At 37.2% G+C, this 53,891-nt stretch overlaps 3 protein-coding genes across 3 annotated transcripts; 1 reads left to right on the top strand and 2 right to left on the bottom strand.

Moving 5' to 3' along the window:
- Window positions 1-7,449: 7,449 nt before the first annotated feature.
- Window positions 7,450-8,394, bottom strand: LOC122893257 (olfactory receptor 11H6-like). Its single transcript, XM_044230148.1, has one exon. The coding sequence runs from the start codon at window positions 8,392-8,394 to the stop codon at window positions 7,450-7,452; it is 945 nt and encodes a 314-aa protein (XP_044086083.1).
- An 18,207-nt stretch (window positions 8,395-26,601) lies between these two features.
- LOC122893267 (olfactory receptor 11H6-like) lies at window positions 26,602-27,543 on the bottom strand. The gene has a single exon (XM_044230167.1). The coding sequence runs from the start codon at window positions 27,541-27,543 to the stop codon at window positions 26,602-26,604; it is 942 nt and encodes a 313-aa protein (XP_044086102.1).
- Window positions 27,544-52,707: 25,164 nt separating this feature from the next.
- LOC122893388 (olfactory receptor 11G2-like) lies at window positions 52,708-53,646 on the top strand. Its single transcript, XM_044230360.1, has one exon. The coding sequence runs from the start codon at window positions 52,708-52,710 to the stop codon at window positions 53,644-53,646; it is 939 nt and encodes a 312-aa protein (XP_044086295.1).
- The last annotated feature ends 245 nt before the right edge of the window (window positions 53,647-53,891 follow it).

Raw genomic sequence — 53,891 nt, 5'->3', positions numbered from 1 at the left:
GCTTTTGTTCCCCTACCCTCCATTTTCTAAGCAGCAGCACATTACTCCTTAAAGACATAAAAACCAATCATGTTAGACTTTTGAGTAAAACTCTGAGTAAAAGCTCTGTGTCAGGAAGTCTCACAGAACTGCTCTAGAAAACAGGAATGGCCATCACCATTTTACGCTCAATCTAATATGTTTAACAGGACTGTACTGCTACTCACCTTTTATCACTTAGCTCTTCTGTACGGAAGAAACTATGATGTTTACCTGCCCCAAGTCTGAGCAGGACCTGTCAAAACAAAACAAAACAAAACAAAAGTGAAAGAAAACTGGTTGTTCCCGCTGTGTCAACTGCAGAGGGCGCTGTGAACGTCAGTGTGTTTATGACCCCAGGCTGAGTTAGTGGACTGAGTTAATGCACAACAGTTGCTGACTTGTTAAATTAGTGTACCTGGGAAAGGTTAAGATGGACTGAGTGAGTGAGTGAGGCAGGTCATGTGATACACAGTTCAAGGAAGACATTTCCTGACCATGGTGTGTCTGTGTGTTGGCCCTCTCTTCACAGCCAGTCTGGAGATGACTCACGACAGCTCAGTTCCCTCTAGCTAGTTTGTGTAGTTTCACTGAGGGTGCTGTCACATCTGTAATACTGGGTAATCTATAAAATACTGAAGAGTAAGGATAATTTTGCTGATTGGGATGGGTGATAAGCAGCTGTGCATAATGGGAAAAAGCACTATATTTAGGGTCAAGAGCTTTTTAAATGAGCCATAGGAAATTAATACTCAGTTTCTTTAGTGATAAATTGGGCCTTATAAATGCCCTAAAAAAAAGATTTTATTTATTTATTTGACAGAGAGAGAGAGAGAGAGAGTACAAGTAAGCAGAGGGTGGGAGAAACAGGCTCTCTGCTGAGGGGGGAGCCTGATGGGGGACTCGATCCTGGGACCCTGGGATCATGACCTGAGCCAAAGGCAGCCACTTAACTGACTGAGCCGCCCAGGTGTGCAATAATGCCCTTTCTAAAGGGCTGTAGTAAAGATTACTGGATGAGATAAATGTCTGTAGCAGTACCTTGACCCGTGCCTGACCCGTAAAAGCTTAAGAACTAACTGGCTGTGGCTAGAAGTTTGTAGATTATGACTTTGGCTCTTCTAAATACTTTGTAACCTCTTTACCTGGATCAGCAAGGGGAATTCCAAACGGAAGCTTCTCAAAAGCTGCTTTTTTCATTTCCTTAGAGAGATGGCGGTGACCAGGGAGGAGAAAAGAAGTGGAAGTGGTTTGTGGAAGGATGAAGGGGTTATAAACAGAGTCTGTCAGGAAGTAACCCAGGTTTTTTTTTTTTTGATCCTTGAGGATCCATTTACTGCTTCTGAAAGGAAAACAGTGTCAAGAGACATCTCTCTGCTCATTATGCCCTTCCCTTGGGGGTCTACCTTAATTTCTGTGTGTGTGTGTGTGTGTGTTTGTGTGTCCTATACAAGTTGAAGTATTGTCTTTGTTTTAAATCTCACATAGGTAGAATGATATATTAACAAATCAATTAATTGTCTCATTAATTAGCCAACCCACAAATCTATCTCTAACTTCCCTAAGTGTTCCCCTTTGCAATTCCTACCTTCTGTCCTTTCCTGACATCACTCCCCAAGTAACCACTGATCTATCTCTTACTGCAGATGTTTGTACTTTTCATATGTATATATGTATATGTGTCATGCCTTACTTTTTTTTAAAATTTAGTTTCTTTCACTCAGCACAAGTATTTTGAGATACATCCATGTTGTCGTATCTATTGAGGCATTATTCGTTTTTCTGGCTGAGTCATATTCTGTTTTATAAACAGACAGGAATTTGCTCATGTGTTTGGGCTTTTGATGGATGTTGGGGTCACTTCTAATTTTGTGTCATTATAATAAAACTGCTAGGAACATTTATGTGTAAGAGTTTGTATGTCACATGCTTTTTTCTCCTAGGTAAGTAGCTAGGTGTGTAACAGCTTTATGAAATGGTAGATACATACTTAACATTCTAAGAAACTGGCAAACTGTTTTCCAAAGTGCTTGTACCATTTTACATTCACACTAGCAGTGTATGAAAGCTCTGGTTCCTTTATATCGCCACCAACATTGGTAGAGTTGTTCTTTTTAATTGTAGTGATTCTGGTATATATATGGTGGCAGCACATCGTGTTTTTAATTTGTAATTCCGTAATGAGAAGTGATGTTGAATAGATTTTCATTTGTTTATTTTTTATTTGTATATGTTCTGTTCTGTGTGTGCTCAAATATTTTTGCATATTTTTATTGGGCTATTTGCTTTATTATTATGATATATTTTTTTAATTTTTAAAATTTTTAAAATTTTTTAAAAATTTCTTTTCAGCATAACAGTATTCATTGTTTTTGCACCACACCCAGTGCTCCATGCAACCCGTGCCCTCTATAATACCCACCACCTGGCTCCCCCAACCTCCCAACCCCGCCCCTTCAAAACCCTCAGATTTTTTTTCAAAGTCCATAATCTCTCATGTGAGAGACTTCCAATTTCCCTCAACTCCTTTCTCCTCTCCATCTCCCCATGTCCTCCATGTTATTTGTTAGGCTGCACAAATAAATGAAACCATATGATAATTGATTCTCTCTGTCTTATTTCACTCAGCATAATCTCTTCCAGTCCCGTCCATGTTGCTACAAAAGTTGGATATTCATCCTTTCTGATGGAGGCATAATACTCCATAGTGTATATGGACCACATCTTCTTTATCCATTCATCCGTTGAAGGGCATCTTGGTTCTTTCCACAGTTTGGCACCATGGCCATTGCTGCTATAAACATTGGGGTACAGATGGCCCTTCTTTTCACTACATCTGTATCTTTAGAGTAAATACCCAGTAGTGCAATTGTAGGGTCGTAGGGAAGTTCTATTTTTAATTTCTTTTTTTTTCTATTTATTTATTTTCAGAAAAACATTATTCATTATTTTTTCACCACACCCAGTGCTCCATGCAAGCTGTGCCCTCTATTATACCCACCACCTGGTACCCCAACCTCCCACCCCCCCGCCACTTCAAACCCCTCAGATTGTTTTTCAGAGTCCATAGTCTCTCATGGTTCACCTCCCCTTCCAATTTACCCAAATTCCCTACTCCTCTCTAACGCCCCTTGTCCTCCATGCTATTTGTTATGCTCCACAAATAAGTGAAACCATATGATAATTGACTCTCTCTGCTTGACTTATTTCACTCAGCATAATCTCTTCCAGTCCCGTCCATGTTGCTACAAAAGTTGGGTATTCATCCTTTCTGATGGAGGCATAATACTCCATAGTGTATATGGACCACATCTTCCTTATCCATTCATCCGTTGAAGGGCATCTTGGTTCTTTCCATAGTTTGGCGACCGTGGCCATTGCTGCTATAAACATTGGGGTACAGATGGCCCTTCTTTTCACGACATCTGTGTCTTTGGGGTAAATACCCAGGAGTGCAATTGCAGGGTCATAGGGAAGCTCTATTTTTAATTTCTTGAGGAATCTCCACACAGTTCTCCAAAGAGGCTGCACCAACTTGCATTCCCATCAACAGTGTAAGAGGGTTCCCCTTTCTCCACATCCCCAACAACACATTTTGTTTCCTGTCTTGCTAATTTTGGCCATTCTAACTGGTGTAAGGTGATATCTCAATGTAGTTTTAATTTGAATCTCCCTGATGGCTAGTGATGATGAACATTTTTAAGGGAATTATTACATAAACATCAGCAGTAACTAAGTCTCAGGAAGGCCCTGATAAAATAAAAAGTCATTCTGTGCATCTGGTGTTTTCCTGGCAGCATACACTACTCATGCCAATGACGTATGAATGTTTTCTTAGGAAGAGGCAGAGGGTGCATGTATAAGCTATCAGCAGTGCAGCTGTTAGCAGCCTATGGCATGTGATCTCAGGTTGGTTCAGCTTGTCAGGGTGATTCTCAATTTCACAGATTACTATTCTGCTCTGGAGGGTGATTTGTTCCCATCAGACTGTGTGCAAGAAAACCACAAGCAGGAAGTAGTTGGTCTCTGTGGATGATGAATATCCTTTTACTGTGTTTTAATTTTCCTCTTTTTCTGCTTCCAGCTTCCTGAGGGCACTGTTGTCTCACTGCCACTCACCTCAGGATCTGCCCTCTAGTGTCCTACAAATTCCACTCACTATCCTCTTAGGGTTAAGTTAGAGAAATGAAATATACCCTCTCTTTATTAGCCGAGTAAGCATTTTATATTCAACATTTAAGAGGAAAGTTTCTAAGGAAGTAAAAGAACAAAACCAATGAAAAAGCTTTTATTCAGAATACAGGTAATTAAATTATTTTCCTGAAAGTTTGAATAATAAGGTTTACTGGATTTATGTACTCCTTCTCACCAGTAACCCCATCCCCTACATCTCAATTAAATCAGGAGTAACTTTGCCCAAAACTTTCCAGCTATATTTTTGTTCCCACTCTTTCCTTCAACCTCTCACTTTTCTTTGGTAACAGTTGTGACAGCCCTGTATGAGTATATTAATTCCAGTTCAGAAAGAATCTAATAAACTTCTTTTTTTATTGTGTTATGTTACACATACAGTACTGTCACCATACAGTATATCATTAGGTTTTGACTTAGTGTTCCAAGATTCATTGTTTACATATCTTAAGACAATTATTGCGATATCAACACTTCCTTCCATTCTTGTGAATCATCATTGAAACTCAACTTCTATATCACAGATGAGAACTTTGTTGTCCAAATAAGGGGTCATTAATCTTTGATTTGTGTGAACATGCTATTAGCTCTAAATTTTGTTCTGAGGGTATTCTGAGTTAACTTTTGGATTAAGGCAGAACTTCAGAAAGCTAATATGTGGATCAAAATGATTAGCTCTGGGAAGAACTACTACTCATGAATTACACTTCTATATAATGCTTTTGCTTCTTATTGAGAATGTTATAAGAAGCATCTATATTGATCATATTATATCTATGTATCTATCTATGTTTGTATGTATCTTTTTGTCATTATCATCATCATCTCTCTGTACCAGATACTTTTGGGGACCAATGATCGCTGTATTTCTCAGTTATCCTAATGCAAATCCCTGTGAGAGAAATTATTATAGGATTAAGAGCCAGTAATTTACCTTTCCCTGTGAACCCACTTGTTTTCTTTTTATACTGAATGAAAACCATGTAACAAATAATTTTCCCAATTTCTTACTTTGTTTCCCCATTCCTCATAACACATTTTGAGGCTTGACTTTAATATCAGCATAAGATCTTATCCAAAAAGTATCATTTTATTTTTTCTTTCTAAGTTCATATTTCTCTTATTCTTTCTTTTAGTCCTCCTTTGGTATGTCAGATCCTTAATGAAACAAGGTGGAATATAGTATAATAAAGGCACATATAAATAAAAGTGTAAGTAAATAAGTATTCTAAGATAAGAAGAACTTAGGAAGTGGTAAAGATTTTTATTAAGATGACGTTTTTAAGCCTTCCTTTATATTACTAGGCTGGCTTTCCCAGCAGTTCAGATAAAGCACTATGTATTGTGGTCTAGAAGGTTCTAGATGATCTGATCTCTCCTACCTCTCCAGCCTCATACACCATCTAGCTTCTGGATAGCCAAATAAACTCACATTCTTTGAAAATCCCAAACTTTTACCTGTACTTACATGGGAACTGGTTCCCCTAGAACTTTGCATAACATATTTTCTGACTTTGAATGATCACCTCCTAATAATGGCATTCTCTAACCATTTCATGTACATTACCCCCATCTACCCAAACATTTTCTATATTCATATATTCATGTTTTATTGAGAGATAGTTGACATATGACATTATGTTAGTTTCAGCTATACAATGTGAAGATTTGATATATGTGTATATTATAAAATCATCACCCCAATAAATCTAGTTAACATCTATCTCTACACATAGTTACAAATTTTCTTTCTCCCTTATTCTTTGTTATACAACTATGACTAACTGGAATTACAGACTTAATGTGTTTATCGGATTATTAATTTGTCTCCCACACTAGAATGTAAATTTCACAAAGACAGGGACTTTATCTTCTACATTGATGTAATTCAGGGCAAATCACAGAGATAATTAAATGTTTATGGAATGATGAAAAGTGTCAATCACAGACATTAACTGAGCAATTTATTTTTGACTATAGTTGAGTCAAAGAACAAGGAGTGGTCATTAAATATCTCTGCATCTGTCTTTATCTCAGTCTCTTAGACTCACTGGCTTTGATCTTTGTTTGCCTTTACTTCTTTTGGGTTGTGCACTCTACTTAAACTTCCTTCACATAAAACTAATCCAAACTGTAATGCCACTACATGATTGCCTTCTTTTAAAATGTGGACTCTGAGAAACAAAGAGGGCTCTGGAGGAGTGGGGGTTGGGGGTTGGGAGAGCCTGGTGGTGGGTATTATGGAGGACATGTATTGCATGGAGCATTGGTTGTGGTGCATAAACAATGAACCTTGGAACACTGAAAAAATAAGGTTAAATTACAAATAAGATTGAAAAAAATAAAAAAAATGTAAACCTATTTCCAGGTACCTTAATTATCTTGCATAGGTAAGACAAGTTAAGAAGAATATAGTCTAGTCCTTATTTTTTAAATGGAGGTATCAAAATTGATGTAGGAAAAGAAACTAATGCTACTGTCACAGATGTTTGATTCACCTAACATACTCACTGCAGCTTTTTCACTTTTCCCAGCTAATGCAGTATTTTATTTTTCTGTGTAATATTAAAATAAGAATTTTAATATTAATAAATTAATTATTTAATTTATTAATATTAAAATATTAATGAGTAATATTAAAATAAGGATTTCTAGGAGTCCACTTCAAAGATTCTGATTTAGAGTTGGAGAACGGACTGGGAACCTTTCCCTAAGTAATTATGAAACAGGTTTGGGAAACAGTGCTTCAGATCATTGTCAATCTTTTGGATGTAAATTAAATAAAATTTTTGGCCAAATTGTGGTTGGATTCTCACTAGTTTCTTTTTATTTGAGCTACAAAGATATGAATATTCTTCTATGGAGTAGAGTAGAGTAGAGATGTTTAAGCAAGAAAAACCAAGTGTAAGAATGAATGCACTTAATAGAGGTCAGGAAGGCATGAAGCTAGGGACTGTGATAATAATCATAGATAAATGGACAAGCAGTTACAGGAAGTCAGGATAGAAAAAAATTCTGAAGTCCAAATATCCAGGTCATTTATTCAAATTATGATCTATGAAATCCTGATTTGAGGAAAAGGTATGATTTAATTTGACATACTGTTGTCCATTATGTAACCTAGCAGGAATAGATGAATTTGAGTCTGTTTCAAGGGACAAATGAATAAACACCTACTTTTTAGGTAGGAATAGAAATAGGGAAAAGAATTGACTGTGGTTTTGACCATTTCATGAACTCTCATTTGCTTTGACTAATTCCTGTGCACATATGAATTTTTCTCAAGGCAGCTTTCATGTCTTTGTTTCGGAGACTATAGATCGGTGGGTTTATAAGTGGGGTCACTGATGAGTAGAACAAGGTTACAATCTTCTGTATCCCACCTGGGTTTCCAGAGGTTGGGCTGATGTACATTATCATGAGGGTTCCATAGAAGAGAGACACCACAGCCAGGTGGGAACCACAGGTGGAGAAGGCCTTACGTCGGCCAGCTGCTGAAGGGACACGCAACACTGCTCTGAGAACCAGGGTGTAGGACCCAAGGATGAAGAAGAAGGTGATGAAGATAATAAGAGAGCTCAATATAGAACAGGAAAGCTCAATTCCAGGGGCAGGGATGCAGGACAGGGCCAGAAGAGGCCCAGGGTCACATACAAAGTGGTCAATGGTGTTGGGGCCACAAAAAGGGAGTTGTGTGATAAAATAGATAGGGATCGGATAGCAGAGGAAAGCTGTGACCCAGCACAGGGCCACCAGGTTCATGCAGAGATGGTTGTTCATAATGACAGGATAATGGAGAGGCTGGCAGATGGCCAGGTAACGATCAAAAGCCATAAGGGGAAGTAAGAAGGTCTCAGTGGTGCCCATGGAGAAGAAGAAGTAGAATTGAAAGAAACAAGCCATGAAAGAGATGGTTTTGGTCTCAGATAGAAAGTTCTTCAACATACTGGGAATAGTTGTATTGACGTAGCAGATCTCCAGGAATGAAAAGTTGGCCAGCAAAACGTACATGGGGGTGTGAAGCCTGCGATCCAGCTTCACTGCACAGACAATGGCCCCATTCCCCATCAGTGTCAGGATGTAGGACACCAAGAACAGCATGAAGAGGATGACCTGAACCTCTTTGGAGCACGGAAAACTCAGGAGTATGAATTCAGTCACTGTGCTGACTCCTGACCTATTCATGGCTTCCTAAGGGGAGGAGAAGAAAAGTGACAATGACAAAGGTGGTCTTATTCTTTCATCGTCAAGATTATTTCCTTTGTGGAGATCCCTAGCTCCCTTAGATTCATTCTATTATTCCATTAGATAAATAAGATAACTATGCTGCTGAAGTCTGTGAATTTCAGAGAGTGCTTGGTATAATCAGACTTTGAAACTTTGTATTCTCTCATTTTTCTTTCAGAGTTTTCTCACGGTAAAAGGATGTTCTGTGATAAGCAGCTTGGAGAAGGTTGATGACAGCACTCACAAATGTAAGTAGGTATGAACATCATGTATTTTTATCTATAGATTAAGAGCTATAGACCCTTGTTATTGGACACAGAATTTCAATTACTTAAATCTTTGGAATTAGAGACACAAATGTTAGGCATCAGAAAAGGGAGAAAGGTAATAACACACAAATCTTTATGCATTTCACTGTTATCCTGGATCAGTGTTGGTATCTTAAGGTCATCTGAACAGCTGGACAAAAAACATTAAACGTACCATCTATTCTTCAGTGTTCGTTGTGGTTTGTTAACTCAATGAAAATTTGAACTTCCAGATACCTACATAATGGCTTTCATATCAGCTCCGTCTTCTACCTACTGAATTAAAATACTTCTGTAAAACATTGGTCTAGGTTAAATCTCTATTTATAGGCAGAAAACCTGAGCAATGTATCTGATCTATTATTTAAGGATTTTTGAGGGTTTTGCCTGAAGTGTCACTTAAGTGTCCTAGAAGGCCTCTGTCCTTCTGGCTATGGATAGATGCAGAGGCTCACAAACATCAGATACTCCTAAGCAGAGGTCTCTGGGAACCAAGAACAGTGCTGAGAGCCATAAACTGTCCCTCTGGACAAAGATTCCCCTTCCACTTCTTCACCCCCTTTGTCACACCCCTCCTACTCTAGCTGTGGAAGATTAGCATTGTTGTGGGAAGCTGAAGGAGGATTTTTGTGAAAACTTGCTTGTCTGAGACTTAGATGTTGTGTGAGTTCCATGGTGAGAAAAGCAAAACAAAGCCTATGAAATTGCCTACAATTCTGTTGTTAGTAGTTTGGTCTTATTAATTTATTTTAGGATCCCTTCCATTAATGAGGGGCAGTCATCATTTGGGCCTAAATGACCCAAGTGATGTGACTGAGTGATGATATTGGTTCATAAAATATAAAGCAGAATAGAGATCCAGATGCCTTTAATAAAAGTATTATAGCTAGGAATATTTATCTATGTATTAGTTATAAAATGCATTTCTTTCCAGTGTAATGCCCATAGCTGTTATGGGCATGTTATATTATGTTGTATGTGTAATGTGCATAGCTTTGCGAATGATCTCGATGATTGCTATTAGTGACACAAGGCATTGGAGTTATTCAGAATTTTTCACATCACACTTCACTGTAAGGCTCCTCTTTGTGACTAATCATGATTGGCAAAACCAAACTGTGAGTTAATTCTTCTGTAGCAGGAATTCAGAGAAATGCAGAAGCCAAAGAAACCATGGGGAAAGAAATGTAAAAGGAGGACGTATTCATTGGTCATTGTGTATGAGACTTACAAGGCTTTGTGAGCCATGTGGGAGTGAACTCACCACCCTGGAGTGTTCAGTCATGTTCTCCCTCCTTGAGATACCTGATCATCTGCTCTGTGGTAGAGCCAAACATGCTAAAGTCAGGGAGAGCTGAAGTTTTTTCTGCCCTGCTCTGCACAGCCACTTTGTCAGTCCTTTCCAGATGTCACTTCACTCACATGCTATTTCCCGCACAAACCTGGTTCTAACTGGATGCACTTTTGGTTAATAAGGACAGACTTTCGTACTTCCTCATCTTCATCTCTCTCACTTCCCTGATTGCCAGCCCTCTCAGTTGTAATGATGAACCTTCTTATATTCTTTACGTAATGGGAGGTGCTACTTTTTCCACAACCACATAAAAGAAGGCAGAGCTACAAGGCACACCTAAGAACTGTCCTGTATTTGTATGTCTTCTGAACCTACCTCCTTACCGATCTGGCAGGTGGGACTTGAATCTTCTGTTTTCACTGCAGCAGAAGGCAAGCACGATGGAGGGCATGACATCCTGGGTAGAGAGCAGCCTAGAGAAAGTGCTTACATTGCTGTACATATGATACTGTTTTGGAGAGAAATTGGCATATTTGTTGCACAACAGGACACTTATCTGTGTTTCTCTGAAATCTGTCTGATTTCCCCCTAGGGGACATAGTCTCCTGTGAATTCCAAAAGTGGCAATTTATGAGAAGATTGTCAGTTATTTCCCTAGTGTTCCCTTCCCTCAGGAGCTCCTTGATTGGCCTTTGGGGCTCAGTTTGTCTAGTGGTGATCAGATAGATATTCTCACGGTTTTCCTAGAACAGATGTTTATTTTTTTGTTTGGACAGGTTACTCTTTCGATGGTGCACTCACTATAGTGACATCAGTTGAGCTGGGACATGAGCTTTTTATTTATTTTTTGTTGTTTCACTTTCAATTTTATTCATATTTTTGAACCTGCCAAAAGTTTTAGATTCTCATGTATGTCAGTATCAGAGTCATGTCATCAGATTTCTCATTCTCATTCCTATTGATTCAATCCGTGGGTAGAAAGGAGTCATTCCTTCTTATAATGACAAGTTTTCTCCCATGTTCACCCTGTGCTTCTAATATGACGCTGATAAGTAAATTCCACTTCGTGGTGAACAAGTCCCAGGAGGAGAGAACATGGAGTGTGGGATGGAATGCCAAAAATTCTAGAAGACACTCCCGCATGTAGCCCTTTAGGTTATTTCAGACTGTTTTAACAGATGGCCCTAAAGGTTGGCATGATTAAGAAATAAAAAGGTTGGCATGTGTGTTGAAATTTTCTTTCTTCTTTCAAGTGAGTTATTGCTGAGAGAGATGAAGCAAACTTTCAGACCCTTTCATTTTTATTACTTTTATGTCTATGTGTGCATGTGTACATGGTGGGTATGAGTGTACCTACATGACATATTTCATGATGTTTTCCTTCTGTTATTGGTTTGGAGCCATCTGTAATGAGATTGTACTCTTGTTAATAATAATTTATTGTTGGCTACACAGCATCAATGAGCAAAAGTTTCATGAGGGTTTATGACTTGAGGTTTGCTTATTCTCTCAGCATCATTTCTGTAAGGTGGAAATTTTTTTTTTCTTTTAAGTAGTTACAACACTTTTTGAGTCATGAGAATTGATATCCTCCTATGAATAAGAGCCAGTTTTTTGAGTGATTTATCCATTGAAAGTCTTTGATGTTTGAATGCACAAAGAATTTTCTTGACACTAAAGTCTGCCTAAGGACACTAAGGTCTGCCAAAATTATGATTTGGAAGCCAAGATTTATCTCACTTTTGTTGGGTGGATGGTGCCACACCAGATACTTGAAGTGAAGTATTAAACTGTAGAATTTATTTGGAGGGAGGTGAAGGACACTTTTGGTCTTTTTAAAAAAATGTATCTATAATTACACACAGACACACAAATATGTGCATACTATATGTATTCCCATATATATATATATTTTACATACTTGTATTGATTTGTGTATGTTGAACCATCCTAGCATACCAGGGATAAATCCCTTGATCATGGTGTATGATTCTTTTAATGTGCTTTGAATTACATCTGTTAGTATTTTGCTGAGAAAATTTGCACTTATATTCATCAAAGATATTGGCCTATAGTTTAATAGCACTTTACATATTATACATCTGGGTTTACACATGTGGGTATTTATTATACAGTTTATTCTTTGAGATTCTTGGATTTGTAATTTGGTGATTGCTATTGATTTCTGAAAAATTTTGATCATTGTTTCTTCAAATATTTCTTCTTCCTTGAGCATACAGAATGAGATGTTATTCTGGTAATGTACTAGTTCATATTTCTTTTCAGTTTTGAATAGTGACTATACCACTTTCCTATCTGGAACAGGAAGAACAACAAAATAATTTTGAGTCCAAGTCTACTTTCACTATCTTCTGTATCATATTATTCTAAGAAAGAAAATGTTTATCCAGATAGGAACAGGGGAGTGGTTATAAGTACAGCAATATGAAGATGTAGGGTAGCTCACTCTATTATTGCTAGCTGAAAGAGTCGTTACAAGCAGAATGTGAATTCTATCAATTCTGGGTTTTTTTTTTTTTTTTTCCTTCTTGGGGAGTTCTTTTGGAGTTGAGAAGTAGGTAGCTCTAGAGTAGTTGTTTCTTCCATTTGGCACCTGCCCTTGAGGGGACTTTTTCTTAAGAATGACTACTGTGAACTGTCCCCAGGAAGGCTGTAATTTTGAGTAAATTCCCTTTGTTATCAGTGTCTCGGTTTCTTCATCTTTAAAGTGGTGATAATAATGTTATTTACTTCATATGGTTAGATGAAGATTAATTATGTTTATTTGTCAAACAGATACATTTACATATAAAGCCTGACACATTTTGAATGCAAATTAGGCTTTTCCTATTGTTATTGAGAAAGAGAAAAATACAGCCCAAAGACACAATGCCTGAGTGCTATGCTGTAGTGTTCCCCGCCAAACCCAATATCTGTATCATGTACCAGATAAGGTTACTTGATGAGTATGGCGGATGAAGACAAAGCAACATCATTTTGGAATCCGATATGAAGAGAGACAAAGACAAGGACACTCTAACAACCACAAAAATAACTGAACATCACCTTCTCCCATCTAGTGTGAGTAACTCCTGCTTCTTTAGAGTTGAGAACCCCAGTCTTGCTTAATTCCTCCCACATTCTAGGTAAAAATAACTAAGATGCCAATCACTGAATTGCTCACTTTCTGACAGCAGCTTATCTCAAACAGATTCCCATTTTGGTGAACTTTCTCTCAAATCACATAAAGTTCAAATAATATAATATATAATAGAATATAATAGAATCTCTCCAAGTTTTTACTGAGATGTCCTGTGGCTCATTTGACATATTCTCCCTTGCTGCAGCAAACTACAAAAATGATTACTATTGCTGTTATTATTATCATTAATAGATTCTTAAGATATGCTCACCATCTTTACTATAGCCTACAAGATCTATGTATTCTAGGCTCTGACTACTTTAATGATCTTATTCTCATTCACTCCAAGCCAGTCACACAGGAAATGTATTGTGAACATGCTTGTTTTGCTCCATCCTGAGGGTCTATATGCTAGATTTTTTTTTCTGCCTGGAATATTCTCCTCCCAGGTTTTTACATATTGCTTTCTTTCATCAATTCTAATCTCTCTTTCAAAACACTTTCTTGACCACCTTGTTTGAAATACAACCCACCGCTTGCCTTTCCTTATTCTATTTTGTTTGTATCACTTAACGTAAATGGAATTATGTACCTCTTTATTGTCACTCTCTTGTCCTCTCCAGAGTGTAAGCTCTATGAGAACAAAGTTTTTGTCTTTTGCCTTTATTCACTTTTGTATTTCCAGCATCTAGAATAATTCCTCGCAAAAAAGGAAAAATGTATTGGAAAATTGCTGAAATGGTAAAATAATTCATTCTTCATGTCTTATGATGCAAAAAGAAAAAGAAAGCATGGAATTGATTCTCAGCAACAACATGATATAAACTAGGTGAGATGAGTGTAGGGTGGGAGCAAATTAAAGTTCACCCAAATTAAGGGGATCAAGAGAATGTGTATCTTTATAATTCTCTGGTTACTGTTCCTTAGTTGACACTCTTTTATATTATAGAACTCTAAGTGCTTTGAATTTACTTTCTGCCTATATTACTATGGGACTGATTCTCTTTTTTTAATGTCTTCTGTTGGATTGTTTTCCCAGAATCTATGTCCATATATCTACTTCTTTTTCAAGATCTAACTCAAATGCCATGACCTTTGTATTATATTTTATGTTCACCCTTATAGGCAGAATTGGCTATGACTTTGCTTCTATGATATTATTAATACAATTCCACTATATAACATTCAAGTCATTATATAACTCATATTGTATTTTAAGAGGTTAGAAATTTAGAAATGGACTTCTAGAATGGAAGAGTAAGCATCTTCAAAAACCCACTTCTTCAAAAAAGCATCAAGCAGGAATTATCACGATAAGTTTTGTCACAACTCTGGAAGTTAATCAAAGCCTTGCAACAATTGAAGAATTTTTTTTTTCCAGTCAAACAGCTGAATTTTGGTAAGAAGAGTGAAATTTGTGACATTTTAATTGGCCTTATTCTCATCCCCCCTTCCATTAACCTTAAAAGCCAGCAGCGTTGAACCATGGTATCTGTGAAAACCAGCAGATGAGCAGTCACTGGAGAGGGAAGACTGGGTTTGTCACTCCTCAAAAAGCCTCATCACCAGAGAACTCTCACTATTCCGCTCATCATCTAGCTGCCTAGAAAAGCCACATTTGTAGGACTTGTTATTTCGCCTGAATCAGAGTTTGATCAGTGGGAAAAGCCCTATCCCAGGATATTTTTGAAAATAGTGAAGGCAGTTGTTTAACATTGCAGCTATTTGGGACAGTGTTATTAGCTGGGACAAATGGGAAGCTGGAAAGAAAACAACAACAACAACATAAAAAGTAGGTCTGGGGACTGAGATGTCTATAGTGATCTTTGAAATATCCTAGTGTATTCTTGGAGATCTAGAAGACCACACACATGTGAAGGGCTGTATGACTTAAGAAGGCCATAATGTTTTACCTGAGGCTGTATCTGAGGCTCTACACAAGTAGAAAATGAGAGTTAATGCAGAGTTATAAACTGCTGGAGCCCTGAAGCTTTGTCCTAACACAGAGCCCCTCTGCAAAGGGTGAGTAACTTTTTGGTTAAAGATGTTTAAAGAAATCTCTGTGTAATTATGATCTGACCACTACATCAACCAGACAGAGACTTCAGGAGCTACATATACCAGGTGATATAGACTTTATAGAGTTAGCACACACACAAAAAAGTCATTGAAGAAACAAATAGCATCCTCAGTTTCCAGAACAACCACATGAAACAACAAGAGCAATACTTGCAGAAGTTGGGAAAATTTGAATTTTGAGTTGCCACATCATATTATTTAAAATATCCAATTTTAGATGAAAAAAAAAAAAGGCATGCAAAGAAACAGAAAAGTATGGCCCATAGATGTGATGAGCACTGGGTGTTATATGCAACTAATGAATCATTGGACATTATACAAAAAGCTAATGATGTACTATATGTTTGCTAATTGAATTTAAATTTAAAAAAACCCCCCAAAACAGCAGTCATTAGAAACTATCCTCAGGGGAGTCCAGATGGGGACTTACTAGGCAAAGAGTTTAATCTTTTATAAGCAACTTCAAAGGTTTGAGGAAAATTATATCTAAAGAATTAAAGGAAATTATGAGACTGATATCTCACCATGTAGAGAATATTAATAAAGAGATACAAATTATAAAAAAGAACCAGATGGAAACTCTTCATTGAAAAGTACGGTGACTAATGAAATATTTAATAGAGAGGTTCAATAGAATATTTGAGTAGGCAGAAGAAAGAATCAGCAAATTGAAAATAGATTGAGATTATTCAACATGAGAAATAAAAGCAAAAAAAAAAAGAAAAATGAACAGTTTCAGAGAACTGTAAGATACTATTGGGCATATCAACATATAATGAGAGTCCAAGAATGAGAAAAGAGATAAAAAGGTAAAAAGGAGGAGGAAAATACTCAAATAATGGCTGAATATACCCCAAATTTGATGAAAAATGTGAGTCAACACATCCAAGAAGCTTAATAAATTTCAACTGGATAAATTCAAAGAGATCCAAGTCTAAACACATCAGGGTCAAACTCTTTTTTTTTTTTTCAATTTATTTTCAGAAAAACATTATTCATTATTTTTTCACCACACCCAGTGCTCCATGCAAGCCGTGCCCTCTATAATACTCACCACCTGGTACCCCAACCTCCCACCCCCCCGCCACTTCAAACCCCTCAGATTGTTTTTCAGAGTTCATAGTCTCTCATGGTTCACCTCCCCTTCCAATTTACCCAAATTCCCTTCTCGTCTCTAACGCCCCTTGTCCTCCATGCTATTTGTTATGCTCCACAAATAAGTGAAACCATATGATAATTGACTCTCTCTGCTTGACTTATTTCACTCAGCATAATCTCTTCCAGTCCCGTCCATGTTGCTACAAAAGTTGGGTATTCATCCTTTCTGATGGAGGCATAATACTCCATAGTGTATATCGACCACATCTTCCTTATCCATTTGTCCGTTGAAGGGCATCTTGGTTCTTTCCATAGTTTGGCGACCGTGGCCATTGCTGCTATAAACATTGGGGTACAGATGGCCCTTCTTTTCACGATATCTGTGTCTTTGGGGTAAATACCCAGGAGTGCAATTGCAGGGTCATAGGGAAGCTCTATTTTTAATTTCTTGAGGAATCTCCACACTGTTCTCCAAAGAGGCTGAACCAACTTGCATTCCCACCAATGGTGTAAGAGGGTTCCCCTTTCTCCACATCCTCTCCAACACATGTTGTTTCCTGTCTTGCTAATTTTGGCCATTCTAACTGGTGTAAGGTGAAATCTCAATGAGGGTCAAACTCTTGAAAGAAGACTGAAAAAATTGTGAAAACAGCAAGAGAAAAACAACTCATCACATAGTAGTGATCTTATAAGATTAACAGCTGACCTCTTATTCAAAACTATAGAAACTAAAACAGAGTGAATTGGCATTTTCAAATGGACTGAAAGAAAAAGATTGTCAACCAGTAATCTTATATCTAATAAACCTTTCTTTTACAGAAGAAAGAAAAATTAAGACATCCTCAAACAAAAATGGAGAGAATTTGTTGCTAGCAAACTTGCATTACGAGCAGTGTTAAAAGAAGTCCTTCAGGTAAAAAGGTAAGGACTAGACTTGAATCTATGTAAAAAAGTAAAGATAAAGAAGATGTGGTTCATATATACAATGGAATATAACTCAGCCATCACAAACGATGAATACCCATCATGGATGGAACTGGAGGGGATTATGCTGAGTGAAATAAATCAAGCAGAGAAAGATAATTATCATATGGTGTCACTCATATGTGGAACATAAGGAATAGGATGGAGGACCACAGGGGAAGGGAATGAAAGCTGAATGGGAGGAAATCAGAGAGGGAGATGAACCACAAGAGACTATGAACTCTGGGAAACAAACTGAGGGTGACAGAAGGGAGGAGGGTGGGGGGTTGGGGTAGCTGGGTGATGGGTATTAAGGAGGACACATGTTGGGATGAGCGTTGGGTATTATATGCAACAATGAATCATTGAACAGTACATCAAAAACTTAAGATGCACTTAGGTGCCTGGGTGGAGTAGTTGGTTAAACATCTGCCTTGGGCTCAGGTCATGATCCCAGGGTCCTGGGATTGAGCCCTACATCAGGCTCCCTGCTCTGTGGGGAGCCTGCTTCTCCTTCTTCCCAACTTGTGCTCTATAGTTTTCTCTCTGTATCTCTCCAATAAATAAATAAAATCTTAAAAAAGAAAAACTTACAATGTACTATATGCTGGCTAACTGTACATAATAATAAAAAAAACCCTAAAGAACACCAATAAAGATAACAATGAAGGTAATATAAATGTACATTTACTTGTAACTCTTTTCCTCTCCTAATTCAAAAGACAACTGCATAAAACAATAATTTTAAAACTGTGTCAATGAGTTTAAAATGTATAAAGATGTCATTTGTAGGACAATAAAAATATAAAGAAGGGAGAGAAAAGAGGTACATTGAAGCCAAGTTTTTTTATACTATTTTTTATGAGATTAGTGATTTTTATTTTATTTTTTAATTTAATTTTATTTTTTCAGTGATCCAAGATTGTTTATGCACCACACCCAGTACTCCATACAATAAGTGCTCTCCACACTTGAGTAAGATGAAACCACTAAGAAAAATAACTCTAAAAATATACCAAAAGAAACAAAAGGTGAATTAAAATGTATAAGAAATATATATTTTGTACAAAATAAGGTAATAATGGAGGAAGAGAATTTCAAAAATAAAGAAGAGGAAATAATCTTTCCTACTCATTTTATGAGGCCAGTATTACTCTGAGACTTAAACCAGTCAAAGATGTCACAAGTAAATAAAACTGTCAATGTTCTTTATGAACATAGACAAAAAAAATCTAAAAAAATACTAGCAAAACGAATCCAGTAATACATAAAAATACACGACCATGTGGATCTATTACAGGAATGCAAGGTTAATTTCACTTTGAAAATAATTTAGTCTTATTTACCATATGAACAGAATAAAGACAAAAATATATGATCATTTCAATAAATATCAAAAAAAGCATTTTACAAATTCCAACGTTCTTTCATGATAAAAATCTTAGAAAAAGAGAAAGGAAGGAAGACAGACAGACCTAGGAATAAGAGGGAACTTCTTCAACCTGATAAAAGGCATCTATAAAATACCCACTTCTAACCTTACATCTAGTGGTGAAATAGTCAGGGCTTACCTATCATGAGGAATAAGACAAGGATGAATATTCTTTCTACTTATATTTAATATTGTACTGAAAGTTCTACTCCTCAGTAAGAAAAAGAAATAAAAAGCATCCTGATTCCATTTACAATAGCATCAAAAAGAATAAAAATCTGACGATTTAATTTAGCAAAACAAACAAACAAAAAAAAACCAACAGCAAGACTTGAGCACTGTTGCAAGAAGTTACTATAAATCTAAATAAATAGTGATCCCATGTTATTGAAGGAAGATTTAATACTATTAAGGTGGCAATACTCCCTGAGTTATTGTCAACAGAAATTAATGACTTGACCTCCATGTTTTTTCATGTCCTGAGGGCTTATTTCTTTTTGTTACTGAAAGATATTCCAGTGTATAGGTGTATCAGAGTTTGATGTCCATTCACCTACTGAAGGACATCTTCATTGCTTCCAGGTTTTGGTAATTATGAATAAAGCTACTGTAAACATTTGTGTGCAGGTTTTCTTTGTGGGTGTACGTTTTTTGAGTCAGTTTGGTGAATGCCTGGGGGTGCAGTTGCTTCATGGTTTGGTATAATTAAGTGTAGTTTGAAGGAACCTGCCAGATTGTCTTTCAGGGTGATTATATCATTTTGCATTCCCAGTGAATGGCTAGTGAATGGCAGTTCTTGTTACTCTGAAACTGTCAGCAGCTGTTATTGTCAGTTTTTGGATTTTGGCCATTCCTGTTAATGGCTTATAATGGCATCTCATTATGTTGATTTGTAATTCCTTAATGATGGGTGATGTGGAGTATCTTTTCATGTGCTTATTTTCCACCTACACTTCCCTTTGTTGTAATGCTTTTATCTGGATTTGGTAATAGGATAATGGTGAGCCCATAGAATGAGGAAATATTCCCTTTGTTTCTGTTTTCTGGAATACATGTGGAAAGTTGGTATCATTTATTTGTTAATTCATGAGTAAAATCATCTGAACTTGTTGATTGTGTTTTTAAAAGGTTATTAACTTACTTTATATAGTTATAGATAGTAGATACACACTTAAGGATACTAAAGGTATAGATATATTTAGATTATCTATTTCTCCTTGTATGAATTATAGTTTGTGTCTTTTATGGAATTTGTTCAATTCATTTAAATTATTAAATTTGTGGACATAAACTTACAGAGTTTCTTCACTGTTCTTTTAATGTCCATCTATGTCTTCTCTCTGTTTTTTTTTTTTTTTTTTAAACTTGGTTAGCCTGGCTAGAAGTTTAATAATTCTTTTTATATATTTTTTCTTTTTATATTTTTGAAGGACTTTTGTTTTATTGATTTTATTTTTTTCTGTTTGCAATTTCATTGATTTCTGCTCTGAATTTTATTATTTTTTTCTGCTTATTTTAGCCTATTTATTTACATATGTCACTTATTTCTTTTTAATTTCTTAACTTTTTTTTTGTTATGTTCAGTTAGCCAGCATGTATGATGTAGCATTCAGTGATTCATTAGTTGTGTGTAATAACAGTGCTCATGGGGCGCTTGGGTGGCTCAGTGGGTTAAAGCCTCTGCCTTCCACTCAGGTCATGATGGCAGGGTCCTGTGATCAAGCCTGGCATGGGCTCTCTGTTCAGCAGGGAGCCTGCTTCCCCTTGTCTCCCTGCCTGCCTCTCTGCCTACTTGTGGTCTTTCTGTCAAATAAATAAATAAAAACTTAAAAAAAAAGATATCTAGTGCCCATCATAACACATGCCCCCCTTAATACCCCAAACCTTGTTACCCCCTCCTCCCTCCCCTCTGAAACCCCCAGTTTGTTTCCCAGTGTCCTTAATGTCTCATGGTTTGTCTCCCTCTCTGATTTCTCCTCCTTCAGATTTCCTTCCCTTCTCCTATGGTCCTCTGTGGTATTATGTTCCACATGTGAGTGGAACCATATGATAACTGTTTTTCTCTGCTTGATTTACCTCACTTAGCATAAATCCCCTCCAGTGATATTGTTCTTTCTCCCAAGGTAGAATATTATACAATGAATTTTATATGTTCTTTTCTAATAGATGTATTTAATGCTATAAACCTTCTTTTTTATTTAATTATTTTTATTAACATAAAATGTATTATTTGCCTCGGGGGTACATGTCTGTGAATCATCAGGCTTATGCACTTCTCAGCACTCACTATAGCACATACCCTTCCCAATGTCCATAACCCAACCACCCTCTCCCTACCCCCCACCCCCCAGCAACCCTCAGTTTGTTTTGTGAGATTAAGAGTCTCTTATGGTTTGTCTCCTCCAGATCTCATTTTGTTTCATTTTTTCCTTCTCTACCCCCCAACAACCCCCTGCCCTGGCTCTCAAATTCCTCATATCTGAGAGCTCATACAATCATATGATAATTGTCTTTCTCTGATTGACTTATTTCACTCAACGTGATACCCTCCAGTTCTATCCACATCATTGTGCTATAAACTTTCTAAATACTGATTTTGCTGCATCTCTCAAATTTTGATGAGGTGTATTTTTATTTTCAGTTTAAAATGAACTGAAATAAATACTGACTTTAGTTTCAGTTTTTTTAAATCTCCTGAGATTGCTTTGTTGCTACATGTGTAGAATAGAAGTATGTTAAGTTCCATAGGCAGTAAACTCTTTGATATCAGCCACAGCAACTTCTTTCAAGAGATGTCTCCAAAGGCAAAGGAAACAAAAGTGAAAATGAACTTTTGGGACTTCATCAAGATCAAAAGCTTCTGCACAGCAAAGGAAACAGTCAAGAAAACAAAGAAGCAACCCATGGAATGGGAGAAGATATTTGCAAATGACAGTACAGACAAAAGATTGATATCCAGGATCTATAAAGAACTCCTCAAACTCAACACACACAAAACAGATAATCATATCAAAAAATGGGCAGAAAAAAAATGGGCAGAAGATATGAACAGACACTTCTCCAATGAAGACATACAAATGGCTATCAGACACATGAAAAAATGTTCATCATCACTAGCCCTCAAGAAGATTCAAATTAAAACCACATTGAGATACCACCTTACACCAGTTAGAATGGCCAAAATTAGCAAGACAGGAAACAACATGTGTTGGAGGGGATGTGGAGAAAGGGGAACCCTCTTCCACTGTTGGTGGGAATGCAAGTTGGTGCAGGCACGTTGGAGAACAGTGTGGAGATTCCTCAAGAAATTAAAAATAGAGCTTCCCTATGACCCTGCCATTGCACTCCTGGGGATTTGCCCCAAAGATACAGATGTCGTGAAAAGAAGGGCCATCTGTACCCCAATGTTTATAGCAGCAATGACCACGGTCGCCAAACTATGGAAAGAACCAAGATGCCCTTCAACGGACAAATGGATAAGGAAGATGTGGTCCATATACACTATGGAGTGTTATGCCTCCATCAGAAAGGATGAATACCCAACTTTTGTATCAACATGGACTGGAAGAGATTATGTTGAGTGAAATAAGTCAGGCAGAGAGAGTCAATTATCATATGGTTTCACTTATTTGTGGAGCATAACAAATAGCATGGAGGACAAGGGGAGTTAGAGAGGAGAAGGGAGTTGAGGGAAATTGGAAGAGGAGGTGAACCATGAGAGACTATGGACTCTGAAAAACAATCTGAGGGGTTTAAAGGGTTGGGGGGTGGGAGGTTGGAGGAACCAGGTGGTGGGTATTAGAGAGGGCACGGCTTGCATGGAGCACTGGGTGTGGTGCAAAAACAATGAACACTGTTACACTGAAAATAAAAAAAAAAAATATATATATATAAAGGAGAAAAAAAAAGAGGTGTGTTAAGTTCCACATCTTTGGGAATTTTCCAGTTGTCTTTCTGTTACTGATTTCTTCTTGAATTTCAGTGTGGTCTGATAATACGCTTTGCATTATTTTTATTCTTTGAAACTGTTGAAGCTCTTATGGCCCAGAATGCAGTCTATTTTGGTGAATAATGTTGTATGCATGTTTGGGAATAATGTGTATTCTGTTGTTGGATGGAATGTTTTATAAATCCTTATATTTATGGTTTAGTGTTCAACAGGAGTGCAGAGACAAGTTACTGCAGGGGAGGGGAAGATAGTCTCAACAAATGGGGCTAGGACAATGGGGTATCCACATGCTAAAGAATGAAGTTGGGCCCTTATCTCCCACCATATACAAAAATTATTTCAATATGGTTCATAGGCTTAAATGTAAGAGATAAAGTTGTAAAACCCTCTGAAGAAAACAGGCATAAGTATTTGTGATGTTGGGTTAGGCAGTGGCTTCTTAGATACCAAACCAAAAGAAAAAGAGACACACAGAAATAAATTGGACTTCATCAAAATATAAAAACTTCTACATTGCAAATGATACTATCAAGAAAAGTAAGAAGCAACCCACAGAATAGAAGAAACTTTTCCAAATCATTTATCTGATAAAACACTTGTATCTAGAGCGTTTAAAAAACTCTTAAAACTCAACAAGAATAAAAAATAACTAAGCCAATTAAAAACAGGGCAAAGGATTTTAATTGACATTTCTTCAAAGAAGATTCATGAATGGTCAATAGTTACATGAAAAGATGCCTAATAGTGATTAGGAAAATGCAAATCAAAACCATAGTGAGATACTACTTCATAATGTCTAGGTTGGAAAAAAAAAGTAAAAAAGAGAGGGAGTGGAGGAAGAGAGGGAATAACAAGTGTGGCTGGGATATGGAGAATTTGTAACTCTTTTTTTTAATTTTTAATTTTTTCAGCATTCAGTATTCATTATTTTTGCACCACACCCAGTGCTCCATGCAATCCATGCCCTCTCCAATACCCACCACCCGGTTCCCCCAACCTCCCACTCCCCGCCCCTTCAAAACCCTCAGATTGTTTTTCAGAGTCCATAGTCTCTCATGGTTCACATTATGCTGAGTGAAATAAGTCAAGCAGAGAGAGTCAATTATCATATGGTTTCACTTATTTGTGGAGCATAACAAATAGCATGGAGGACAAGGGGAGATAGAGAGGAGAAGGGAGTTGAGGGAAATTGGAAGGGGAGGTGAACCATGAACCATGAAAGAATTTGAAACTCTTAATAATTTCTGGTAGCATTATACAATAGTACAACTTTGGAAAACAGTCCAGAAATTCTTTAAAAAAGTTATCACATGATCTAGCAATTTTACTTAGGTATTGTTAGGAACTGAATTGTGTCCTTCCAAAATTTATATTTGAAGCCCTGATCTCCAATGCAACTGCATTTGTATCTTGGGTCTTTGAGGAGGTAATTAAAGTTGAGTGATGTCATAAGGGTAGGATCTTAATCTGATAGGACTACAGTACTTATAAGAAAAGGAAGAAACACAGCAATACTACCCCTGCATATGCACATGTACAAAGGAAAGGCCAGTTGAAGATACAGTGAGAAGGTAGTTGTCTACAAGCCAAGAAAAGAGGAATTACCAGATACCAACTCTGCTGGCACCTTGATCTTAGACTTGCAGTCTCTAGAACTATGATAAAATAAATTTCTATTGTTTAAGCCACCCAACCTGTGGTATTTTGTCATGGCAGCCCATGCGGACTAGTATATATCCCGGAGAAATGAATATATACATTCACCCAAAAATGTGCACATGGGTGGTCATAACATATTTCATATTAGCAAAAAAGTAGGAACAGCTTAAATGTCCATCAGTTGATGAATGTGTAAGCAAAATGTGGTATATCCATACAATAGAATATTATTTTGCAATAAAAAGAATAAAGTACTCACACATGCTATAAGTGGTTGAGTTTGTGCATGAACATTATGCAAGTAAGTGAACCAGCCACAGAAAGCTACACAGTGCATGATCCCACTTTTTTGAAATGTCCAGAATAGGCAAAATCCATAGGAACAGAAAGTAGATTAGTGGTTTTCAGGGGCTGAAGGGAGAGGGGAGTAGGGAATGCCTGCTAATGGATATGGGGGTTCTTTTTGAGGTTATGAAAATATTGTAAAATTTGTTAGTGGTAATAATTGCACAATTATGTGAATAAACTAAAAACACTGAATTGTGCACTTCTAAAAAGGTGAATTTTATGGTATCTAAACTGTTTTTCAATCAAGCTGTTATAAAACAAAAAAGTTTAGGAAAGTTTATTTCCATACTGGGTTGTGGTTTCTCTGAGGACAGGAAAGAAATATTGCTAATTTGGGTTATTCCAAAGGCTAGTACAGTGCCAGAATAGTATTTCATAGTCCCTATTCTTTTTCATATACCTATCTCCCAAATGTAAATGTACAAAAATATTAAAAAAAGTTTCAAAAACAAAAATATTTTTAGCAAAGTAGTGATTATGATACTGTGTTACAACACGTCTTATTCCTTTCTAACATTCAAGATGGTTGATTTGTAGGGGGTTTTGAAAAGAAAAAGAATGTGGATGGATGTGGTCTCATTCTGTTATTGTAGAATTTAGAAGACCCTAATTTTTTTTTTTTTTTTTTGAGAGGGAAGAGGGGTGTAGGGCAGAGGGAGAGAGAGAATCTTTAAGCAGGCTCCATGCCATGTGTGGAGACTACATGGGGCTTGATCTCACAACCTTGAGATCATGACCTGAGCTGAAATCAAGAGTTGGATGCTTAAATGACCGAACCACCCAGGCACCCCATAGAAGTCCCTAAATTTGAATGCAGTGATTCCCGGCCCTCTCTCTGTTTTACCATTTCCTAGGGAGATTTTCAGAATACCTGTGTCTATACTCCACCCCAAATCTGAGTCAAACAGTTGCGAACAACTGTTTGAGTGAAGGTAGCTATCTTTAGAAGTACATGTGGTTGTGATTACTGTGAGCCAACAGAGAATCAGCTGTAAATCAGTGGTTTTCCAACTTTAGTGTGTGTAATAACTCATGAGGATAAAATGCAGATTCTACTTCAATAGGCCTGAGATGGGTCCTGAGATTCTACCTTCTAAGAAGATCCCCAGTGATGCCCAGCTAATGATCCCCAAACCACATTTTCAGTTGTAAGAGTTGTATAATGTATTTTCAAATGTGCAGGAGTGACAGCATGGTTAGTAAGAAGAAAATAAAACAAAGCAGTTGCATTATTGAATAAAGGGCTTGACGAAGGGAAGGAAGCAGGTAATTTCTTAAGAGATTAACTTTCATCTTGGTGAGGCTCTTCCATTGATTTGATAATCATTTAATGATTGGTCCAACTACTTTAGACTAACTTCACATATTTCTAGAAGTTTTCTCATTTCATCTGTAGGATATGTAAAATACAGATTGTTATGGAGTTCTCATAATTTCTTTAGATATTATTCTGGCTGTTGATAGGATGACAATGATGACAGAATCTAGTGAGGAAATATGAACAAATTTATTTTCTTTATTGAAATTGACATTATTGAAATTTTTGTGCTAGGTGTGATGTTGGGTTCTGGAGTTATAGAAATTAGTAAGACATAGGCCCTGCTCTTAAAAAATTGATAGTCTATTAAGAATAGGGAGGCACGTAGGACTGATTTATGAATAGCTAACAAACACAGGAAGAAAATCATGTTCAATAGAAGTACACACAATGTGCTATGGAAAAGACAGTTAATTTCACCTGGGGAAAGGCTTCACTGATGACTGGATATTTAGAATTTTGAAACACCTTCTTCAAAATGTTCACATCTGTTTGCCAGTTTCTTAACTGCTTACTGACAGGAAGCTCACAGTCTGAACTCATCTGGGAATAAGACATTAACATTACAGACAGTTTTATGAAACTCCTAGAACTTTCTTCAAGGCATCCTTCATTTCTTTATTCCGGAGGCTGTAGATCATGGGGTTGAAAAAGGGGGTCAAAACTGAGTAGAACAGAGTAGTGAACTTCTGCATTCCCTCTGCTTGTCCTGACCCTGGGCTCACATATGTCATCATGACAGAACCATAGAAGAGAAATACAACAGCCAGATGAGAGGAGCAGGTAGAAAAGGCCTTCTTCCGGCCAGCAACTGAGGGCACCTGCACTACGGCCCTCAGCACTAGGGTGTAGGAACCTATAATGTAGAAAAAGGTAGCGAAGATGAGGAGGGAACTCATGGTGCCACATATGAGAACTGTCCCTGGGATTGGGACACAGGCTGAAGCCAAGGCCAGCAGAGGACCCAGGTCACACAGAAAGTCATCAATTACGTTTGGGCCACAAAATGGTAGCTGGGTAACAAGTATCACTGGGATCAGAAACCAGAGAAAACCATAGACCCAGCAAAAAATGACCAGGCTGCTGCAAAACTTAATAGTCATGACCGTGGGATAGTGCAGGGGGTGGCAGATTGCCAGGAACCGGTCATAGGCCATGATGGACAGAAATAAACATTCGGTTGTGCCCAGTGAGAAGAAGAAGTACAACTGGAGGAAGCACTGAGCGAAGGAGATGGTTTTGGTCTGGGAGAGGAAGTTGGCCAGCATGTTGGGCACATCAGAGTTGACATAGCAGATTTCTAGAAAGGAGAAGTTGGCCAGCAGAATGTACATCGGGGTGTGCAGCCGGAGGTCCCAGCGCACTGCACACATGATGGCCATGTTTCCAAGGAGTGTCAGGATATAAGTCACAAAGAATATGGAAAAGAGGAGGAACTGTATTTCCCAGCGGCAAGGGAAGCCCAAGAGGATGAATTCACTCACAGTGTGAGAAATATTTCTGGCCTCTGAAGTCATTTCCTTCTGTCCTGTGAGGATTACAGCAGAAGTTACATGTACGGAGGGAATTATGCCTCCTGACTCCTCCCCAGGAGACAGCGCATTTTCTTGATAGGAGAGGGAGCCTGGACCAAGGGTTCCTATTTTTTTTTTTTTTTTGGGTGCTCCAAAAATACATTTGTTGAGTATACTCTTCTATAATTGACTCTTCACTTTTAAACTGCATACAGACCACCATCAATCTATATACTAAATATTGGTAGATATTTTGAAAAAAGTTTTCTTTATGTTAAAATAGAAATTCAGGTACTTCCTTTCTGTATCTCTCATTGAGATGTCCACTGTGCCCAGCTTTGGAGAACATTCTCCATTGTCTAGCCTGTACAAATAGGTGGCTGACTGAAGATATAAACATTGACATTGGCAATTCAACTACAAAACAGATTAGAATTGACAGCTTTACTGAACAAAGCAGTACTATCAGGGTGCCTTGGTGACTCAGTGGGTTAAAGCCCCTGCCTTCGGCTCAGGTCATGATCCCAGGGTCCTGGGATCGAGTCCCTCATCCGGCTCTCTGTTCAGTGGGGGCCTGCTTCCTCCTCCTCTCTCTGCCTACTTGTGATCTCTGTCTGTCAAATAAATAAAAAAAAATCTTAAAAACAGAACAAAACAGTGCTATAGGATAAGTGATAGAAATGAGAGAACATGAGGCTTTGAAGCCAGCTATGAAAATAACAACAGAGTGACTTTAAGCATGTTCTAATTTAGTTACATTAAGTGACCATTTATAGGCCATCAGTATCTATTCTCTGTGTGTAGGATGCTGCCACATGGGCTCCAGGATTTGATATTATTAGAACCATCTGAGGGAGCCTTTGAAATGTGTGGGCTCCACCTGGGTTTGGGACCCACTGGTATGGCAGAGCACACATTTGGAGACATTACAGTTCTAGGCTTTGTACTGCCTAAGGAGTATTTTTTCAGGAAATAGCTTAAGTTTTGAGACTACATTTCTTTCTCTTTAAAATATGAATAATCATACTTCCATAGCCAGGATGAACTGAAAATTGAATAAAATTATATATGCAAAAGCAGTTTAAAAATTATAAAATGTTACCAAAATATAAGCTATTCTAAACTGTTCAGGGTTTATTCTGCTTGATGTTATACTCCTTTGTAAATCTTATAAATTAGGCTTATTTTAAAGTGCTAAAGAATGTTTTTCCTTGTGGAATTTTAGCCAGTGACAGGCTCAGGACATGTCTTATGTGTGTTGTGGTCCTGTGTGAGTACATGTTTATGTGTATGAGTAAGAGACATTTCTCAGTCCTCTTAGACCACACAAATGCAACTCCCTTAGAAGCTTCTTTTGAAGGCCATTTTTTTTGCCCATCAGACACACTAGAGGCTTCTTCTCAGTAGACTGTTTCTTGGCAAGGCCACCATTGCAGTCTTAGATGATAGGATCATTTTTCTGATGGCTACATCATAGTGGGTATTAAGGCTACATACTTCTGACCTGCAGAACTTCCTGGGGGATCCTTTCCCCCCTACCCCCCCATACCTACCTACCAGGCCCATGCCTGGCCCTTCTGTGGGATGTCCTGGAAAATGAGGATCAGACGTATGCAAGGGATCATAACAGAGGAGCACCAACAAATACTATTTCAAAATAGGCAGATTTTTGGAAATCAGCGTCCTTTTCTCCCTCTTGTATTTCTGGATTTTGTGGCTTATTCAGCTCTGGAAAAATTCTGGCTCTTCTTTTGAATACAAGGGAATAGAGAGAAGATTATCTAAATTTTAAGTCTTGACTGAGATTAAGTTAAACCCAGAAAAAGTTTGGAATATGGTGTGTTATCTCTGTTTCACCTTTTTCTTCCTTTGCCATTTTAGAAGCTCAGAAGTCAAATGTTCTATTCTCTTTTTCTTAAAACACCCATTTCTCTGGGTGGGAAAATCCAGTAAACTCATGCATAACCTGAACCCCTAGCATCTGTGAAGACTTTGGCAGTTTTCATTTTCCACGTTATGCACACAAGGGCACATGACAAGATGGCACCCACACCAAATATAATGGAGCAACATTTATGGGGGAAACTTGTAGACCTAGGATATATTACAGGCATGCAGGCCCCTTTTATTTTGCTCACTATAACCATGGTGGCATACCAAAATCTAGGATATTACATTTTAAGAAGGCACCTCAAGCCTTAAGCTCTGAGTTGTTATTTTTAAATTTTATTTATTTATTTATTTATTTATTTCTAGCAATAGGATTCGGGAAGTGATAACTCCTCCACTAATGTGTCAGGATATAATATCAACATGAAGGAAACCTGGTTTAGTCCTGTCTCTAGTCTCAGAGTTTGGGGATGGAGGAGAGGTGCGCCAGCTCTTCTCCTAGTGTGATGGGGGTTGCAGTTCAAGCTTTGTGGTTGCAGCTCTAGGACATGCCAAGCTAATAGCAGGACTCCTTGCCTCAGTCATGTGAAGGAGGCAGTCATTAAACAACAGGAAATGGATATTCATTCCATTGAACTTGGTAGGAGGCAACTCGCACTTTGGGAGGGTGGCTTGAAAGGGATTCCTTCGAGCAAGTTAACCCTTATGTCTAGTGTGTATCTTTTGGGGGGGCTTCTTAATTACTCTATAGGGGAGCCACAGCAAGGACTTTTGCCCCCATTTCATATATGAGGAAATAAAGACTCAAAGAGATTAAATGCCTGAGATTTCCAAACCAGTCCGCGACAGGGTCAGGACACAAGTCCATGCTTTCTGGTTTTCATTTTACTGTCACTATTTTAAGGGAACTTCAGAGTAGATGTGTCCAGAATGTCTCCCATTCCAGAGAAAAAGTGCACCAAATTAAAAAAAAGAATAGTTGTTGGTGCTGTAGACATCACTGCATCATCTGAGAGGAGAGGTGTGACGTATCCCAGACTCCCCTCAAATTATACCACTTTGTGGGATTGTGGATTTTTTTCCCTTTTATTTTTCATTTTTACATGGCGTGCTCTCTCTCTCTCCCTTTGTAATAAGAAGTTAAAAGGCACACAAATATCATTCTGAGTATGGTAGTTATTTTTCTTACCTGACTTTTCTTCTATGCAATGTTCAGCTTCTCTGTTGTGAGGAGGCTGGTTACCTTTTACCCATTTCTGCAAAATTAAGATAAATAACTAAAGAAGTAATGAAAATAATTTTTTTTTAAAGAGAAGGTATTAAGAAGGTGTGATAGACAGTGAGGACATGTAAGGGGGCTGCAGGCATGCTTCTTTGCAGTTTGGGGTGCTATATTTCTATTTGTTGCAGTCTTTGATTTATTAAAGACTTTTTGTTATTGAAACTTTCTTTACCACTTAGATAATGTTATTCTATTTCTACACTGCCTGCCTGAATCTCTGTTTTCCAGTTGTTCTTGTAGCATGAAGGACAACTGATTCAATGGGCTATGTCCTAGGGATTCACTTCAGTAAAAAGTGGGATTCTGTTCTTTGTACTCTGGAGGAAATAAACTGTCAAATCTGACCTTGTATTTCTTGGAATAATGTATTGCTTATAATCACTGGCCTCAGAGATATCATGGGTTAAAGTGGGATCTACAAAGTTATTGATCTGACTTTACTGAATCTTGGAGCAGGAAGTAACTTTAGGGATTCTGTGGTCTCTCTTCCTGCCAGCAGTAAGAGCCTCTGTCTTCAGCCTGCTTGTGGATTGTTCATCTAGCTTCTGCTGGAACAATGCATGACAAAGAGCTCAATGAATGGCAGAACAGCTTTCATTTTGAGAAGTTGTAATAAACTTCCTAGTTCTCGCTTGCATTCTTGAGTCATATTCCCATCTTGATTTGTCCCCTTGGTCTTGCTTACTTCTACTGCAGGGAAGGAAGGTTAACACTTACTGTGTGCTCACTATATGCACACAGTCCATCAGGATTTTGACTGTGCATGATCCTTCTTGATCTTCCAACAACTACAGAAGTAATAATTGAGCCACAGGAAGGCAGTAAGTGCCGGTCCTGGCAGATCTGTGTTCTTTCATTACATTATACTGATGCTCAGAATAAGTCTACACAGAGGTGCCTGGGTGGCTCAGTGGGATAAAGCCTCTGCCTTTGGCTCAGGTCATGATCCCAGGGTCCTGGGATCTAGCCCCACATCAGGCTCTCTGCTCTGCAGGGAGCCTGCTTCCTTCCCTCTCTCTCTCTGCCTGCCTCTCTGCCTACTTGTGATTTCTCTCTCTCTGTCAAATAAATAAAATCTTAAAAAAAAAAAAGAATAAGTCTACACAGCATCAGTTAAAAATATTTGAGGAAGGGACTCATGTCTTCTTTGAATCTTCTCAATTTATACTAAGCACTCTTGGTTTCTTTAACTGAATTTGACATAATTTACAGAATGCTCACTATCCTAGTTGTCTTTTTTTTTTTAATTTTTTATTTATTTTCAGTGTAACAGTATTCATTGCTTTTGCACCACACCCAGTGCTCCATGCAATCCATGCCCTCTCTAATACTCACCACCTGGTTCTCCCAACCTCCTACCCTCCGCCCCTTCAAAACCCTCAGATTGTTTTTCAGAGTCCATAGTCTCTCATGGTTCACCTCCCCTTCCAATTTCCCCCAACTCCCTTCTCCTCTCCATCTCCCCTTGTCCTCCATGCTATTTGTTATGCTCCACAAATAAGTGAAACCATATGATAATTGACTCTCTCTGCCTGACTTATTTCACTCAGCACCCTTTGGAAGATGTGACCTTACTAAAAGCGAACACAGTACCCCTCATACTGTGTGACTGACACAGAGCATACGTGTCATAAGTTTTTTTGCTCTAGAAATTCAGGCGGACTTAAGTTGACATTAGATTTTTTAAGACAGTAACTTTATACTCTTGCCTGTTATTAAATTTTTATTTTGCCCAAGTCTTCAGAGTTTATTCACAAGAACTTCTTTAAAACAAGTTTGGTCCTATCTGATGCTTGTGTCGTTGAGTTTTCAAAGTGAGAGAGGTTAATAATTACTGAATTTTCTGTCTCTGTCAAATAAATAAATAAATAAATAATCCTAAAAAATAATTACTGAATTTTACCAAGTGTTTCAATCAATTAAGATCTTAAGACTATAAAATACTAGCTTTCTTTTCTATTTTTGTTGCCTATAAATTTGATAAAATTTCTCATATTTCATCTATGACTAAAATATGTAGAACATGAGAAAATTCTTTTTCATATCACTTAAAATTTTTCTATGTCAGCATCTATTATTATCAACAATTGTTGATAGATGGCTAAGCTCAAAATATATAAGTAGTACAAAGGTGGTGAAAATGACAGTGTTACTCTGGAAGACATTCTGGCATATATTATTAAATGGATGGTTTATGAAAAATTTTTAGAAGCAAATTTTGGGCTTAAAAACTGGTACCTTTACTCAATTTCAGTTTAAAAAAAAATTTTTTTTTTCTTTCTCCAGAACCCTTTATAGAGATTCTAGTCATGGTCTCTCTGCATCTGGGTATATAATTTGTCTGGGTCTGAGAACTTTTGTTTATTTATAATTTTTGAGTGCTATTTTGCTAAATTGTGATAACAATTCTCTCTTAAACATGTGTTCTTCATGCTTTGAAAAGAAGATGATTTTTTGGAGCTGGCCATATTTTAATTTAGATTGATGGGTTTCATGTCTTTCTCTCTCCAGAGGGCAGGAAATGGCCCAGTCTTTTTTTTTTTTTTAAATCTTATAAACATTGCAAGTGAGGAGACCATCTCACTACAATGCTATCAGCTAGTGTTGTCAAGACCTTCTCATTTAGGTCTTAGTCTAGTGAAAAGCTCACTAAATTCCTTAGAGAAACTCATGCTTTCTTTATAATCACTTTATTTTACTGGTCTCTCTCTGTTTCTGTCTCTCTCTCTCTTTCTCATCATTTATTACTTTTTCCCCATAGAATTACTTCTAAGATGACAATATGATTTGGTATTTCTGACCCTGGAAAATTTAAGAGCTGACTGTAATACTGCCCATCTTCCATAGTTTCAGTACGTGTATCATTTAAATAACAGCATTAACTTCTTGACTGCTGTCTTTGATGCACTTTAGTTCATTTTCTTTTAATTGTCAGTTGCCAGCATTTATTGAACATTTATGTGCTGGTACAGTCCTTTCAAGTTTATTTTCTAAACTTCATTTGGTTTTATAGCTAATCACTGATCTAAATGATTTCAAAGATACAATACAATTTCACTAACTACCTACTGAATTCTTGTATAATTTTCAATGCAAAGGATGTTTTGGGACATATATTTATATTCCTGCATGGTGAAATATCTTAAAAACCAGAAATACTCCTTTCAGTAAAATTAAGGGGCATTTAAAGAGGTGAATATGTAATGTCAGTGTAAAAATTGTGGAAGTTAACATCCCACATTGGGATGTTAAGGTTGGTAACTTAAAGTTGAAAAAGATAATTTTTCTTCTGCTTTTCAAATTAGCATAGGTCATCATTATACCAGTGTTGGTGAAGGTGCAATGAAATGACACTCAGAAGAACTGTTGGGGGGAATATAAACTTGTAATTTTTTTTTCTGGCAGGAAATCTGGAAATATCTAGACCTTTTAAAACCTCTGTACACATTAAATAAAAATTAGAGATGTAGAAAAAATTAATAATCAAGTTAATCATAGCAATACAGAAGAATTTCTGGGGATCAGGTTAAAATACAGATTCTGACTCAAAAGGAATAGATGGGGATTGGGATTCTAAATTTTTAAAAACATATAGAGAGTTTGAATCACTTTGTTATGTACCTGACACTAATGTAACATTGTATAACTAATGTAACATAAAGTAACTAATGTTGACTATACCCAAATGAAAAAAATCTAGAAAAAAGCAATAAGATAATGCTGATTCCTTGAATAATAAAGGTTTATAAAGTTCTTTATAGAGCTCTCTGTGTATTAAGGGATTACGTAGTTCTTTATCTACATTTCTGTAAAGAAAGTAAATAATACAAAGGAACAGAAAAATTCCTGTAAAAATAAAAATAGTGGCAATTTTTCAAGGTTAAATGATAGGTTATGTAATTCTTTTCTTTATACATGTCTATATTTCTTGAAATTTCTATGAGTACATGTATCACTTATAATCTCAAAAATAATTATCATAAAATATTGTTTTTGAAGATACTTACTCTTCCGGATCTTCTACCTTCTTTGAGAACTTTTTAATGAACTTTACTATTCCTGGGATATTCCAAGGTTCTGAGGAGCCCATGATCTGTGTCATGTTTGACCTGCCATGTAAGGTCTCATCCTCCTTCAATTACTACTTGGATTTAAACTCAATGAAGTCAGCCTCTGTGCCAAGGTTGAGGAGAAAGGGAAGATTCCCAACAGGGCATCCTGAAGCTGCATTTTAATTTTGGGTGACCAATACCAATTCATAAATCTAGGGCAGGGATTAGAAGTTACATTAAAAAGAAATTAAGTGCAACATGAGAAATGGTAACTGTCAGCTCCTGGAGAGGATTGTGTTGTTACTCCTCTCTCATTAGAAAGAGTCGTAGTTTATCCTCAGTCTATTTTCTTCCCTAAAAGAAACAAAAAGGAAATTGAAATTAGTTTTCATTTTGGGTTTTACTTTTCTCCAGTAAATTTTATGGAGAATGTTGTAGTTTAGAATAAAGATCATAAAAACCATGACAATAGTAGAACCAGAGCAAATGAAGGCAATAAAATTACCTTTTTACTTTTTGCCTTTCGAGTTGACCACCTTTGAAAGTAATGATTTCTTCTTCAACTAGAAAGGTTAGAAAGGCACTTTCTTAGACTCAGATTTCCACACTCAAAATACGACATATTTTTCTCTGTCCCACATTCATGCAATATGGGCACCTGACCTTTGTTGAAGGAGTTGATTCAAGAACTGATGGAGAATAGGAGTCAGGGACTGCTGATAAACATTTCCCTTGGATCGGAGTTCCATCCCTTGTGCTTTCACTTTCAGTGCATTTGGGGAAATGAATTTTTGGAAGTTGGAGAAGATGTGTTCCCCCCCTCCCGCCTTCTAACAGTGATGAGAATGAAAACTTAGATTCTCTACTTGTCCCTGTGAAACTCTTGCTGGGCCAAAGCCATCTTACCTAAAGGGATTCTTTGTTGAGGTTTCCTCAGCTATATGGACATTACCCCAAGGACCCATGTTTTGATGATTTTTTTCCCAAACATCTAACACTCCTTTTCTCATATTGGATTAGCAAGTCAACTCTCATCTGTTGACACTGTCCATTTGACATGCAATTCTGAGTCTCTTTCTACAATTAAAGGGATGCCTATTTTGATTACTCATTTTTAAATTCTGAATCCAAAATCAGTCCACGCCCATAGCTGTTCTTTTACTTTGCCATTCAAATACTAGCAGTTAATTACAAGATTGCTTTGTTATAGGCAGTAAAATGAGTACATTTTTGGAATAAGTTCATTTAACTCCCATAATAATCCAACATGTTAAATATTACTTATTTTTATTTTATAGGTGAAGTCATTGAAGATTAGATAATTTATTCAAGGTTTCACATCTAATAAGTGAGAATGCCAATAACTGAATTTAGTTCTGAGAGCAGAACCTGAGTTCTCAAATACTAAACTATTTACCCTGCATCTGTACTTGCCAGAGAAGGAAAACAGTGCTTACTGATAACTCATCTCATGCCAGGCACTGTGACAAAATTCTTACATATAAGTTATTTTATTTTTCCTTGAAACATTCTGTGTGTTCGGTATCACTGTTGTAATTTTTAAAAATTCTGATTATCAAAGTAATTTATACTAACACAAAAATTTGGAAGATTCAGAAAAGCTGAGTGCTAAAAAATTACTGATAATTTTATCAAGTAGACATAAATTCAGATAAGAGCTTAGCATATTTACTTTGCTCTATTTTGTTCTAACAATTTTTATTTGTACCTGTGTGGTCATAAAGGATGGATAATTTAGTATCTTGCTTATGTAAGCATTTTTTCCATGTAATTAAAACTCTTCAATGCTACATAATAGTGAGTGTTATATTTATAATATTTCCCTAGTGTATTTAGGCAATTTTGAGTTTTCCAGTCTTAAAATAATGCAATAAAAATCTTTGGGTTTACATGTTAAATTTTAGAATATTTCCCTGGAATAGATTGTTTGAAAGAAAATGATAATGTCAAAATATTGTCATATACATTTTAAAGATGTATACAATTTAATGCTCGCAATACATATTGCCAAATTGCTTTCCAAAATATATTCTCAAAAGATGTGTTGATGAGGATGTCATCTTATGGTATCCTTATAGGCATATGGATGATATTTAAAAATATTTCTTTTTATATTTATAGAAGAAAAACATTCATGTCTCATTTTTATAGTTGTATTATGTTGGTTACTAATAATGTATTTTTCTCCAGTTTTATTGAGATATCATTGACATACAATACTGTATAAGTTTATGATATACAGCATAATGATAATAAGTTTAGTTAACATCCATCATTTCATATAGATATTGACATACAATACTGTATAAGTTTATGATATACAGCATAATAATAATAAGTTTAGTTAACATCCATCATTTCATATAGATACAAAAAAAAGAAAGAAATTTCGTTGTTATGTGAACTCTTAGGATTTACTCTACTTTTATATGTATTGTAGAACAGTGCTAACTATAGTTATCATGTTGTACTTTATATCCATAGTATTTGTCCTATAACTGATAGTTTATACCTTATGACCATCTTTACACAGTTTCCACTTCCCTTATCCCATGCCTATGGTAATCACAAATCTGATCACTTTTTTTAAGTTTATTATATTTTTTAAGATTCTACCTAAAAGTGAGGTCATGCACTATTTGTCTTATTCTGACTTATTTCACTTAGCATAATGCCCTCCAGGTCCATCTATGCTGCTGCAAATGGCAGGATTCCCTTCTTTTAAATAGCTGAATAATATCCAATTGTACATATATGCCACAACTACTTTATCCATTTATCCAATGATGGACACTTGGGTTGTTGCCATGTTTTGGCTATTGTAAATAAAGCCGCTATGAACAGGGGTGTTCAGATATCTCTTTGATACAGGGTTTTTGTTCTTTCAGCTATATTCCCAGAAGTGGAATTGCTGGGTCATATGATAGTTCTACTTTTAATTTTTTGAGCCCTCCACACTGTTTTCCACACTGGCTATACCATATTACAGTTTCAACAATAGTACACAAAAGATTTTTTTTTTTTTTGCCTTTTTTTTTTTTTTTTGCTTCCCCCCGCCCCCGGCTTTGCTTGCATTTGTTATCTCTTGTCTTTTTGCTGCCGGCATCAGACACTGATAGGTGCCCCATTGTATATCCCATTGTTGTTCTGATATGTATTTTGCTAATGATGAGTGATGTCAGCATTTTTCATGTGTATGTTGACCATCTGTATGTCTTCTTTGAGAAAATGTCTATTCTGGTTTTTTGCTGTTGAATTGTATGAATTCTCTCTATATATCTGATATTAACCCTTTATCAGAAATATGTTTTGCAAACATTTTCTTATTTTATAGGTTGTTTTATCATTATGTTATTTCCTTTTACTGTGAAGAAGCTTTTTAGTTTGATATAGTTTCACTTGTTTATTTTTTGTTTTGCTGCTTGTGCTTTATGTGTTTATTCCAAAGGTCACTGCCGAGGTCCATGTCAAAGAGCTTCTTTCCTATTTTTTTTAAGGAGTTTATGGTTTCAGGTCTTATATTTAAGTCTTAAATCTATCTCAAGTTCATTTTTATGAATGGTGTATGATAGGGGTCTGGTTTCATTCTTTTTTTTTAATTAATTTTTTATGAACATATAATGTATTTTTATCCCCAGGGGTACATGTCTGTGAATCGCCAGGTTTACACATTTCACAGCACTCACCATAGCACATAACCTCCCCAATGTCCATAACCACACCATCATCTCCTGACCCCCTTTCCCCCAGCAACCCTCAGTTTATTTTGTGAGGTTAAGAATCTCTTAGGGCTTGTCTCCCTCCCAATCCCATCTTCTTTTACTTATTCTTTTCCTACCCACCAACCCACCGATGTTGCATCTCCACTTCCTCAAATCAGGGAGATCATATGATAGTTGTCTTTCTCTGATTGACTTATTTTGCTCAGCATAATACCCTCTAGTTCCATCCGCTTTGTCACAAATGGCAAGATTTCATTTCCTTTGATGGATGCATAGTATTCCATTGTATGTATATACCACATCTTCTTTATCCATTCATCTGTTGATGGACATCTAGGTTCTTTCCATAGTTTGGCTATTGTGGGCATTGCTACTATAAACATTTGGGTGAACTTGTCCTGTCTGATCACTACATTTTTATCTTTAGGGTAAATACCCAGTAGCATAATTGTTGGGTCATAGGGTAGCTCTATTTTCAATTTTTGAGGAACCTCCATGCTGTTTTCGAAAGTGGTTGCACCACCTTACATTCCCACCAAAAGTGTAGGAGGGTTCCCCTTTCTCCGCACCCTTGCCAGCATCTGTCATTTCCTGCCTTGTTAATTTTAGCCATTCTGACTGGTGTGAGGTGGTATCTCATTGGGGTTTTGATTTGTATTTCCCTGATGCTGAGTGATATGGAGCATTTTTTCATGTGTCTGTTGGCCATTTGGAAGTCTTTTTTGCAGAAATGTTTGTTCATGTCCTCTGCCCATTTCTTGATTGGATTATTTGTTCTTTGGCTGTTGAGTTTGCTGAGCCCTTTATAGATTTTGGGATACTAGTCCTTTATCTGATATGTCATTTGCAAATATCTTCTTCCATTCTGTCAGTTGTCTTTTGGTTTTGTTGACTGTTTCATTTGTTGTGCAAAAGCTTTTGATCTTGATGAAATCCCAATAGTTCATTTTTGCCCTTACTTCCCTTGCCTTTGGTGATGTTCCTAGGAAGAAGTTGCTACAGATGAGGTCCAAGAGGTTGCTGCCTGTGTTCTCCTCAAGGATTTTGATGGATTCTTTCCTCACATTGAGGTTCTTCATCCATTTTGAGTCTATTTTCATGTGTGATGTAAGGAAATGGTCCAATTTCCTTTTTCTGCATGTGGCTGTCCAATTTTCCCAACACCATTTGTTGAAGAGACTTTTTTTCCATTGGACATTCCTTCCTGCTTTGTTGAAGATTAGTTGACCATAGAGTTGAGGGTCTATTTCTGGGCTTTCTATTCTGTTCCATTGATCTATGTGTCTGTTTTTGTGCCAGTACTATGCTGTCTCTCTTTTTTTTAAATTTCCACTTTATCCTTTTTATTTTCATTTTATTTTTTTATTATTCTTATTTTTAAAAAATTATTTATTTATTTATTTATTTTTTATTTTCAGCATAACAGTATTCCTTGTTTTTTTTCCAATTTATTTATTTTCAGAAAAACATTATCATTATTTTTTCACCACACCCAGTGCTCCTTGTTTTTGCACTACACCCAGTGCTCCATGCAATCTGTGCCCTCTCTAATACCCACCACCTGGTTCCCCCAACCTCCCACCCCCCCACCCCTTCAAAACCCTCAGATTGTTTTTCAGAGTCCATAGTCTCTCATGGTTTACCTCCCCTTCCAATTTCCCTCAACTCCCTTCTCCTCTCTAACTCCCCTTGTCCTCATGCTATTTGTTATGCTCCACAAATAAGTGAAACCATATGATAATTGACTCTCTCTGCCTGACTTATTTCACTCAGCATAATCTCTTCCAGTCCCGTCCATGTTGCTACAAAAGTTGGGTATTCATCCTTTCTGATGGAGGCATAATATTCCATAGTGTATATGGACCACATCTTCCTTATCCATTCGTCCGTTGAAGGGCATCTTGGTTCTTTCCACAGTTTGGTGACTGTGGTCATTGCTGCTATAAACATTGGGGTACAGATGGCCCTTCTTTTCACTACATCTATATCTTTGGGGTAAGTACCCAGTAATGCAGTTGTAGGGTCATAGGGAAGCTCTATTTTTAATTTCTTGAGGAATCTCCACACTGTACTCCAAAGTGGCTGCACCAACTTGCATTCCCACCAACAGTGTAAAAGGGGTCTTCTTTCTCCACATCCCCTCCAACACATGTTGTTTCCTGTCTTGCTAATTTTGGCCATTCTAACTGGTGTAAGGTGGTATCTCAATGTGGTTTTAATTTGAATCTTCCTGAGGGCTAGTGATGATGAACATTTTTTTCATGTGTCTGATAGTCTTTTGTATGTCTTCGTTGGAGAAGTGTCTGTTCATATTTTCTGTCCACTTTGTGATATGATTATCTGTTTTGTGTGTGTTGAGTTTGAGGAATTCTTTATAGATCCTGGATATCATACTGTCTTGATGATGAAAGCTTTGTAATAGAGCTTGGAGTCTGGAATTGTGATGCCACCAACTTTGGCTTTCTTTTTCAGTATTCCTTTGGCTATTCGAGGTCTTTTCTGTTTCCATATAAATTTTAGGATTATTTGTTCCATTTCTTTGAAAAAAAAAAAAGGATGGTATTTTGATAGCGATTGCATTGAATATGTAGATTGCTTTAGGTAGTATAGACATTTTCACAATATTTGTTATTCCAATCCATGAGCATGGAACTTTTTTCCATTTCTCTGTGTCATTCTCAATTTCTTTCAGGAGTACTTTATAGGTTTCTGACTACAGATTCTTTGCCTCTTGGTTAGGTTTATTCCTAGGTATCTTATGGTTTTGGGTGCAACTATAAATGGGATTGACTTCTTAATTTCTCTTTCTTCTGTCTTGCTGTTGCTGCATAGAAATGTACCTGATTTTTGTGCATTGATTTTATATCCTGACACTTTAATGAATTCCTGTACAAGCTCTAGCAGTTTTGGTGTGGAGCCTTTTGGGTTTTCCACATATAGTATCATATCATCTGCAAAGAGTGATAGTTTGACTTCTTCTTTGCCAATTTGGATGCCTTTAACTTCTTTTTGTTGTCTGCTTGCTGAGGCTAAGACTTCTAATACTATGTTGAATAGCAGTGGTGATAACGGACATCCCTGCCGTGTTCCTGACCTTAGCGGAAGAGCTTTCAGTTTTTCTCCATTGAGAATGATATTTGTGGTGGGTTTTCATAGATGGCTTTGATAATATTGAGGTATGTGCCCTCTATCCCTATACTTTGAAGGGTTTTAATCAGGAAGGGATGCTGTACTTTGTCAAATGCTTTTTCAGCATCTATTGAGAGTATTATATGGGTCTTGTTCTTTCTTTTATTGATGTATTGTATCACATTGATTGATTTGCGGATGTTGAACCAACCTTGCAGCCCTGGAATAAATCCCACTTGGTCGTGGTGAATAATCCTTTTAATGTACTGTTGGATCCTATTGGCCAGTATTTTGGTGACTAATTTTTGCATCTGTGTTCATCAAGGATATTGGTCTGTAATTCTCTTTTTTGATGAGATCCTTGTCTGGTTTTGGGATCAAGGTGATGCTGGCCTCATAAAATGAGTTTGGCAGTTTTCCTTCCATTCCTATTTTTTGGAGGAGTTTCAGGAGAATAGGAATTAATTCTTTAAATGTTTGGTAGAATTGCCCTGGGAAGCCATCTGGCCCTGGGCTTTTGCTTGTTTGGAGATTTTTGATGACTGCTTCAATCTCCTTACTGGTTATGGGTCTGTTCAGGTTATCTATTTCTTCCTGGTTTCGTTGGTAGTTTATATGTCTCTAGAAATGTATCCATTTCTTCCACATTGTCGAAAGTATGTTCTTATAATTGTTTGTATTTCTTTGGTGTTGGTTGTGATCTCTGCTCTTTCATTCATGATTTTATTTATTTGGGTTCTTTCTCTTTTCTTTTTGATAAGTCTGGCCAGGGGTTTATCAATCTTATTAATTCTTTCAAAGAATCAGCTCCTAGTTTCGTTGATTTGCTATTTTTTTTTCAGTTTCTATTTTATTGTTCTGCTCTGATCATTATTATTTCTCTTCTCCTGCTGGGTTTAGGCTTTCTTTGTTGTTCTTTCTCCAGCTCCTTTAAGTGTAGGGTTAGGTTGTGTATTTGAGACCTTTCTTGTTTTTTTGAGAAAGGATTGTATCACTATATACTTTCCTCTCAGGATTGTCTTTGCTGTTTCCCACAGATTTTGAACCAACGGGTTTTCATTATCATTTGTTTCCATGAATTTTTTCAATTCTTCTTTAATTTCCTGGTTGACCCATTCATTCTTTAGAAGGATTAACTGCAAGACTAAAAAATCACAGGCAGAAAGCCATCAGTTCCGTGGTTTGTTTTCTCCTCCTCTGGAATTCTGCTGCTCTCCTTGGTATTGAAACTGCACTCCTTGTTAGGTGAACTTGGTCGTGTCTGGATTTCTTGTTGATCTTCTGGGGGAGGGGCCTGTTGTAGTGATCCTCAAGTGCTTTGCCCCAGGTGGAATTGCACCGCCCTTACCAGGGGTCAGGCTGAGTGATCTGCTCGGCTTTGCTTTCAGGAGCTTTTGTTCCCTGAGCGCTTTCCGTAGAGTTCCGGAGGACGGGAATACAAATGGCGGCCTCCTGGTCTCCGGCCCGGAGGAGCCGAGAGCCCGGGCCCCGCTCCCCAGTGCGCCCTCAGAGAACAGCTCTTAGTAACTCGCGTCTGCCTAACCTCCGGCCGCGCTCCGAGCTCACCGAGCCTGCGACCGGTTCAAGGCAACCCCGAGCTGCGAGCTTACTGTTTGGGTTCTTTCCAAATTTCCTCTTGTGACTGAGTTCTAGATTCAGAGCATTGTTGTCTGAAAATATGTAGGGAATGACTCCAATCTTTTGATACTGGTTGAGACCTGATTTATGACCCAGGATGTGGTCTATTCTGGAGAATGTTCCATGTGAACTACAGAAGAATGTGTATTTTGTTGTTTTGGGATGGAATGTTCTGAATATATCTGTGATGACCATCTAGTCCAGTGTGTCATTTAAGGCCTTTGTTTCCTTGCTGATCTTTTGTTTGGATGATCTGTCCATTTCAGTGATGGGAGTGTTAAAGTCCCCTTTTATTATTGTATTATTGTTGATGTGTTTCTTTGAGTTCGTTATTAATTGGTTTATATAGTTGGCTTTTCCCATGTTAGGGGCATAGATACTTAAAATTATTAGAGCTTCTTGTTAGATAGACCCTTTGAGTATGATATAGTGTCCTTCCTCATCCCTTATTATAGACTTTGGCTTAAAGTCTAATTGATCTGATATAAAGATTGCTATCCCAGCTTTCTTTTGATGTCGATTAGCATGGTAAATTCTTTTCCACCCCCTCACTTTATATCTGGAGGTGTCTTTGGGTCTAAAATGAGTTTCTTGTAGGCAGCATATTGATGGGTTTTGTTTATCCATTCTGATATCCTGTGTCTTTTGATTGGGGCATTAGCCCATTTATATTCAGGGTAACTATTGAGAGATATGAGTTTAATGCCATTGTATTGCCTGTAAGGTGACTGTTACTGCATATTGTCTCTGTTTCATTCTGGTCTACTACTTTTAGGGTCTCTCTTTGCTTAGAGGACCCTTTTCAATATTTACTGTAGAGCTGGTTTGGTGTTTACAAATTCTTTCAGTTTTTGTTTGTCCTGGAAGCTTTTTATCTCTCCTTCTATTTTCAATGATAGCCTAGCTGAATATAATATTCTTGACTGCATGTTTTTCTCATTTAGTGCTCTGAATATATCATGCCAGTTCTTTCTGGCCTGCCAGGTCTCCGTGGATAAGTCCGCTACCTATCTGATATATTTACCATTGTGTGTTACAGACCTCTTTTCCCAAGCTGCTTTTAGGATTTTCTCTTTGTCACTAAGATTTGTAAATTTTACTATTAGATGACGGTGTGTGGATGTGTACTTATTGATTTTGAGGGGGATTCTCTGCATCTCCTGGATTTTGATGCTTGTTCTTTTTGCCATATTAGGGAAATTCTCTACAATAATTCTCTCCAATATACCTTCTGCTCCCCTCTCTCTTCTTCTTCTGGAATCCCAATTATTCTAATATTGTTTCATCTTATGGTGTCACTTATCTCTCGACTTCTCTCCTCATGTTCCAGTACTTGTTTGTCTCTCTTTTGCTCAGCTTCTTTATTCTCTGTCTTTTGGTCTTCTATATTACTAATTCTTTCTTCTGCTTCATTTATCCTAGCAGTAAGATCCTCCATTTTTGATTGAACCTTATTAATAACTTTTTTTATTTCAACTTGGTTAGATTTTAGTTCTTTTATTTCTTTAGAAAGGGCTTTAATCTCTCTGGGGAGGGTTTCTCTGATATCTTCCATGCCTTTTTCGAGCCTGACTAGAACATTGAGAATCATAATTCTGAACTCTAGTTCTGAAATATTGCCAATGTCCATATTGATTAGGTCCCTAGCCTTTGGTATTGCCTCTTGTTCTTTTTTTTTGTGGTGAGTTTTTCTGCCTTGTCATTTTGTCCAGATAAAAATATATGAAGGATCAAATAAAATATTAAAGGGTTGGGAAAGACCCAGGAAAATATGTTTTAACCAAATCAGAAGAGTCCCCAAATCGTGGGAGGGAAAAAGGGGATAAAAAGAAGTTCAGGAAAAAAAAAGTTAAAAAAAGAAAACAAATGAAAAAATATTCAAAAAGAAAAGAAAAAAAATATATGTATTAGACTGGTGACTAGAACAGGGTCACCCACTTAATTCTGGGAGTATTTTGGTCCCTTAGAAGAAACTACCTCCCAAATTTTAAAGAATGGAAAACATATATAAGGGTAGACACAGTGAAGGGATGGGACATGCCTATAAAGATGTGAAATTTTTTTTTAAATTTTTAAAAAAGTTGTTCATAAAGTAAGTTGGTTGGGAGAATAAAGAAAAAGAAAATGGAGCGAAATTGCTTGGGTTGGAGACTAGAACAAGCCCAGAGCTAGATTTAGTGTATATTTTGTTCTTTTAGGAGATGTTGTACCCCAGATTTTTTAGAAGAAAAAACCCTATGTGTATACAAAAAATAAAGTTGGATATAATGTAGGATAAAATATGACTAATAATGAAGGCTCAAAAAAGATTATTATTTCTTGAGGAATCTCCACACTGTTCTCCAAAGAGGCTGCACCAACTTGCATTCCCACCAACAGTGGAAGAGGGTTCCCCTTTCTCCACATCCCCTCCAACACATGTTGTTTCCTGTCTTGTTAATTTTGGCCATTCTAACTGGTGTAAGGTGATATCTCAATGTGGTGGTTTTAATTTGAATCTCCCTGAGGGCTAGTGATGATGAACATTTTTTCATGTGTCTGATAGCCAATGAAGTATGTCTTCATTGGAGAAGTGTATGTTCATATCTTCTGCCCATTTTTTGATATGATTATCTGTTTTGTGTGTGTTGAGTTTGAGGAGTTCTTTATAGATCCTGGATATCAACCTTTTGTCTGTACTGTCATTTGCAAATATCTTCTCCCATTCCGTGGGTTGCCTCTTTGTTTTCTTGACTGTTTCCTTTGCTGTGCAGAAGCTTTTGATTCCCTATGACCCTGCAATTGCACTACTGGGGATTTACCCCAAAGATATAGATGTAGTGAAAAGAAGGGCCATCTGTACCCCAATGTTTATAGTAGCAATGGCCATGGTCACCAAACTGTGGAAAGAACCAAGATGCCCTTCAACGGACGAATGGATAAGGAAGATGTGGTCCATATACACCATGGAGTATTATGCCTCCATCAGAAAAGACGAATACCCAACTTTTGTTATCAACTTGAATGGGACTGGAAGAGATTATGCTGAGTGAAATAAGTCAGGCAGAGAGAGTCAATTATCATATGGTTTCACTTATTTGTGGAGCATAACAAATAGCATGGAGGACAAGGGGTGTTAGAGCGGAGAAGGGAGTTGGGGTAAATTGGAAGGGGAGATGAACCACGAGAGACTATGGACTCTGAAAAACAATCTGAGGGTTTTGAAGGTGCGGGGGTGGGAGGTTGGGGTACCAGGTGGTGGGTATTATAGATGACATGGATTGCCTGGAGCACTGAGTATGGTGCAAAAATAATGAATACTGTTATGTTGAAAATAAATAAAAAATAAATTAAAAAAAAGAAGCCAAATGATTAAAAAAATTCAAAATAAAAGATTATTATTATTTTTTTGAAAGGTATTATTAAGATAAATTAGTTAAAAACGTTAAAAGAGGAAAGGGTGAAAGTTAAAAAAAATTTAGCAGAAGGAAAAAAATTAACTGCAAGACTAAAGAATAGTGTGGAGAAAGCCATGGATTCCATGCTTTGCTTTCTCCTCTGGAATTTGGCTGTTCTCCTTGGTAAGTGAACTTGGTCTTGGCTGGATTTCTTGTTGATCTTCTGGGGGAGGGACCTGTTGTAGTGATTCTCAAATGTTTTTGCCTGAGGTGGACTTGCCCCGCCCTTACCAGTGGCCAGGCTAAGTAATCTGCTTGGGTTCGCCTTCGGGAGCTTTTGTTCCCTGAACACTTTCTGTAGAGTTCCGGAGAATGGGGATGATAATGGCAGCCTCCCAATCTCCAGCCTGGAGGAGCCAAGAGCTCCAGGTCCCACTCCTCAGTGTGCTTTCAGAGAAAAGCACTCAATCACTCCATCTCCCTGGCCTCTGGCCACACTTACAGAAAAGCACTCAAGGGACGCCTGGGTGGCTCAGTTCGTTAAGCGGCTGCCTTTGGCTCAGTTCATGATCCCAGCCTCCTGGGATCGAGTCCCACATCGGGCTCCTTGCTTGGCAGGGAGCCTGCTTCTCCCTCTGCCTCTGCCTGCCACTCTGTCTGCCTGTGCTTGCTCTCGCTTCTCTATGACAAATAAATAAATAAAATCTTTAAAAAAAAAAAAAAAAAAAGAAAAGCACTCAATTGCTCCCACCTCCTTGGCCTCCAAGCTGTGAGCTCACCCAGCCTGTGACTGGTTCAAGGAACCCTGAGATGAGAGCTCACTCCTCAGCTTTGTCTCTGTAGCCAGCTTCCCTGCTCTAATACCTGTGAACTCTGTGACATTCAGACACCCCCGATCCTTCTGTGACCCCGTGGGACCTGGAGCCACGCTGACCCTGCATGGGGTCACCCCGGTTTAGCCTCTGGAGTTATGTCCAAGTGGAGCAGACTTTTAAAAGTCCTGATTTTGTGCTCCATTGCTTTGCCGCTTGCAGGGAGCCGGCCCCTCCCCCTGTGGTCTATCTTTCCGTCACTTTGGAGTCACTTCTTCGCTGGTCCAACCTTTCATAAAGTGATCGATTTTCTGTTTCTAGAATTGCTGCTCTTCTTCTCTTCCATCTCCTGTTGAATTTGTAGGTGTTTGCAATGGATTGATAAGCTATCTAGCTGATCTCCTGCTACCTGATGTAGTCTCAGCTTGCTACTTCTCTGCCATCTTGACTCCTCCCCCTGGTTTCATTCTTTTTAAATATGAATATCCAATTTTCCCAGCACTGTTTATTGAAGAGCTTGTCTTTTCTCCATTAAGCATTCTTGGCTCCCTTGCCAAATATTAGTGAACCATACATGCATGGGCTTCTTTCTGGTCTCCTGAGTTGCTCCATTGGCTATGTACCTGTTTTTATGGCAATACCATACTATTTTTATTACTATAGTTTTATAATGTAGTTTGAAACCATAAAGGTTGATGCCTCCAGATTTGTTCTTCTTTCTCAAGATTGCTTTGGAGTCTTTTGTGTTTCCATACAAGATTTAGTATTATTTTCTCTATGTCTGTGAAAAATACCATTGGAATTTTGATAGGGATCTTATTAAATTTGCAAATTACTTTGGGTAGTTTGGACTTTTTAATAATATTAATCCTTCCAATCCATGAACATAGAATATATTTCCACTTATTTGTATCTTCAGTTACTTTTGTCAATGTCTTATACATCAATCTTTATTCTAAAGCCTAAAATAATGGAAATAGACATGATGCCATTATATTTATTTCACTTTGAAAATTAGCAACCAGTTGCTCAAAAAAAGGAAGAAAAGAAGGTCACCAGTTATGGAATATTTTGTTTATAACTTTAGAACTTACCTGTTGTGATTAATTAAAAAGAGGAAAATTGAGCTGACCAAATTGTATCTGTTCTTATCTGAAACAATGGTTTTTTTTTTCTTTTTTTTTCAAAGATTTTATTTATTTATTTGACAGACAGAGGTCACAAATAGGCAGAGAGAGGAGGAAGCAGGCTCCCTGCTGAGCAGAGAACCTGATGCGGGGCTCAATCCCAGGACCCTGGGATCATGACCTGAGCTGAAGGCAGAGGCCTTAGCCCACTGAGACACCCAGGTGCCCAATGGTTTTTAAAGAAGCTTCCACAATGGGTAGAGTGAAACTTTTTAAGGTCTGAATATCCTGCAAGAAGTCTGAGAAGACAACAGATATATATGTCTAGGAAGTCTATGGGTTGTGCATCCTATTTGTCTCTTCATGACTTACTAAAAATTAAAAAAAAAAATTGTGTACCCTAGAGGGCAATCAGGATCTCTCCCAGTGTTCCTTTGTGTGGGTCCTTAGGATAAAGCAAGCAAACTGAAGGAGGGGAGACAAAGGAGCTATCTTTCCTCTAAATAATAATCCTGTCAGAGCTAGAAGTAGTTGAATGCTCAGAAACTGATACTTTCTCCTGGAGACAGGACACTTGGATTTCACTGGCGGTTAGACAAATCTCACTAGAGTGAGTGTGAATGAATCCCTATTTTATTCTATCTTTCATACAATAGATGGCTAATATACATGTGTGCTAAATGAATGAATAGAATAGATGTCTTTAGAAAGTCATATTAACTGAGAATTTAACCACATGGTATATCATCTACTTTAAGTGGCCAGATGGGGAGAGGCCCCATGAGTTTTCTCTTTGATAAAATTCCTGTGAGAATGAATATTACTTTGAAAAATTTCAGATGTACAAGGAAATGAATCTGGTGAAATTTTTCACATGTCTCAAACTTAAAAGTCTTATTGTCTCTTAAAAATTTCTAAACCAGTTTTAGTCATTTGTATCATGAAAAACTCAGACTCATGTCTCATAATTCTAGTATCTCCTATGATCATATAATTATCCTCTTAGTAACTTAGCTTCAATATGGTAACTTTATTTCCATGGTTCCCCTCCACAATCTTCCCAAATTGCTTCTGACCCTCTTCAAATCACCTTGCTGTTCTTGCTTTTAATCATAGTCACCTCAGTGATCAGGTCTTTTATATATTTATATATAATAATGCAGTGGCCTGCCCTGCTTATTGTTAGGTTTGCTTAAAACATGCTCATTCAGGTGGATGCTGAAAATGATGTTGAGATGGGAGAGGATGGGGTGGGGAGTATTCCCTGTTACTAGCTACCATTCATGCTGGGTTGGCAAGAGAGGGGAGACCTGCTATATCCTATAGCAGGCAGAAGAGGGGACAGATGTCCTCAATATTATTATTTGATCAAGCTCTCTCTATGCTGCTTTAACTTGCAATCTATTTGGGTTAGATTGATTATGAACTTTGGAATCATGCAAACCTGGGTTCATGTTTTGTCTGTCTGATTTACTACTCTATGACATGGGAAACTATTGAATATTGATGAAACCTGTCATTCTAGTGGCTTACTTGAAGTTTATCTCTGGGTAAGAAAGAGTTTTGTCAGTTCAGATCTAGGGACACTACTTCACTTCTGCCTTCCCAGCTTTAACATCTGCAAGGCAGTAGAGGAGAGAGCTATGCCTGGACTCTTAAGTTTTAACCAAAATGGATTTTTTTTCCCCACAGAAAAAGAATTTTCTTAATAATGATTCAACAGCTCCCCTCAAAATTTATAACAAAATCTATAGTTGAAATACTTACTGTGTGAAGGGGACTGAAAACAGAATAGAAGCTAACAGGTTGGAATCAGAGAAAAAGGAAAATTGTATAGAATAATGTCAAAGGGCATCAGTCCATGGGGTAAGGAATAATTAAAAATTACCGCAGTAATCAGTTGAGCTTCTTTGAACCACTCTGGAATGGAGCTATAATGTTTTTATTGAGATATTTATTCTGAGTTCCATATGTGATTTTATTTTTTTATTTTTAAAAAATATTTTATTTAGAGAGAGAGAGAAAGAGCACAAGCAGGGGGAAGGCAGAGCGAGAGGGAGAAGCAGATTCCTCATGCAGGGCTTAATCCCAAGACCCTGGGGATCATGACCTGAGCCAAAGGCAGATGCTTAACTGACTGAACCATCTAGGTGCATATGTGATTTTAGGACATGTTTTCAAAGGTTAGTTAGGGGCATAGAAGTGTATTAAGTTCATATCATTCCTAAGATTGAATGTGTGAAGATCAGAATGTATATAGAAGCTAAATATTCTTCTTTTAGGTTCAAACAAATCCTTTTTAGGAAGAACCTGCTCATATTTTGGTTATGGTAGTTAGGGCAATAAAATGAGCCCTGCTCCCAAAATTTACTTTATGCTAGACACTGTGCTAGGTGCTTTACAAACATTATATTTAATGCTTTGTTAATGCTTCATGATAGGTATTACCCTGATTTTGCAGATAAAGAAATTGAAACTCAGAGAGAGAGAAAGAGAATCTTATAAATCTTATATTAAAAAGAGCTAGGATTTCATTTTGGATCTTTTTGAATTCTGACTCTTAATTTTTCTTTAAAACTAAAATAAATATTTGTATAATTATGGTAAAACCTACACCTAATTCTTTTTTTTAAAAGTTTTTTTAAAATTAATTATTTTTGTTAACATACAACATATTATTTGCCCCAGGGGTACAGGTCTGTGAATCATCAGGCTTACACACTTCACAGCACTCACCGTAGCACATACCCTCCCCAATGTCCATAACCACACCACACTCTCCATACCTCCCTCCCCCCAGCAAACCTCAGTTTGTTTTGTGAGATTAAGAATCTCTTATGGTTTGTCTCCTTTCCGATCCCATCTTGTTTCATTTTTTCCTTCCCTACCCCCCACAACCCTCCACACTGCCTCTCAAATTCCTCATATCAGAGAGATCATATGATAATTGTCTTTCTCTGACTGACTTATTTCACTCAGCATAATACCCTCTAGTTTCATCCGCGTTGTTGCAAATGGCAAGATCTCATTTCTTTGGATGGCTGCATAGTATTCCATCCTACACCTCATTCTTAGTCACTTTGACTTTGTACTTAAAAAAACACTAAGATGTCAAGCCCTTTGGTTTTTCACTAAACTGTGTATATTTAAAATGAAAATTGAGGGAAAATAATATACATAGAAAACAAAAATGAGCAGGTAGAAAATCTGTTCTAAGTAAAAAATAAATTATGCCATGCTATTTTAAAAAAGAGTAAACTGGAAAATTTTGCAAAGGAACTGAAATGCTATAGAGCTAACATAAATGAAGGGGATTCCACTGAGGATAATTTGAGTCAAATTAAAATATTTAAGTATTTTTAAAGCACATATTATATTCCTTAGTTTAGAGGGAATTGCTGAGTTATCATTCAGTTATTTATGAACTCTCTTTTATTTTATATCCTTCTGTTTCTAACTCAGTAATATAGGCTCCATATTTTACTTTCATTGTTGTCAATTCACATCTTTTGAAACAACCTTCCCTGAGTTTAAACTTCTCTGGCACCCATAGAGTATAATAGTAATTCTCAAAAACCAGGCATTGTCTTTGTAACACTAGAATCATCTGGGGATGTCAGTCTTTAATGGAAATTAATTAGTGAATTAATGTATTTGTATAAGGATGTGCCTTTCTTATTATGCTCTGCCAAGCTTCTATAATAATGTAGTTAAATAGTGAAATTTGAAGTCATATTTTAGGCAATAAAATATTTCAGTGCTGTTTAAGAGTATAAACTCCTTCCTGAAGCTTATTAGCTGTACTAGAGTTAAAGGTGAGCATTTAAGGTGTATAATGATTCATTTCTATCTCTTTTTCTCATAGGCTAAAATAAGAAGAAAAAGCTTTGGAGAAAATAGTTAAAGTAATACTTAAAGTAATGTTACTAGTGGTGTTTTTCTATTTGTCTTCCAACAGAGCTATTTTGAAAACAATTCTTCATGTTGACTAATTTTGTTATCTACTTATAATACCACCTAATTCTGATGAGAAATTGAGGTATTAAGGAGGGCTGAATAAAATAGGAGACTCTTAATATGTAGTTCTGATTATGTCTCTGTACATGTTAAGTTAGAAATGCATATTTTGCCTAACAATAATGACACTGCTGTCATTCATGAATTCATCCTCCTGGGTTTCCTATGTAGTCAAGAGATGGAAATTCTCCTTTTTGTTTTGTTCTCCATCATCTACATCTTGACTTTGTTGGGCAACAGTGCTATTATCTGTGCTGTATGGTGGAACCAGCAACTCCACACTCCTATGTATACTTTATTGTCCAACTTCTCTTTCCTGGAGATCTGCTACATCAATTCCAATGTGCCCAACATGTTGTTCAACTTCCTATCCAAGACCAAGACCATCTCCTATAATGGCTGCATCTTACAGTTCTACATCTTCCTCTCTCTTTGTGCCACAGAACTTTTCTTCCTGGCCCTCATGGCATTTGATAGGTATGTTGCCATCTGCCATCCACTGCATTACCTTACCATAATGACCAGGAAAATCTACGGAATCCTTGTGTCTGCTTGCTGGGTGGGTGGGTTCCTCTGGTTGGTGACCCCAGCCACCCTTATCTCCCAAGTTCCGTTTTGTGGTTCAAATGTCATTGATCACTACCTCTGTGATCTTGGGGCAATGTTGGCCATATCATGTGTACCTGTCCCTAAGACAATGCTGACTTGTAGCATTTTCAGTGCTGTAATAACATTTATCACTTTGTTCTACATCCTTGTGTCCTACATACTGGTCCTTCGAGCTGTGGTTCAGGTTCCCAAAAGTTCAAGTAGGAAAAAAGCCTTCTCCACATGTGCTTCCCACCTGATAGTTGTGTTCCTATTTTATGGCTCAATTATGGTGATGTATGTAAGCCCAGGGGCAGCCAATCAGCCTGGTATGCAGAAGTTCTTGACAATGTTCTATTCAATTGCAACTCCACTTTTAAATCCTCTGATCTACAGCCTCAGGAATAAGGAGATGAAGATTGCCCTCAGGAAAATTATGTGTAAAGTTTAGAAATAATTTCTGAATGGGAGATGGTATGGTGAGATGAAATTCCTTTTGATTCCTGTTGTATAGAATCTAGAAAAATTATACTTAAAAGCAAGAAAATGTACTAGATTTAGAATAAATAAGTCCACATGAGAATTCTTAAAATTCAAAGCTTCTCTCGATTCCATATTGATTAACTATGGGTAAGTTACTTAAATTGTTATTTGTCTGCTTTCCCAGTTTTAATTGGAGATGATCTTAGTAATCAG

This window comes from Neovison vison, chromosome 13, assembly GCF_020171115.1.
Source record: "Neovison vison isolate M4711 chromosome 13, ASM_NN_V1, whole genome shotgun sequence".
NCBI classification, from domain to species: domain Eukaryota; kingdom Metazoa; phylum Chordata; class Mammalia; order Carnivora; family Mustelidae; genus Neogale; species Neogale vison.
Note: the sequence above shows the minus strand (reverse complement) of the source record. Positions and strands in the feature narration are given on the sequence as shown.

What these genes read in the sequence shown, in the direction of transcription:
- LOC122893267 (XM_044230167.1), bottom strand. Translation starts at nt 27,543, where the DNA reads ATGACTTCAGAGGCCAGAAATATTTCTCACACTGTGAGTGAATTCATC.
- LOC122893388 (XM_044230360.1), top strand. Translation starts at nt 52,708, where the DNA reads ATGCATATTTTGCCTAACAATAATGACACTGCTGTCATTCATGAATTC.
- LOC122893257 (XM_044230148.1), bottom strand. Translation starts at nt 8,394, where the DNA reads ATGAATAGGTCAGGAGTCAGCACAGTGACTGAATTCATACTCCTGAGT.